This window comes from Ctenopharyngodon idella, chromosome 12 (genome assembly GCF_019924925.1).
Source record: "Ctenopharyngodon idella isolate HZGC_01 chromosome 12, HZGC01, whole genome shotgun sequence".
Classification (NCBI taxonomy): Eukaryota; Metazoa; Chordata; class Actinopteri; order Cypriniformes; family Xenocyprididae; genus Ctenopharyngodon; species Ctenopharyngodon idella.
Genome location: NC_067231.1, coordinates 27,043,594 through 27,113,802, shown reverse-complemented (window position 1 = coordinate 27,113,802; position 70,209 = coordinate 27,043,594). Strand labels below are relative to the sequence as shown.

At 37.7% G+C, this 70,209-nt stretch overlaps 3 protein-coding genes and 1 long non-coding RNA gene across 18 annotated transcripts in view; 2 read left to right on the top strand and 2 right to left on the bottom strand.

Annotated features, from left to right (window-relative positions):
• Window positions 1-11,385: 11,385 nt before the first annotated feature.
• On the bottom strand, window positions 11,386-15,608 carry zgc:111868 (uncharacterized protein LOC556628 homolog). The gene is made up of 3 exons (XM_051914921.1): window positions 15,485-15,608; window positions 15,265-15,320; window positions 11,386-15,178 (listed from the first exon to the last, which is right to left on the bottom strand). Exons 1-3 carry the CDS (start codon window positions 15,517-15,519, stop codon window positions 11,493-11,495), a joined length of 3,777 nt encoding a protein of 1,258 aa, XP_051770881.1. The 5' UTR covers window positions 15,520-15,608; the 3' UTR covers window positions 11,386-11,492.
• Window positions 15,609-17,418: 1,810 nt separating this feature from the next.
• Window positions 17,419-36,083, bottom strand: glrx3 (glutaredoxin 3). Its single transcript, XM_051914922.1, has 11 exons — window positions 35,930-36,083; window positions 34,631-34,739; window positions 30,486-30,560; window positions 28,936-29,137; window positions 24,037-24,209; window positions 22,360-22,421; window positions 22,225-22,282; window positions 20,149-20,201; window positions 19,966-20,005; window positions 19,669-19,761; window positions 17,419-17,877 (listed from the first exon to the last, which is right to left on the bottom strand). Exons 1-11 carry the CDS (start codon window positions 36,004-36,006, stop codon window positions 17,827-17,829), a joined length of 993 nt encoding a protein of 330 aa, XP_051770882.1. The 5' UTR covers window positions 36,007-36,083; the 3' UTR covers window positions 17,419-17,826.
• Window positions 36,084-36,790: 707 nt separating this feature from the next.
• Window positions 36,791-40,424, top strand: LOC127524114 (uncharacterized). Its single transcript, XR_007933000.1, has 4 exons — window positions 36,791-37,161; window positions 37,502-37,633; window positions 39,151-39,216; window positions 39,674-40,424. It is a non-coding gene; the product is annotated as an uncharacterized LOC127524114 (long non-coding RNA).
• A 16,439-nt stretch (window positions 40,425-56,863) lies between these two features.
• Window positions 56,864-70,209, top strand: part of ebf3a (EBF transcription factor 3a) — a 104,872-nt gene continuing 91,526 nt past the window's right edge. For 6 of the 15 annotated variants that reach the window (XM_051915120.1, XM_051915113.1, XM_051915119.1 and 3 more), the window contains exons 1-6: window positions 56,866-59,640; window positions 59,888-60,044; window positions 60,377-60,440; window positions 60,695-60,750; window positions 63,137-63,210; window positions 64,678-64,746. In XM_051915120.1, coding sequence (XP_051771080.1) covers window positions 59,507-59,640; window positions 59,888-60,044; window positions 60,377-60,440; window positions 60,695-60,750; window positions 63,137-63,210; window positions 64,678-64,746 — 554 coding nt within the window. In that variant the 5' untranslated portion in view covers window positions 56,866-59,506. Of the gene's footprint in view, window positions 59,641-59,887; window positions 60,045-60,376; window positions 60,441-60,694; window positions 60,751-63,136; window positions 63,211-64,677; window positions 64,747-70,209 lie in introns of all 15 variants that reach the window. The other 9 variants (XM_051915118.1, XM_051915108.1, XM_051915117.1 and 6 more) reach the window with 4 other exon arrangements.

The following is a 70,209-nucleotide window of genomic DNA, read 5'->3' as shown; positions in this document are numbered from 1 at the left end:
ATATTTTTTTTTTTATTATTATTTTGCTTAGTCACAGGGTGGAGGAAAAAAAATCTAGCTGACTACATTAAACAAGCAAGCAAGCACTAGTACTCACCTACTGTACCAACATCCGTTGTTCAGCAAATCAGGCAAACGTCACAGTGTGATCAATATTCATGACCAAAGTTGCGCCTGGCACAGCTTGTGTGCTGAGCTGCTGACAGAAAGTAAACTTCCTGTGGCGAGAAGACAAGAACAACAGAAGAGAAGAAACAACATCTTTGACAAAAAACATGAACCTTTATATTCAGATGTTGCAACATGTTTTAGGCCTAATTATTAAACTTTTCTGACAATTTTTATTTTTAAGCTTTAAAATGGTAGCTATGTGTCATAAATGTGATGAGAGGCTGTCAAGATTTATAATGTATCACAACTTTTCAGCACACCGGCTGAAAAGTATCATCATACAGTTCAATAAAATAAAAAAAATAACAATAGTCTTCCCTTTGCAGTCTCTGTGCTTTATGGTTATTAACACTGTGTATCGTTATTTTTAATATGTGTTAGTTACACATATACACTACTGTTCAAATCTTTGGGGTCAGTAATTTTTTCAAAGAAAAAAAAACTGTTTTTTTCAGCATTTGATTGATGAAAAGCAGCAGAAAAGAACTTCATAAAGTTACAAATTATTTATATTTCTAATAAATGCTGTTCTTTTGAACTTTCTATTCCATTAAAACAACCCTAAAAAAAGCGTATTACAGTTTCCACAAAATATGAAGCAGCACAAATGTTTTCAACATTGATAATAAGAAATTATTCTTGAGCAGCAAATCAGCATAGAATCATTTCTGAAGGATCATGTGACACTGAAGACTGGAGTAATGACGCTGGAAATTCAGCTTTGATCACAGGAATAAATTACATTTTACAATATATTTAATTATAAAACGGATAGTTCCGGCCCTTGATTCTGATTTGTTGAGCCGCGTGCGCCATGTCGCTGCGTCTGTCTTAGCAACGTAAACAAATGTTTGTTCTCTATTGATTTTGTTCACTGAAGCTTACTGCATTATGCAGAAGAGTATTGTGAGAGAGATATTGAGTGACCAAGTGTATTACCTGCATTCAGTTTTAGGTAGCATTTTCCTTCATAATAAAAAATCCATTTGAATGTCCGCTGCGATCCTGTCCTTTTAGCATTTAATGGGTTTTCCCGTGCCCTGCTGACAATGACAGCGCTAGTCAAAGCATTTGCGTCTTCACAAGAAGTTTCAATATAAAAGTCTTTGCGACTGACTGACTGACTTGCTCATATAGACAATCTTTGCCGCCATCTAATGGCGTTATAATGTAACTTCTGTTGCTTTTCACCGTCAGGGACTATTTTTTCCAGCGGAAGGAAACCTTTTAATGATTTTACTTCATTAAAAGGCTTCCTTCCACTCTGTGTCGTGCCTAACAGCACCCATTAGCTGTTATAAATTCACTGTAAACCACGGCTTCTTGGGGCTTACTTCTTTAATAGAAAACAGTTATTTTAAATTGTAATAACATTTCAGAATATTGACGCTTTTACTGTATTTTTGATCAAATAAATACAGTCCCGGTGAGCAGAAGAGAACAAAAACAATAACAATTCTTACCAACCCCAAACTTTTGAACAGAAGTCTACTTCTTTCTGTTACAAATCACTATTCCAATGATGTTTCATTTCTGTTAGGAGACAGCAAAGCTGCTTACTTGGTTCTAAAGCATAGCTAGTCAGCGTCCAATTATTATTATCCTGAAATCTCTCGCTGTAAAGTAACAGAATTGATAACAAGCCCCTCAAATAATGCGAGTACCAGAAACTGCAGGGATTCTCAAATATGCCACACAGTTGCTTCTACTTGCAGCATAGGCAGTAATTAAATCCTAATAATGATTTATGAATAAAAATCTAGGAAGGCTGAGGGCTGGAACAAAATAAAGCAAAAATTGTCAAAGGCCACTGGAAAAACTATTTACGCAGAGCCAAAGGGGCCGCTCGTGATTAGATTTCATTGTGTATGAAAATTATTTTTTGTCAGTTTTTCTCAATTGCTTTTCAACTCCTTTCTTTAAAAAGCCACATTTTTATTCACTTTTCACCTGTAATAAGTCACAAAGGCAACAATGGCTTTCCACTCCTTTCATACACTGATTCACGCAGGTTCTCACTCCTGGATTTAGTAGCTGCTGAACTTCCACTCAACCTTCAAATGAAGATAAAACAAGAAGTCAGGAGAGAAATTCTCAGGGTTTCGCTGAGGTAGAGCAGAATAACTTAGCTCAGCTCAGCTCGCCGCACTCTTTCAAAGCTCATGCCATGCCGTCTCAAGAATGTGCTGCTATTTCACCTGCTTTTGATCACTCTGCTAATTTGAATGCAGATTTGTAGTCAGCTCTGAGAAGGAGACTGACAGCACCATAATTAAACATCTTTACAGTGGGTCCTGCAGGTAGCCCTGTCTGTCACCATTTACTTTGATTGGGAAATTTGCTAAGAATGAATCATGCTCAATGATATTAATTTGCATGAGCTGTCAGTGTAGTTTTAGCACCGGATTCACTTAAAGAGATAGTTGGAATAAAAAATTCTGTCATCATTTAAGGCCTGTTCACACCAAAGACGATAACTATAACTATAGTTTTAAAAATCACTCTAAATTTAAAAGGCTAGCAGAGTCCTCCACATCACAGATAACTACACAGAGGAACAATATTGTTGGAATCACCTTCACAATGATTTTTTCCAGATGATGAACGATAAAAACATTGACAGCCAATCAGAATCCATCCTACTTTAAAGACCTTAAATCATTTAAAGTGACAGAAAAGAAAACTTATAATAAGTTCGTAATAAACAAAAGTTATTTGGTGTCAATGCTAATATCATTACATTTATCGTTCTTGATGTAAACTGGCCTTTACCCACCCTCATGTCATTCCAAATCTGCAGAACATGAAAGAACATTTGGGTTTGGAAAAAAACAGTGATGTAAAGTTTTTGAGTATGTAATTAGTTACTGTACTTAAGTATCTTTTTGGCTACTTTGTAGTTTTACTGAGTATCAAATATATTAGTAACTTTTACTTGACTACATTTTTGAAAAAGTATGTGATTTTTTACTCCAAAACATCTGTGATGAGCAATGCAATTCTCAATTCTCAGTTACATTTTGCATGGCACCTAACTTTTTCTGCAGCAGTTTATTTCTGCTACAAAAGAAGTGATATTGCCATCTGCAGGGCATTGAAGGTACTATATCTTGTGCATTTTGCCCTTACTCACCCAAACTTGTCAACATGACTACTTTACGTGAATGCGAGTACATGAGAAGGCAGTTGCTGAATCGCAGGTGTTTCAGATATGAGATGAGTACATGCAAGTAGGCTTTGACTATTTAATTTTACTTAACATTATTTTATTTATCCGTTATATTGAAGAGATCTTTTTGAAGGATATTGGTTTTCTTATGCCCTTTTTGAGCACTTGAGTGTTTGTAGACGTTTAAGAAGCTGTTGTGTCCACCTTGATTTATTGCAATATTTTATTTCGATTTTAGAAAATAAACGTGATTGCTCTCCTTACAAATCAACTATTTCTTGTTTTTCACTGGTATGTCTTTTAGGTGTTTGAGGACTAGAGCATCTTTGTGCCTACATTCAGTAAAATACTTATGGGCCGCTCGTTATACTTACTTACTTACTATTATGCCCCTTTTCACAAGATGTAATATAAGTCTCTGGTGTCCCGAGAATGTGTCTGTGAAGTTTCAGCTCAAAATACCCCACAGATCATTTATTATAGCTTGTAAAATTTGCCCCTATTTGGGTGTGAGCAAAAACACACCGTTTTTGTGTGTGTCCCTTTAAATGCAAATTAGCTGCTGTTCCCAGCCCCCTTTCCAGAAGAGGGCGGAGCTTTAACAGCTCGCGCTTCAGTTGTTCAACAACAACAAAGCTGGAGAATCTCACACAGCCAAAATGAGGATTGTCAGTAACAGTGTTCAGCCTTACATTGTTCAAACCGGAGTCAGACACTGATGGAGAGACTCAGGAAGAAGTTGCAACTTTCAGAATGAAACTGGACGTTTCTGAATGGTTAGTGGATAAATTTATGTAGTTGCTGTGGAGTTGATTCAACTCATTGACTAGCATGTGCCGTCATGTTGATCTTTTGTGCAAATCCAGCATTGAATTGACCCTCGTTTGTGAAGCAGTCCGGTGTAAAATGACGGCATGATAACAACACTCTACTACAACAACTCTTCCTCTTCTCTTAAGCAGCCCAACATGGCCTCGCCCCCTTTGTTGTGTGTTCTCAGGAGCAAGGGTTTATGTAAATTTTGGGGTTTGTGATGTCACCAACCTGGGAAGAAGCTCATTGTAGTCATTACCAGCCGTTTGTTGTAGTCCTTAAAAAGCGATTTCTGTAAAAGAAAATATCTCCCTTTGCACTGAACTTTGAGCATCATAACTTTGCAGATGTTGTTTATGCTCAAACAGTAACATTACACACTAAGTTAAAAATGTGAAATCATAATCAACTACCCCTTTAAGTATTGTTAAAATCAGAGACTCTCAGACTTTTACTCAAGTCGTATTGAAATTGGTGACTTGTAACTTGGAGTCATTTTCGCTGTATTGTATCTGCACTCAAGTATGGTTTTCAGGTACTCTTTACACCTCTGGAAAAAAAAAAAAACACAGACATTTTTCCAAATATCTTTTGTGTTCTGCAGAAGAAAGAAAGTCATACAGGTTCGGAATGACATGAGGGCGAGTAAATTAGAAGTTTTCATTTTTAGGCAAACTGTCCGTTTATAAACTGAACAATTTGTGGTGAAAAATAAGTTGGTTTTTTTTTTACACTGAAATACCAAGTGTTAAAATGGTGCAGATGTTTAGTGAATTCACCCGTGAGTAAGCGTTCGAGAAGCTGTTATCATTGCTCTATAAAAGGGAAACCGCTTTCTGTTAATCAACACCTTCAATTCCTGACACATCTACTGTAGGACTTCCATCTTCTGTCTTGCACAAGAAACACTGTCTGGGCAGAAAAGGCTCAATCAGATTGATAGGATTTTTCACCTGCGCTCCTGCACGCCCCCTTCACAGCATTCCTAAGATCTCGACTGTGCATCCTGAACAACAACACGCTTCTTTGAAGCAATTTTGCATCTCTATGGTCCGTCGCACCCATAACCCTGTCGTCCACCCGCCTTCCCCACTGGGAGAACGTTAGTTCAAGGAGAAGACGTTTCAAAGAGGCTTCTACAGGAAGTGCATGGGAGCAGAACATTAATTGATTTGTTTGTAACTAAACATTCCTTCCAGGCCTTGTGTGAAATTCCCCAGCTCTCACGCTGACATCATTGTGCTCTCCATCATTCTCCTCCAGCCAGTCCCTCATGTGTCATACAAGGCGTACAGGAATCTGAAGAGTGGAGGGGGACTCGGACTCTCCTCTGGAAAGCTTTGAATTCTCAGTAGGTGTCTGCACACCAAAGACGTGTGGGGAATTCCCACTGGGAATGGAAGAGCACGATCTATGGTTATTTTCTATTCACTGACATGCCACTGTACCACCACAGCATGCAACCTCATGATCATGGTGTGCAGTGTGCACTGGAAAAACAAGATGAGGTAAAGCTCTCAGGGAAATGCTCTAAAAATGCCCAGCCCATGCAGATGTGAAAATGCATTAAACAGCAAATATCCGCTTCAAAATAAATGGCTGAATAAAAATGCATTGGGGCATCAGTCAGGCAGAAATTATAATTATTTACTCACCGTTATATGCCGTTCCAAACCCATTTGTTTTTCTTTCTCCTGTGAAACATAAAAAGAAGAATATTCATGTTGCTTACTATACAACAGAGACAAAGTGACAAAAGACTGTCAGAATAATTGCATTAATACAGTAAGAACATTTTACAATGTAAAATAACTTTTTTGTAATTTATTACTGTGATGGCAAAGATGAATTTTCAGCAGCCATTACGCCAATCTTAAAGGGTTAGTTCACCCAAAAAAGAAAATTCTGTCATTAATTACTCACCCTCATGTCGTTCCACACCCGTAAGACCTTTGTTCATCTTCGGAACACAAATGAAGATATTTTTGATGAAATCCGAGAGGTATCTGACTCCATAGATGGCAATTTAACCACCACTTTCAAGGTCCAGAAAGGTACTAAAGACATCATTAAAACAGTCGACATGACTACAGTAGTTCAACTTTAATTTTATGAATTAAGGACGAGAATTTAATTAGTGGCGAGAATACTTTTTGTGTGGTAAAACAAAGCAAAAATAACGACTTTATTCAATAATATCCTCTCTTCTGTTCTGTGTCATTCTCTTACACTGTTTACGTCCAGTGCTTTCAGGTTCTGCGACAGAACGTCGGCTCAATATTGGCCGACGCTGTTCACATGAGCAGCACGACGCATGCGTTCTGACATAGAACCTGGAAGCATTGCATGTAAACAGTGTAAGAGAATGACACAGAAGAGAAGATACTGTTGAATAAGTCTTTATTTTCATTTTGTTTTTTGCGCACAAAAAGTATTTTCGAAGGTTTGTAGGCCTTACAGACAGATAAAATCATGATAGATAGAACAATAGATAGAACGATAGAACGATAGATAGAACGATAGATAGATATTGTGGATTGTAGTGATTTAGGGTAGTAGTACTACCCTGCTGCTAATTACATACAGATTAAAACATTTAAATATTCAAACAGAGAAATGAACACACTGAGAAACAAACACACCCCGGGCAGGGAAAGCCTTGTGTACTAGACTCTGTCTCACTCTCTTCACACTATCTTCACACAGTACACTTCAAATATATGACTTTCACACCAGCTTATTAGAAACCATATTTAAGCACAAGAGAAGCAAAGTGTTTTAAAATAATAATATTCTGTTTTATTAATAGTAGTCTCACTCAGTTCACTGTACGCTTTTTTTTTTTTACTGTTATACAACCTGTATTTTGTACCATATTGTACCATATTACACAGCTAAACTTACATTCCATTTTTATTATATCACCAAACATTTATGCAGTTATTAAGACTGATGTGTGTTATTGTCAAACTATGTTTTTATTTAATGCAAAAGTGCCTTCAACCAAATCAGATTTCAACCAGGAGACCCTCTATATAAGAACATTTGTTCCACAAAATTTCTTATGCTACATAACATAGGTTATGTAGAGTACAGTACACTAATACGTTAGTCTAAACCTCCTTGACAAACTGCATGGTGCACCTAGCACGTCTTATACATTATGAAGAGGGGTCACTCTTGAAAGCAAGGTACATTCGTTTGCTTTTAACTCAATGATGTTTTCTGAGAGATTTTTGTGTAGTAAGAATCAAGTGGATTTATTTGCATTAGAAGAAGGAAGGGGAAAGTATCTTTGAAGACTGAGCGTTGTACAGTTTCAAGGACTTAGAAAGGACTTTTTCCTTTCACAGTAGTGATGATGATTATATAAGACAAAGTCACTTGCTTTAAGATCTTTAGGTTGTGGAAAATATAGTCAAGATGGGCCAACATCATCAGACACAACACATCACAGAATATTGTTGTTTTTTCCCCACCTTTAAGAACAGCAGTGAATGGGAGATGCAGCTGAGAAAAGATCAAACACGGAGTTTGCATACGTTTCTTGGAGATATGGATGGATGTTGGATATCTATCTAGATACTGGACTCTCTGTATAGAGACATCTATAAATAGACATTAATTTTCCTCTACAAATAAAACAAAAAAATAAGATATACAACTTAAAACACACATGTAAGTAAATATTACAGAAATAGGCTCGTCAAGGGTGGAGAAAACGATTTATATCTTTTGCTGTTGGCTTCAAAAGACCATGGATTCAGTCAAACAATGTTTTTTGTCCCAATTTCACTCTTTCACTCGGTAAATTTGACATGGATAGCTTGCAAAACATGCTAAAAATCATGAACAAAACTTGAGTAGATAAAGATGATACTATATAGACTACGATAAATATTGCAGCATGATAGGTTTACATACTGTGTGCAAAATGGGCGATGAAACAAAATCAAGTAGCGTCTCTTGCGCAGTGAAGAGTCTACTGAAAAATATCAATAGTGTCTCTACTGCTCTCTTCAGGTCAGCAGTGGAACTACAGAGGCTTTGCAGCACAGTCTCTGGCGCCACGCAGTGGAAAGAAAAAAAATTAAACCGAGTATATTATTCACTTTTTACCAAAGAACATAGAGAAAACAAAACTCTATTTTATTTGCTCTTTTTCTCCAGTGGGTTTCTCCACTTCCAATTTGATTCCTGCTAAACGGTTGCTTTAACACTAGAGAAAAATCCATCTCTCATCTGAAAAGCAATTCCAGCATCCTCCACAGACAAAAATAAAAGCAGCAAGATGATTGAAATGTAAAGAGGAGAGTCTCCACTGAGGTTATTCTGTGTTTTGGGGGCCACTGATGAAACAGATTACAAAAGACCTGGAGTCGAAAGCAGGTTCTAAATAAAAACTTGATTATCAGCATAAAACAAACAGATCTGACTGTGCATATAAAGTAAGGCTTACTGTGCATTACACCATTAAATACACAGCTACTTAGCAAAATAAATAATATACATAAAATGTTGAAGTTTTTTAAAGAGCAGTTTTATTTTAAAGAAAAGTAAATTAGATACCAAGCATACAGTTTTAAATACACAAAACTGCATGCTTGGCAACTAATTTATTTCTATTCATAATAAAGTTATTTTTTATATCGCACTGTTATTTAGGTAGGAGAAAATAAACAGGCAAAGTACTTCTGGAAACAAGGCTGCTGAAAATATTGGCTGTAACTACATTACAAGCATTTTTTTTCTTCTTTCTGTATTGTAAACATCATTCAGCAATTTGCATTTTAATAGCTGTTTTTTGGACTTTTGCATATAATCATATTTCAGCAAAACCGAACAATCAGGTAATATATCTTGTCCTTTGAACATTGACATTAATCAAAACCATTATTTCCAGAGCAGATTAGCTTCATTTTGAGAAATGATGTTGGGTTCTGTCCCATTTTTCCCTTGAATATAATAAACCATGGACACACATTCAGCAATTCAGTGTGCACACATACATACGCACTCACACCACCATTTAGACCTCCAAGGCTGTCTCTCATCTCACTAAATGATTCTACAAATTGAGGAACAAAATTCACAGAGTTGCTTCCTCTCACCTCAGTGCTGTGTTTAACACATGAAAGGATTTTCACGGAGTCAGGTATCATTATAGTCATGAAAAGCCTGTGTGCAGCATTGTCATATCTTTACTTCCTTTACAGATCAAAGTCACTGTTGCTGATGGGTCCGTGGAGCTCATTACATGTCTCACTACATGGATCCACAACTATAAATCACCTGACCGCATTCTAGTCACCTGACTCTACTCTGTCAAGCCCAGGGGCTGCCAGTCTCTCCGCGGTCATGGAGCTAAACACTGAATCGTAATTGCTTCAAGGTAATCCAATCAAAATGAGACGGTACACCTTGAGTGGAATTTGTTGCCGTTATTTGAGATAATGAAAGGGGACCAAGCATCTCCGGTGAGGAGATAAAATGCATTTTAGTGCCTCCTTTAACAAGAAGAAAATGGAAGTATTGATCTGTTCTGCCCCTGTGATTTCTGCTGTTGAGTGTTTGAACAGTGATATTTATGCAAGGTTGGAGAGAGAGAGAGAAGGAAAGAGAGAGCAAAAAAACTGCATAAATGGTCCCGGCTGCAGCTTATTCTGGCCAAAAACCGCCCAAGTAGAGACAGGTAAGATCTCCAAAAGGTCAACAATACCTGGAGTAAGGTACCAGCTCACATTTACATTAATTTCCTTGACAAAAGTATGCAATGTGTAAACTAAAAGAAAAATAAATTAATTAAAAAACAAATAAACAAATAATCAAGCACTTGCATCCATAAAAAAACAAAAAGCAACATGGCAAATATGCTAAATGGGTCAAACCAGCCAAACTTTGATCCTTTGGTCTGACCTACATAACAAGTGACCAATCAGTTATGTTTTCAAGTGCCATTAGGGAAGGGTTTACCTGAAATAGTTGATACCACAATAACAGAAAATAGAAAAAATTAGTATGAATGTGTCTGGACTTTTTAGTCAGAATTTCTGTCCATGCAAAAGTAATAAATACAGAATATTTCACAAACATGACACAAAAACAAAGCAGAATATACAAACCTGTTTGTGGACATCTACATTAGTTTGCTACTAAGTGCCCCAAATAAAACTCAAAATATCTACTGATAACTTATGCAATTAACCTGACAATCCATTGATTAGGTTAGTGAACAGATTTTAGGCAGTCCGTGGGCATGCTGTCTGAAGCTGAGACTAGTAGTGACAGTATGACCTTGCCTGCCAGAGTAATAACACATGACTATTATTTAAAAAAAAAAAAAAGTCCTACAATCCTAGATGGTCAATACATCTAAAATACACAACAGTAAAATCTATAATGCAAAATATCTGTTTACTTAGAATCACAGCTGAAGGGGCTTTGAACAACATTTTATTCTTCATTTTAATGTGCTTTACACATTTTTTGCACCATTTCTTAATGTACACAGCTATACTGTGACATTTTGGCAATATGCATTTTCATATGCCAATAAATCACTGCTGAATGTTGTATGGGTGTGTGGGAGAAAAAGAGCGATAAAGAAAAAGGAAGGGGTTGGAAGAGCACAAGAAAAAGGAAGGGGTTGATTCTCATTTGCTGACTGACTGCCCTCTCTGACAGAGGAATATTAAACTGCATTTCATCTTTTCTTGGCTTTAATGAAGCTCAGAGCAAAGACAGGGCAAGGTCACAGTCAGCTGACATGCCTGTTCTTCAGAAAAATCCACCCGTCTCTCCAGATCACCCTAAAGACTACCCATCCTAAAGATTTGCCCTCTTGAGCCCTTAAACATTGTTTTGAGACCCTTGGCATTATCATTGCCATTCATTCTAAATCAAAAGGGGAAAAAAGTTATGCTGGTCTCAGCACTGGATGTTCTCAACACTAGAGTTTAGATTGATAATGTACATTAAACAAGAACACACATTAAGCAGAAAAAGGCTGAATTCACAAAAAAAAAAAAAAAAAAAAAACCTTTGTAGCCTGGTTTGACTTAAGGCAGGACATCCAGCAGATAACCTTAAATTTCACAAATTAGTACATTTTAACTACTCTAGTTGCATAGGAGGTAGCCATCATTACTGAAACACCATATTAAACCAGCAGTCATGTTCAAAAAAAAAAAAAAAAAACCCAACCCAACCCAACCAAACTCCACAAGAAAACATTGCTATTAACTCAATTTATTGATTCAAGTTACATTGTAAAAAGCACACCAGATTTATGCCATTTAGCACTGACATTAGTCCAAGGTGCAGGTTGTGTAAGAGTCCATTAGCCCTTGACAGATGAAAGGTATCTTCCTGAAGCAGAGGAGCTCTGGGAAAGTCTAGAATAGCCCGAAGGTTTCTGGCCATAGGAAGCATATCTACTTGACAAAACTGAGGTTGAGTCACTGGACTGACCAGAGAACATGCCTTGCGAAGCTGCTTGGACATTTGAGCCTAGAGATGAAGTCACAGAGTCTGGGGGGTGTTGAACAGAAGCAAACAGACCAGGAGACATTTGCCTACGGATCACAGAGCCTGAAGCAGTCTGAGAGGAGGGCATAGAAGGTTGGAGTCCTACACCAGAGAGGCTTGGGGTCCTCCAACTATTAGAGATAGAACTCTGGCTACTCTGGGCCACAGAATCCACAGGAGGGCTCAGGGCTGGCATGATGGAAGAACCACTGGAAAACTGAGGGGTTTGAGGGGAAGAGCTGCTCTGAGATACTGCTGTACCAGAGGCTTGAAACCCTTGGCTCCAACTAGAGGCTGAAGGCTGCAATTGAGACAACAGCGATCCACTTGGAGTAACCCGACTGTACACTGGCACTTTGGCAGCCACAGCAGCAGGGGAATACAGGCTAGAGGTACCTTGAAGCTGGAGAGATGAGCCATCAGTAAAGGTGCTTCCTGTCTGTGTGGGCACATAACGACTAGGGCCTGCAAGCTGAGTGCCAGTCCTACTCTGGGAACTTGATGCATACAAGTCAGAAGCACTTTGATCACTGGTAGATTGGCTAGAACCATCAAGGAGCGAGGAGCCATGCTTGGCATATGCAGGGGACCCAGGCCTGTACTGACTTGAGGCACTTTGAGACTGGCTGGACAAGCCACTATATCTACCACTTCCTTGCTGTGTGGAGGCAAATTGGCCAGGACTTGCTGCTGAAGTGAGTGTAGAGAACCTACTGGGAGCCTTAGAGCCTTGAGATAGAGAGCTACTCTGTGATGCTACTGTACCAGAAGCTTGAAAACCTTGTGACAACCTAGAGGTGGAAGGCTGCCATTGAGATGGTTGGCTCATAGAGTATCCACTTGGAGCAGCCTGACTAGACACAGGAACTTTTGCAGCCAAAGCAGGGGCATACTGGCTAGAGGTACCTTGAAGCTGGAGAGAGGAGCCATCAGTAAAGGTGCTTCCTGTCTGCGTGGGCACATAACGACTAGGGCCTGCAAGCTGAGTGCCAGTCCTACTCTGGGAACTTGATGCATACAAGTCAGAAGCACTTTGATCACTGGTAGATTGGCTAGAACCATCAAGGAGCGAGGAGCCATGCTTGGCATATGCAGGGAACCCAGGCCTGTATCTACCACTTCCATCCTGTGTGGAGGCAAATTGGCTAGGACTTGAAGTAAGGGTAGAGAACCTACTGGGAGCCTTGGAGCCTTGAGATAGAGAGCTACTCTGTGATGTCATTGTACCAGATGCCTGGAAACCTTGAGACCAACTTGAAGGCTTCAAATGAGATGGCCAGCTAAGAGATGAGGAAAATCCACTTGGAGCAGCCTGACTAGACACAGGAACTTTTGCAGCCAAAGCAGGGGCATACTGGCTAGAGGTACCTTGAAGCTGGAGAGAGGAGCCATCAGTAAAGGTGCTTCCTGTCTGTGTGGGCACATAACGACTAGGGCCTGCAAGCTGAGTGCCAGTCCTACTCTGGGAACTTGATGCATACAAGTCAGAAGCACTTTGATCACTGGTAGATTGGCTAGAACCATCAAGGAGCGAGGAGCCATGCTTGGCATATGCAGGGGACCCAGGCCTGTACTGACTTGAGGCACTTTGAGACTGGCTGGACAAGCCACTATATCTACCACTTCCTTGCTGTGTGGAAGCAAATTGGCCAGGACTTGCTGCTGAAGTAAGGGTAGATGATCTACTGGGAGCCTTAGAGCCTTGAGATAGAGAGCTACTTTGTGATGTTGCTGTACCAGATGTCTGGAAACCTTGTGATGCCACTGTACCAGAGGCCTGAAAACCTTGGGACCAACGTGAAGTGGAAGGCTTCAATTGAGATGGCTGGCTCAGAGATAAGGAAGATCCACTTGGAGCAGCCTGACTGTACACTGGCACTTTTGCATTCAAAGCAGCAGGGGCATATTGGCTGGAGGTACCTTGAAGCTGGAGAGGGGAGCCATCAGTAAAGGTGCTTCCTGTCTGTGTGGGCAGATAAGGACTAGAGCCTGCCAGATGAGTGCCAGCCCTACTCTGGGAGCTTGATGCATACAGATTAAGAGAACTCTGATCACTGGTAGCTTGGCTAGAAGCATCAATGAATGAGGAACCATATTTGGCATATGCAGGAGACCCAGGGATATACTGACTCGAGGCACTTTGAGACTGGCTGGACAAGCCACTATATCTACCACTTCCTTCCTGTGTGGAGGAAAATTGGCCAGGACTTGCTGCTGAAGTAAGGGTAGATAATCTACTGGGAGCCTTAGAGCCTTGAGATAGAGAGCTACTTTGTGATGTTGCTGTACCAGATGTCTGGAAACCTTGTGATGCCACTGTACCAGAGGCCTGAAAACCTTGGGACCAACGTGAAGTGGAAGGCTTCAATTGAGATGGCTGGCTCAGAGATAAGGAAGATCCACTTGGAGCAGCCTGACTGTACACTGGCACTTTTGCATCCAAAGCAGCAGGGGCATATTGGCTAGAGGTACCTTGAAGCTGGAGAGATGAGCCATCAGTAGATGCAGAGGACAGTGAAAATAACCTGCTAGGAGATTGAGAGATGCTCTGAGATGCACCAGATGTCTGAAACCCTTGTGACACCGCTGTACTGGATGCCTGCAAACCTTTAGTCCTAGAGGTTGAAGGCTGCCACATCTGAGATGACTGGCTTTGAAACAGAGAGGATCCACTCTGAGTTGCTGGATTGTACTGACGGGACACAGGCACTTTTGTACCCAAAGAAAATTTGGGAGCATACTGGCTAGTGGTAACTTCAGGCTGGAAAGATGTAGGAACATGTTGACTGGAAGCTGCCAGCTGAGTGCCAGCCCTGCTATGGGAGCCTAATGTATACTGGCTGTATAAGCTCTGACCACTGGTAGACTGGCTAACACCTAGGGGTGAGGCGGAAAGTTTGGTATATGCAGAGGACCCAGGGATATTCTGACTTGGAGTACTGGAGGAAGGAGACTGGAGGAGCAAACCACTTACACCATGTGTAGAAACAAGCTGGCTGGAACTGTCTGCCTTTTGTGGCCTAGAGCTGCCCTGAGAGGTGTAAGTAAACTTACTGAGGGAACTGGCTGAGGAATCAGTGGAAGAGTTACTCAGAGCAGACAGTGGACTAGAGGTTTCTCCCAATTGATGGCCAGTCTGGCTAGTTATATCCTGGACGCTTGGACTGAAGGAACCCTGAAGTTGCAGCAGTGATGTGAGGCTGTCTGAACGGTGCTGATTTTGAGGTAAAACCATGGAAGCAGACACACTTGGTGCACTTTGGGTATGAGACGTAGATTCATAGCTGCTGGAAACACCACCTTTTACATACTGGTGTGAAAGGGAAAATCGAGACCTGTTGGCATTCAGGCTTTTCCCAAACACATTAGAGGCCACTTCTTCAAAAGGAATGCTTCCAGTCACTGGAGCCTCCAACACAGAAGACCGGGCTCCCCGAGGTGAGAGAACCTTGTGGACCGGCCCTTTCCATTGAGGCTGAACATCCTGAGAACTCCAACCTACAAAATATGAGCACAGCAAATAAAGAGAAAATGGGTGACATCTTCAGTTCAGTTCTCATTTTATTCATTAACAGGATACCAACCTTTATGTCCAACAGCATGTTTCCAGAATGTCAACAGAATCAAAAGTATAGGGACCCTGAGAGGGGGAAAAAAAAAAAAAAAAAAAAAAAAAAAAAAAAATTATTATATTATATTATATTATATTATATTTACACACAAATATATTGTAATAAACTCTTGCACAACACATGAATATCACAAACACTCCAAACTAAGATTTAAATTCAAGTTTTAACTAACCTTTTCCAGCCCAGGTCCATAGCAAAGAAATACATTAACAGAACTACTTTGCTAACAATTGATTCTATTACTCTTCAAACCAGAAAAGCTAAAAATCTATGTATACTTTCAAAACCAAGCATTTGTTTTTTATAGGCCTGTGTGTCCAATCAGCTTGCACATCCAATGACATAAAATACTGTTCACCTGTGAACACAGCTGGATATTTGATTGAATTTGTCAAAAAGTAATGAAACATAATTACCCATCCCATTACCCAACCCTTTATACTAAAACACTGAAAATCCTCTAATTGGCAATCCAGCTCTATGATCTTGTCAAACAGGACCATGAAAGTTTATTTACACTTTGAAAAAAAAAAAAATATATATTAATGAACTGGTTAGAATTGTATTGTAGGCTAGGGAATCACACAGTGACAATGGTTTGTAGAACCACAAGATTAAGTTGCAATGTTTGTTCAGGGGATTGTTGAACAATTTTTTATTTTTTACCTTGAATAAGGTGAATTCTGAATAATCCAATAAAACAATAGACAAAGGTCGTAAAGAAGGCAATGCATTTTCACGTTTAAATGTCTTTCATGCAAGCAAGAGTGCAACTAGCAAACAAGGCTATTTAATTAATATCCTGCTAAAAGCAGGTTATCAACCTACTTAAAAAAACGTCATCTTTAAAGAGCAAGTGCAATTGTTGTTTTAATTAATCTTATACGCTATCATAGACCTATATGCATTGTACTATGCACATGAATATATTTTCATATCCTTCATTTTCAGAATATACACATAAAAGCTTATATATATATATATATATATATATATATATATATACTTACCAGGGCCATTATAGATATGCTATTCAGATGCATATGTGTCACATATGATGAAGAAGTGTCTGACTTCATTTTAACACTTAAAATGATTTACTATGTATAATACCGCTATAGTTCAACCATCAAGATTTAACCACCAGACTAGCAAGAATTTAAATAAGCCCAAATGCAAGTAATAAATGCAAATATAAAACACACATTTTGGAGACCTATTGCTGTCATTACTGATGTCTTATTATTACCCACTGAAAACAAAACCAATTCAAAGTATTTGTAGTAGTACACATTATATTTATAACAGCCTTCACAAGGTGTATGCTTACAATATTGTTGTCTGGAATGCATTCCTGCTCTTTAAGGCAGTGTGATAAACCTGTGTTAATCTGTGTATAAGTGTGTACCTGCAGTGATTATGCATGACTATGAACAGTGCTTGCCATATGTTTTAGTTCACGCATCAATGAATATTTGAGTGTGTTATTGTGGGGAGATGTGTTGAAATGTTTAAAAGGTTTCCCTAGCACAACCATCAGGTTATCATGGGAGCGCAGCAATTACCCAGAACCACAGGTGAGTGTGTGCGTAAAAGAGAGGAACATAATGGCCACTCTACGCTCTCGGCTCAAAGCCAGATGAGGTGTGGGTCGACTCCCCCCCCCAACCAACGACTGCTGATTAATATTTATGGATCTTTAATCACAATAAGAGAGTTCTTCCTGTCCCCAAGAGCTCGGCATAGTCACTCTGTCTGAAAAGCTGAAGAATCACATTAATTAAAGCAAGTGGACGTGATCGTGGTACCTCCATCATTCCCATGCGCATTAAAGAGATCACATATTCAGGATAAAAACTCAAATAAAGGCAGCAAAAAATGGCCTAATCTAACAACCTGCAATTAAAAGCAGTTAGTCAAGCTCTTTAATGAGGGCACATGCCAAATCATGACTGAGACATTAAAGAAAAACAAGGATTTATATTGATGCAAATGCATACTGATGCATCCCAGAAAACAGCAAAGGACTAACATGTATTATGTAATACATAATCAATGCATTAAAATAGTAAATCACTAGCCAATTTTAAAGAAAATGCCCATATATAGGATCTTGCCCAATGCCATTTTTATTGAAATTGGTTGCAAGGAAAGGGACATTCTCATCAAAAAGCATTTGACTGGACAAAACTTTGTCACAGCAGACACATTTCAGACATGTCAAAACCAGGTGTACATTTTAATCTGTCTCGAATGACCACTTGTAATCAGATCAGCCAGAGACATAAACACCAGGTGTAAACAAGGTCTAAAATATATAATTGCAACAAAAACAGATTAGAACACAGTTGGATTGGATTTACAGCAAAGTTTCAATATTGTTTTTGAAAATGAGTCATTTCCAAATGAAACTTGGATGGAATAAGTCTAATCTGAGTTCTCCAGTCCTGAGGTTAGTGCAGGTTACAGGTATATCAGCGATGTGATCCACATGTTCTTCAGTGCTGGAATAGTTCAGTTTTCTCCTTTTAACACAGACACCAGCTCACCATTCTCTTTCAGCTCCTGTTTAATGATATAAACACATTTTACATCCTTTTAACTGAAAGTATGATGCAGTCAAAATAAACGAGTCTCAATTTGCATACTATCCTTCCCCTTTAGCAATGATTCTCCACTGGTGTCATGATCCAAAATTGTTTTGTTTATTTGGCAAAATATTCAAACTTAAGTCACCGAATACTAATTTCGAACAGATTAACACATTTATGTGATGTATTTAGGCTATATTTTGTGTTACATTTATTTAAAATAAATATCACTCGGTTGGATAATGAATCTAATGCACTGACCAACATTTTAAAAGTTGTTGTTTTTTTTGTTTTTTTAGGTTCACAGATAGTCCTGACAGCATTGGCTGTAGAGCTCATTTTGTAGAGGTTTACCTGCCCTCTGCTGGAGAAATACACCCACTGCAGGATACAGTATATCTCACTTTGATAATGTTACAACAGATTTCTACAAAAGTGGTGCAGGGATGATGTATTTTTGCAGGCCAAAACCCAGAAAGAGCTTTATTAATGTTCATTTTAGCACTTCCAGTTCCATCGTCCTGAAGTCAATGGGTTTTTTATGGGTTTTTGGTTAAATGCTTGAAATAAGGTCTGTGGTAAACAAGCTCAAGATATTTTCATCCTTTATTGTACAATTTAAAATACATCAGTAATAACCACTTTTGATTTTTTAAAGCTTTTACTTGTCTTGTAAAAGGTGGGTGCTAGCAAGTGACAATGGGAATACAGAAGTTGTCTGGGACATTAAACGTTGTCAGCCGAGTTGATCTATTCACTAGAAAGGGATCTAGTGAATAGATCAACTCATCTATTCACTAGATCCCTTTCACAGCCACATTGTGTTTATAATCACACTTTTGCAAACTATTATAACTTGAACTTTCAGGGAAAATATTTTTTTAAAAAGACCGTAGGAGTTGCTTAGTGATGGTGACGTTTGAAGTCATGCGACCGCGGTGAGGTTCGTTTATAGCCTTTTGATTCTGCCGATTGCATTTATGCTTTAAAATTCATAAAAGTTGTGTTCATTTGTGAAGATTATCATGATGATCAAAACGTGCAAGAATCATAAGCTTTTGTTAGTCACAGACTTTATTTTCTGCAATAATTCAAAAGCCAATTATGGATTTTTGTTGCGGGAACCAGGGTGATGCTAATTTCTGGGTTGGCCTACAAAAATACATCATCCCTGCAGCTCTCCATTTCACATAAATGCTTTTCTTCTGAACTTTCTATTCATCAAAGAATCCTGAAAAAATGAGCAGTTTCTAAAAAAAATATATCATGCAGCACAACTGTTTTCAACATTGATAATAATCAGAAATGTTTCTTGAGCAGCAAATCAGCGCATTAGAATGATTTCTGAAGGATCATGTGACACTGAAGACTGGAGTAATGATGCTGAAAATTCAACTTTGCCAACCCAGGAATAAATTACATTTAATAAAAATATTCAAACAGTAAACAATTATTTTAAATTGTAATACTTTCATAATATTACTGTTTTACTGTATTTTTGTTTTGGTGAACATGAGACTTCTTTCAAAAATATATTTTTTTAAATCTTACTGACCCCAAATCATTTGAATGATAGTGTATATTGGATTTAGTTTGAAAAGTTTAATTGCTCAAATCTGCATATCAGTGAAAAAAAAAAAAAAAAAACACCTTTCACTCTAATACTATATTACTGAAAGCTATAATTATGTAAAAATACAATGCTATTTTTAATACCTAATCCTGAATTTATTTTATTCATATTAAATGTTGTTATGGGGTTCACCTTGACTATGTCCAGTCCTCCTATGAGATCCCCTTTAACATACAGCTGTGGGTATGTCGGCCAGTTAGAGTACGTCTTGAGTCCTTGTCTAACCTGTGAAGACAACCAAAAGTACATGTTTTGCCTAAAAACACCAACAAACAAACTATTTATTTATGGACAATCACATTCTAAACATAACTGTTTAATTGTTATTCAGTTCTCAGTATATAGGGAGCTCACTAGGTTTTGGAAGACAGTCTTTACCAAGAACATAAATGGAAATAAATGGAAAATTCAAACTGAAGGAACTCTCACCTCTTCATCTACCAATATGTCAAACGTATCATATTCAACTCTGAAATGTTAATAGAAAAATGTTACTTTAATAACATGCATTTAGGCTTTTAATAATTCATAAATGTTAAGAACATTCTCCAAAAAGAGCTTTGTTAAATTACACTGTGTGTGTAGACTCTGGAATTGTGAAAAGTCTCTCACCCTGTGCTGTTCATTATTTCAAGTATCTGACGGCTGAATCCACACTTGGCAGCCTGAGTATTCACAAAGACATGAGTTAAGAGGGTAAAAACACTAGAACATTTTTCATATTATGAAAGGATGCAGTGAAGTGAAGCTCTGCGCTTGAAAGCCAATCAGAGGAAGCAAGTTTTTAACTCCACCAAAACACACGCAGACTACTGGAAAAGCTCAAAGAACAGAGTACATAAGACTCGAGTGGCTCCTCTGGGCCCAAACCAGCACAGAACCAAACTTTCATTTAGAAACTTAAAACTACAACCACCTACAAAAGCTATTCTGAAGTGCGTCTCAATAACTAGGGGAGAAAGAGGAGTTAATAGAACAAGAGAGACAGAGAGAGAAGCCAGTCAGACGAGAGGAAAGAGAGGCCTCATGGGGAAAGACTTTAAACTACTGCAAAGAATGTCTTTCATGTGTGAGTGTTAAAGATCAATACAGTTATGGGGAGAGAGGTGAGGGGTCTTTCTCCTCCATTAAAGAAAGAACGTAGGTCTATCAGTGCCGGAGCCGCCTGACATCGATTTCCAGCTCCTCTTTACACCTGCATGCCTTCTCTTACTGTACGTTAAAGGAAAAAAAAAAAAAAAAAAAAAAAAAAACCTTTCTGTCAGTATTTACTCACCTTTATGTCATTCCAAACTCACATCATTGGAATTTCATTGGAACACAAAGGAAGTAATTTAGGAGAATGTTCTCACCGCAATATTACTTTATTAATTGTTCTAAAATAATATTATACAATTATTTGATCTTTTTGGTTATTATTTAAAAATATATTTTATTAATAATAATTTATATTAAAATGTATCTTAACTTTATTTTTTTTATTAATAATAATAATAATAATAATAATATTAACAACACCACCACAAACACCACAAAACAATTGCAGAATGTAAATTATTACTTTATAATGTTCTAAAATAATACCATAAAATTATTAACTATTATATTTGTTTATTATTTTTACATTTATTTTAAGTTATTATAATAATAATAATAATAATTATTATTATTATTATTATTATAAATATAATAATAACAGAAATGTTATTAACTAAACCACATTTTTTGTTAATTGAAATTAAGCTGAAATAAAATATATATCAGATGGAAAACAAACTAAATTAACCTTTTAAAATGTTGCTTTGGCTACTGCAATCACTAACTAAAATAAAACTAAAACTGAAATAAAAATAAAAGTAATACTTAAAAAACTAATAAAAATAATTTAAGCTAAAATTAAAACAGAAAATATAAAAAAGCTAATCCAAATATTAATAAAAAGTATATAAATTGTATATAAATAAAACTGAAATAACACTAAATAATAAATATTTAATATGATATTTGCTAAATGTTGCAGAAATGTTCAGTTCATCAAAATTTCCTGGTTACAAAAATGTCAAGCAGCAAAAACCGTTTTCAGCACTGATAATAATAAGGAATGTTTCTTGAGCAGCAAATCATCATATCAGAATGATTTCTGAAGGATCATGTGACTGAAGACTAAAGTAATGATGCTGAAAATTCAGCTTTGCAAAGGAATAAATTACATTTTTAAATGTATTAAAATAGAAAACAGTTCTTTTAATTTGTAATAATATTTCACAATATTACCATTTTTACTGTATTTTTTACAAAATAAATGCAGCCTTGGTGAGCAGAAGAGACTTCTTTCAGAAACATTAAAAAATTGTGATGTTTCCAAACTTTTGCTCTACCAGCTAGCTGACCCATGCTAACCAGCCAATGAAGAATACTAATAGACCAACTACTTAGTATAACCCCCTAAACTGAGAACCAACTCATTAAATTGGGTCTGTTCTTCACATAAAGCTGGTGTGTGACTTCAAAAGACTTAAAATAACAGCATATGGGTTGGCAATGACATGAGGTTGAATACATAAATCCATTTTCATTTCTGGGTGATCTATCCCTTTAACAACCTCTGCTTTCCTGTCACTCTTTTAAACTGCATTTCAGGAGAGAGAAAAGACTTGAGAGAGAATAAGAGCATTTAAGTTCACCCACCTCTTTATTGCCTTTCATGAAGAGCATGACAGGTGATTTATTGATTAGAGATTTCAGCCTGTCAGAAGAGAGAATGTTTAAACAAGTCCAGTCATACAGGAGCAGGCGTTTGAGCGTGCATGTATCTGTCTTTACCTGTTTTCCAGCGAGACGGTCTTGGGGAAAGTATTCTCAAGTTCACCAGACTCGACCAGCTCCTGTGGAGGATATATAATATCTCTGAATCCAAACTCCCTTTCAACTCGATACACACATACACACTCTCCTTTCATAAGTAACAGCTCCCTGCTGAGAATATTTTACCTCTCTGTAAAGGTAAATTCACTATCTTAATGAGGAAGGGCCTCTAGGACTCTTGAGAAGAGAGGATGGATGCTGGGTAATCTAGCCCTCCTCTCTCAGCAGGGCGCTCTGCTTGCTTTAAGCAGTATGAGCTCGCTGGGAATGTAGAGCAACATAGAGCTAATAACAGCTAGCCGAGAACACACACGCCGTCAAAAGTCCTGAAATGCCAACACTTAATATAATACACACAGGAAAACACGCACAACATCAAGCGATGAAGAAAACAGGTGTTGGGGAAAACACGAAAATATTTAAAAGACACTGCTATGCTCTGATTTTCACTGAACGCAATTAGACGTGCCGATATTCGGTAATACGATATATCACGATAATGAATATGCGCGATATTGTTACCGTGGGCACCTCAAAATACCGTGAATAATTATTTATTACAAATTATGCTAATTTTTATATTACATTTTAAGAATACTTTACCCATCAACCATATAAAATCCACAACACCGCTGTATGTGGCGTCAAAGAGGCAGGCACACTATGTAAACAAACCCAACATGCATGAGAAGCACATGGCAGAACGAGTTCACTCTCTGACAGCAGAGGACGCTGATGGAACAGCAGAAATGCAGCGGTTACCCCGGAAACCCCGTAAACAAAGCAGCTGCAGTACTACAGTATTTAAAATGCTTCAAACAGCCATTCAGTTTTTTTGTATTAGCAATGTTGTTCATCACAGCATCAAATACTTAATACTTAAAGACTTAACTGGCTATTTATTTTAAAACTGAAACATTTTTATATTTTAATCTGGACTACAACATGCCCTATAATGATTTTTCTGATTATTTGTTATTGTTCAGTAACACTTGATGACCTAAGGCTTCATTAGTTAACATGTTAATTCATTATTGCCAAACTGACAATAAAAAAATTCTTTTATTATAGCATTTATTAGCATTTAATATAGCATTTATTAATCTTAGTTAATGTTAATTTCTAGTTAATGTTTATTAACATTACTAAAATCAAAAGTTGTAATTATTATTTAATGGACCTAAAACTAGCAATGATCAGTTGTATTTTTAAACTAATATTAACAAACAAAAAAAAACCTTCTGTAACAAATGTAGCTACTGCTCATTCTTAATCTTAGTTAATGCATTAACTAACGTTAAATAATGAAACCTTATATAGTGTTACCTGTTGTTTTTTATAATTCTTTTGCACTTTAATCTGTTTGAAACATTTTACTTTATAATTTGTGTACTGCGTTATTGTATTGAAATGTTCAGAGTTATTTTTGTTATAAGAAAAAGAGTTCTTAAACCTGTTAAACTATGACAACACTTTTTTTGCAACTTATTTCAATACCGTGATAATACCGTATCCCGTGATAAAAGCTTAAGCAATTATCGCAACATAAAAATTTGATACCGTCATATGCCTAAACTCAATCAATATTGTTAAAGTTTCTCATTGTATCCCGCTGACGACAGTGACTCCTCACACCTTTAGGATGTCCAGTCCCCCGATGAGATCTCCGTTGACGTAGACTTGCGGATAAGTGGGCCAGTTGGAGTAGGTCTTGAGTCCCTGTCGGACCTCTTCGTCCGAGAGGATGTCAAAACTGCTGTACTGTACATTGTGGTCCTTCAAAATCTGAACAATCTGACGACTAAAACCTGCAAACAATGCCAAAAAAATGTATTTAAATAAAGACAACAAAGGTAAAACAAAATATCCACTTGTGTGATTTTTACTAGCTTGCACTTTAGATGCTTCGAAGAAACTAAATATTTTATGAAAGCAAATAAAGTAAATAAACTAGTGCTGTCAAACGATTAATTGCATCCAAAATAAAAGTTTGTGTTTACATAATATATGTGTGTACTGTGGGTATTTATGTATATATAAATATACACACATGCATGTATATATTTAACAAAAAGACATTATATGTATAAAATATTTATATATACTATAAATTCTACATAAATATACACGTATATATGTAAATATTTCTTAAATACATGTATATATGGGTATTTATATATACATAAATATACACAGTACAGACACATATATAAACAAAAAATTTATTTTGGATGCGATTAATCGTACTAAAATAAACCTATTCAAACGTTGCCATTCGTCACTGTAAAATTTTTTTAAAAAAAAAAGGTATATATATATATATATTTTTTTTTTTTTTTTTTTTTACATAAAACATTTTATTAAAAGTTCACTCTGTATGCTCGTGTATTTTACAAGTTTGCACTTTTTTAAATGTTTTGAAGAAACTAAATATTTTTTAAAGTAAATAAATTTATTCATGATATATCAAATATTTTACATGATAGTGTTATTTTAGTATCAAGGTACTATTAGTTTTCATTAATATTTTGAATTAGTTTTTTATTTAATAAATTATTTTATTTTTTATTTTGCATTAGTTTTTTATTTAAAGTTTTAGATTTATTATAGTTTTTTGTCATTTTTATGAGTTTGTTTAATGTCTAAAGTTTTATTTCATTTGTTATTTTAGCACATCAAGTTAAAATGAGAAATGTTTAAAGTTTTTTTTTATTTTTATTTATTTTAAGTTGTCTTATTTTATTTCAGTCAACATTTATTTAAAGCATTTAAAAACTTTTTTTTTTTAGGATTTTAGTTTTAGTTTACTACAATGACAACAAAAACTGTCATCTGTAACTGAAAATGTAAAAAAATATATATATGTATATTTTAAGTCAGCGAGTTAAATTTTAAGTGAAATCATAATTACTCATTTTTAGATACTATGAAATATTGAACAACACGACTGAAAAGCTGGAACACAGTAGCAGAATTCAATTTTATGATTTCTGAATTTTAAATAGAAGTTCTCTTCATTTAAGATGACTACAAGCCAAAAATGAGAGAAGATAAAAGAGAGAGAGAGTGCAATATTAGATGGGAGGAGACAAAGAGAACAAGACGCAAGAGAAACAGCACACAGGGAGGAGGAGTAAGCGAGAGAAAGAAACAAGATCATGAGAGAAAGAGAGAGATAGATGTGCAAGGTGATGTGTAGAGTCTGTGTAGCCCCTGCAGTAAAACACCCATTTTCATCTTGTGTGGCTCATGAGGGAATTCATTATAAAACAGCTTCAGGCGTCTCACTTGTGCTTATGCATTTGCTGGTATATTAGCTCGACTCTATCAGAGCGGGCAAACAGGCGGGCAGCTGCTTTCTCTGGCTCCGGGCGAACTCCACCAGACATGCTGCATTGATTGCCGAGTCCTTTACCCCTCTATGCCTGCACCTACAGGGGACGAAGACCGCTCGCTTAGGCCGACTCTGCTCAGGAGAGGGGCGATGTTATAGCCTCGTTCCTCTTTTGAAGGACAGCCCACTCAGAGTGAGAAAGGCTGAGAGATCTGAATTGCTATACAGACCCTTAACCTTTTAATTTGACATGCATAACTGCTTTAAAGTTAGCGTTAGCCGAACACTTGATCATTTGGCTCGACGCTCGTATTGGAACGAAAGAGCGTGTTTACGTTTAGAACCCAATGCACGCCACCGACAGGCATGGCTCGTTCTCTGTGCATTATTTCTTGATTTGGATATCAGCCAAGTGAATGAGAACATCAATAAGTTCCAACATTATAATATCTCCGAGCCGGGCCGACCCACTGACACCTAGCGTGGCTTCAAATAACATCAACGGCGCCAAGCAACAGGTTTCGGGCTCAGAGACGAAGCGGCGTAAACTCCGAGGATCTTCTATTAATAAAGCAGAGCTGGAGGAGCTGGCAGCCGTTGAAAGCCCAACATCACGTTTGAGATTAGAGTTCAATATCGTTTTTATTTTGATCTCAGGATGGCAAACGCCAGCCTTCCCCCAGACCTTCCTCTTTACACAGCCAAAACGTCAAACGCTAAACTGCGCCTCAGTCCATGACGAAATATGCACTTTGAACTATCAAAAGTATTTTGTTTTGAATGGGTGAAATTAATATGAGGATATTTTCCAACGCTGAACCACATATCTTTGACATGAGGAGGAAGTGTTAGTAGGAAGGAAAAAGCAAGCCAGAAAATCAGCAAATCAAACAGAAATCAGCAAGATCAAACCGACAGCCTGAAGTTATACACAAACTAAAGACTAAAATGCTATTAAGTTATTAAGCTGTCACTGTGAAGATTTAATGAGTATAACTTGGGTGCACAAAAGCAGAACATGTTCTTTATTAAATTAGAGTGACTGCTTATCAGCCAATTGTTGATTAACAAAAGTGGTTGTTCAACCTTGTGAAGACTGTAAAAAACAGATTATAAAAAGTGTATGTTAGTTGATGGAAAGCTAATAATTAAAATCATGAAAATGTAAAATTAAAATCTGCTGTAGCTCAAACAGTAGAGCATATGCCAAGGTCATGGGTTCGATTCCTAGGGAATGCATGAACTGATAAAACACGCACCTTGAATGCAATGCAAGTTGCTTAGGATAAAATGCATTAATGTACTTGAAATATTTTGTTTAACTGCATGTCATGGGACCATAACCGACATCAGAGAACCGTGAACATGTGAACGTGTTGTGAAATATTAATTTAAAATCTCGAGGGGACTTCAAGTAAACATTTTAGGGCAAAGAATTTGGCTGAGAAAAAAAGTTTGGGAATCCCTGCCATACGCACAGCACAAAACACACATAAACCATGGAAGTAGCTGTGCAACGAGAGAAAAACAAAAATAGAATGGTGTACTTGAACTAAATGCACGTCGCACTGTGTTGCACCAGCTTCACTGATTGTAATGGGAGATATTTAGATCAACAGGTTAAACAGGCTGTTTTTAAATTAGGGATGGTATTCAAATATGTGGGCTCCTAAAAAACGAATATTTGATTATTCGATTATTAAGTTTAACAAGAAAGACGTTATTTTTTAATCATTAAGTTGTCAACATTTCTGAACAAGCTGTCATTTAGGCACCTAAACAACAAGCTTATATTATATCTTATCTTGAGGTTTTCTTTTAGTTGAAAACATTAATGTGTATAAACAAAAATATACACAGAACAAAAGCATTTAAGCTCAAGCAGAGTGAATGAAAAAATAATAATAATAATAAACTGCTCCAATTTTCATACAGAACGTACACACTCTCGAGTCGGCATACGGTTATTGCAGGGTTGCCAGGTTTTCACACCAAAACCTGCCCAAATTGCTACTCAAAACTAGCCCAATCGCGGTTCGGCAGGGGGTCCCCCACGCATCCCGTCCTCGTTTTTGGCGAGGTTCAAATTGTTAAAATTCGCATTCCATGGGCTAAATATCACGTTATTTGGGTCGCTTCAACCCGCGGACATAAAAAACAACCCGCGGCAATGCTGTTAAAGTAGCCCAATTCCGCGAAAAACTGTGGACTTGGCAACACTAGGTTGAAACAATGTTTCACATCTCAACATGTCAGTCTGATAACAATAAGGAGCCTGACTTATTGTTATCAGACTGACATGTTGAGATGTGAAACATTGTTTCAACCCAGTGTTGCAGAACAAAAAAAACACTCCACCGACACAGATGTTGCAGGGACACAAAGATAACAGTGTGGTAAGCGAAGTTTCTTACAGCACTTTCTGTTTTCTGTTCTTAAACCAGTCTCCTTCGATGAAACTTAAAGGAAGCATATGTCTCGAGATCATTTGGCCATCATATAAGTTATCTTCTCGGCTCGCTCAGGGGTACAGCTGCGCTTACCTGTCGCGAATACAATGATGGACAACTGTCTTTCCTTATTCGGCCGGTCAATAATGATGGTTTGGTGTTTGGATTTCATGTGATTTCTCATTGTGGTGGTGATATTATGATAACTCAGTTTCACCCCACAATGTTTGCACATGACATGTAGATTCCTTTGATCAAAAGTAATTCCATTATGTAAGCTAATTTAGTAAGATCACTAAGTAATTCCAAACATTGCTGCGCCTAGAGGCAGATGACGACATTCTGTGATCAAATACAATCAACTTGTTTACACGCTCCACAGCGCCACCCAATGCATTTAATTATAACTGTGAGTTTTAGTTTCCGTGCTTTAGGATTTATCATGGATTCAGTGCATTTATGGCCAGCAAAGCAACATAGCAAAATTCGAAAAAATATTACAGATTGAATATTTGTGCACACCCCTATTTTTAATGAGTGCAAACTCTGCGACAAACAAGCCAGACTGGAAACCAGTCTCTTTTCCACCAAAAGGGGTACCTGGGATATAGTAGCACAACTAGACACATGTCCTTTGCACTCAAAACAGATGTAAAGTCCATCCCGTTCACTCCACCGCCAACGTTTGCTCTAACTAACCCACTGACCCCATGTTAATTTATGCGAGTGTGTGTATACGGGTGTGTTTACCACAGCGAGGCTCCTGGGGCGATCCCTTCATGAAGAGCATGCAGGGTGCGGCGTTGATCAGCCTCTTCAATCTCTCGTTGAGATCCTCTTTAGGGACGTCCCCCACCCCGACAGCCCCGCCCCCACTGGACCCCAGCCGCTGCACCTTATTGGTCAGCTCAGGGGCATGCGCACCATCCAACCTGTCAATCTTCTCACCGCCCTGAGGGTTGACGGTAAACAAATAAATAAATAAATAAAAAACACTCAAGAGTGAGTAGTGATAGATTGAGAGGGAGGGAAAAAAACAGCATTAATTTTTTAGGATGCTTGCCAGTTTGTTTAGATTGTTTGCAGGAGAGAGAGAAAACAGGCCGCAGGCTCTCCTGGTTCTTTGACATGTTACGCCAAGAGAGGGAAAGTCTTGCCAAGCCGTGTGTTTGTTTAACCTCCGATTATTTCTCAGTTGCTTGATTCTAACACGAGGAGATTTTGCAGCTCACATTACTTGATCGTTAAACTCAACCTTCCCAACAGGCTCCGTTTTTCTAACCTCGCCTCCCTCTGCTAAATAAACACAAAAAACTATCACAGCACACCTAACATAAATAAAAGCTGTGTGTACAGAAAAACCTAGACGAAATCTGGCACGAATCAGCATGCTCTATGAAACATAAAGAGCACAGTGTATTAGTGGACTTCATGCTATACAAAAATGAAAGAAAATCTATAAATCTAGACACCATTTACTTGCTTAATAAATTTAGCTGGTCTTAAATTTGTTCTGGTTCTTCATCAGTGCACATTATTGCAAAGAAAACAAATTAAAATCTTTTATCTAAATGCTTCAACTTTCTCCACCTCTGAAACAACTTTTCTGCTGATGTAATTAAGGCTGTGTAGGTGGGGAAAAATAATAATATCCAATAATTTCATAGCCTAACATGCACCATCTAATCAAATTCAAATGGATAAATCCAAGTCAACACTTAAAAAAAAAAAAAACATATTTACAAATTTGTTTTTTCAAAGGTAACCTGGTGTATTTCTGTGTAATAGCAAAATAGAAAAACTAAAAATACATAAAACCAACTCGGATGAACAAATAAGTTTAACTGAATAAGTATGATTCACACTTCTGCTTATAAGACCTCAGAGAGTCAAATTATTTTTGTGATAATAAAATTGTGCCACAAATGCTGTAGACAGAGCTCAATTTCTACTGAACCTATAACATTCTTTAAGGAAATTAGAGCAAGAAAATGAAATTACCTAAGAAAAAATATAAACTACCATTCAAACGTTTAGAGCGAGTTCATTTAATGCAAGGATACATTAAAATTATTACAAGTGCCAGTAAAGACAACGTTGCAAAAGATTTCCATTTAAAACAAATGCTGTTCTTTTAAACTTTCTACTCAAAGGTTTCCACAAAAAATCTTAAGCAGCACAACCGTTTTCAACATTGATCATTTTGAATAGAATAGAATTTTGAATAGCCTCTTTATTTATTTTTAATCATAGTTTTAGGTCAATCTGAGCCCAGCTGATGTCAAATGTGTAAGTTTTACCTTGAAAAAGAGGAAGGTGGGAACTGAAGTAATCTCATACTTCTCAGAAACCTCCGGGACAGCCTCTGCCTCCAGCTAAAGTAGAGAGAGAGAGAGAGAAAACTACTGTACTAATGATCCTTTATAATTCTCATTAATAAAACATCACAAACATCAACATGTCAAACATAACACACACGCTGACAGTTTGTCTGGCTGTTAAAAAAACATTTAAGACACAAAGAAAAAAAAAAAAAATTACATGGAATTGACAACTAAAACTACACATCTAAACTCCACTGCTTCAGCTCTAACATGTAAAGTGATGACAGCTGATACTGGCAGTCAAAATTTGGACAGTTTATGTTGATTTTATGTTTCTGATGATCTTAAAAACATTATGATCTAAAGGCTTATGGTTAAATGGTTGAAATTAGTTTTGTAGACACATAAATTTCTTAAAAGAACCAAAATTATAAGCAAAGAAAAATGATCAAATTCCAAGCTTGTTCTAAGGAATCCAACATAATTCATTTATATAGAATATAAGGGCAGTTGTTGCTTAAATAACTCTTTTATGCTCTGCTGACTGTGTGATGAAAGACAGTATTAACCCTTGACAGAAGGTAAAATTTCTCTCTGCTGGTTTAGCTAAGGCCATGAGGAAGGTAAAGTCATTCACAGCCTGAGGCATTTCAATGCACTCCACTGGGAACCGGAGCAGAGGGAGGAGAGCAGCTGGATGTGTGTACAGTCACACAGGAAAATTTGCAAGAATAATGGCCATTTTCAAACAGGTACAGTGCTTAGCGTAAATGAGTACACCCCCTTTGAAAAGTAACATTTTAAACAATATCTCAATGAACACAAAAAAACAATTTCCAAAATGTTGACAAGACTAAGTTTTATATAGCATCTGTTTAACTTATAACATGAAAGTAAGGTTAATAATATAGCTTAGATTACACATTTTTCAGTTTTACTCAAATTAGGGTGATGCAAAAATGAGTACACCCCACTGAAAGTCTCTGAAGCAAAGCTAAATTTTAGACTACAAATGTCTAATTTAACAAGAATTAAACCACAGGTGAGTCTAATTATTCATTACACAGGTGTCCAGCAGACAGTTGACTATAAAAGGGTGTTAAAACCCCTTCCCATTTCATGCTGTCAGCAATGGCACCACATGGAAGAGAAATGTCACAAGACCTGAGAAAGAAAATAATTTCTTTACACCAGAAAGGTAAAGGCCACAAGAAGATCAGCAAAGCTTTACTTATCAGTCAGAATACTGTAGCAAAAGTGGTAAAAAATTTAAAAAAAAGATGGAACTGCAACCATCTCACAGAGACGTCCAGGTCATCCACTGAACTCGACAGGAGCGTCTTCTGATGAGAAGGGTTGAAGAAAATTGCCATGCAAGTTCACTGCAGTTATCTAAAGAAGTAGAAAGCCAAACTGGGGTGACTATTTCCCGTGACACAATACGGCGTACACTGCAGAGAAATGGCATGCATGGGCGCTGTCCACGAAAGAAGCCTCTCCTAAAGCCCAGGCACAAAAAAAGCCCGCCTAGAGTTTGCCAGGGCCCATACTGACAAAGATAAAGACTACTGGGACTCTATACTCTGGAGTGATGAGACCAAGATAAATGTTTTTAGAAACTGATGGCTTCAAAACTGTATGGCGTCACAAAGGTGAGGAATACAAAGAAAAATGCATGGTGCCTACAGTGAAACATGGTGGTGACAGTGTCCTTATGTGGGGCTGCATGAGTGCTGCTGGTGTCGGGGAGCTGCATTTCATTGATGGCATCATGAATTCACAGATGTACTGCTCTATACTGAAAGAGAAGATGCTACCATCACTCCGTGCCCTTGGTCGTTGTGCACTTTTCCAACATGACAATGATCTTAAACACACATCTAAGGCCACTGTTGGATTTCTGAAGAAGAACAGGGTGAAAGTGATTCAGTGGCTCCTGATCTGAACCCAATCGAACACCTATGGGGAATTCTGAAGAGACAAGTTGAGCATCACTCTCCATCCAGCATCCAGTCTCTAAAAGAGGTCATTCTTGAAGAATGGAAAAAGATAGATGTTGCAAAATGTCGCCAACTTGTTCAGTCCATGCCTAGAAGACTTGGTGTTGTCATTAAAAATCATGGAGGCCATACAAAGTACTAGATGTAGTAGTTTTTGTTGTGGGGTGTACTCATTTTTGCATCACCCTAATTTGAGTAAAACTGAAAAATGTGTAATCTAAGTTATAACATGAAAGTAAGGTTAATAATATAAGTTAAACAGATGTTATATTAAACTTAGTCTTGTCAATATTTTGGAAATTGTCTTTGTGTTCATTGAGATATTGTTTAAAATGTTACTTTTCAAAAGGGGTGTACTCATTTATGCTGAGCACTGTATCTCAAACACCCCCTGCCATCTGCAGGCTGGTCAGAACAGAGTTCTACCCCAAAACTCAGCCATTGGTTGAGCCATTACTGGTATGTGGGCTGGTTTAGATGCTCAAACAAAAAGAGTAACATTTTGACTGTCACAGTGTTGTACAATTTTTAGGGAAATCAATCTAAGAACGGCATACACAGTTTTTTCACTGCATTAAACTGAGATAGGAGAAAGCATTTTATTAAAAAATAAAATAAATAAATAATTTACGTTTTTAAATTCACAAAAGAATGAAATACTAAATAACCAGAATATCAGGAACTGATTGGATCGTTGGATCATTATCGTTTGCTAATTGCTACCATCTCATTTTAAATAAAGATTACGAGCATACATGAATTTAAAAAAATGATGTGCACGAATAAATAATTTGTAATAAACACAGTGATATTCCACATGCACACAGAAGGATGAATTTTGATTTCATCGTGACTTAAAGGGTTAGTTCACCCAAAAATGAAAATTATCCCATTATTTACTCACCTCAAGCCATCCTCCTAGGTGTATATGACTATCTTCTTTCAGATTCACATTTTGAAGCCAATAAAAGTGCATCCATCCATCATAAAAGTAATCCATATGGCTTCAGAGGGTTAATACATTCTGAAGTGAAGCGATGGGGTTTTTGTAAGAAAAATATCCATTTTTAAAACTTTATTACCTATAACAACTAGCTTCCAGCAGACGGCCGTACGCATCGATTTTCGGCGGAAGAGTGACCTCTGACCTGACGCATGACGCAATGATGAACGCAGAGGTGCAGATGATAGAGCAAAACAAAACACCCGTCATGAATTAGAAGTCTAGAGAAATTTTAAAGAGAAATGTCAGAGGATTTCGATGTAAGAGAAGAGAAGCTTGAGTTTGTTGCACAGCTCTATTTGTTTGAACCGCGAGAAGCGTCTAAGCTTACGACACTCCTACATCCTGCGTCATACATCGCTTCAGGGTTTCTCATTTGCCGCAAGTCGACTTGCAGAGTATACGTAAGGCTGTCCGCCGGAAGCTAGTTATTTGCATTTATAAAGTTTTAAATACGGATATTTTTCTTACAAAAACGCATCGCTTCACTTCAAAAGGCCTTTATTAACCCCCTGGAGCAGTATGGAATATTTTTTTAATGGATGGATGAATTTTTGGGGGCTCCAAAATCTGCCGTCTGAAAGAAGATAGTCATATACACCTAGTATGGCTTGAGGGTGAGGAAATAATGGGATAATTTTAACTTTTGGGTAAACTAACCCTTTAAAGATCCAATGGAAATACTTTATTTCTAATTATTATCTAATATATGCATGTAGTACTAAGTCATAGGTGAGCATATTTTTGGTTCCATTATAACTGCATTCAAAGCAGACATCAATTTTGAGGTCTATCATTTGCCTTTTTGTAAAATGGCCAAATAGCATTCAAAAATAATCACTTTGCATTTTTGCATTGAGAAACAAAATGCATGAAAACAATATGGCATATTCAAAGCATGGTTCTGTTGCTTTCAGCAGCCAGACACATACATTTCTTGCAGCTATTGGTGTGAGTTTGAGGCTATTGGACTCTTTGTGAAACTTTTCTTATATTGGTTCTTATATCTGTTGTCTTATATCTGGCCTTTTGAAATCGGTGTCCTTCGAAGGACGCAGCCTCTAAATTGGGACACAGCTATTGTACCACATTGCTGTAAGAGTCAATAGTTCCCCTACCTTCACAAACATGGTGTGTTTGTGCTCTTTGGCTAATTCTGTCATCACATCGTTCATCTGCGAACACTGCGGAGCCCATGGTGCGTGGAAATGGACAACGGTGAGGGACCTGAAAGGCAGGAACGAAAATTAGCTTTCAAGAAACCTGGATCACAGACTTTGGGATTGAAATTTAGGGAGGATTGTCCCAGGGAAATACACTTTTGAAGCAAATCGATGTAGAACTGAATTACTAGTTTCATTTAAATGTGCATTCTATACTGTAATGTGGAGAAAATTTATTGTTTTGACATGACAGTAAAGACAAGAAGATAAAAAAAATACCACAGTAGTAGTAATGACCAATCACAGAAATCATGAATGCTTACAAGAATAACTTATTATTTGTCTTTTAGCTGATGCTTTTTTCCAAAGTGACTCATTAAAAGGGACATTTTTGGTTTTAAGCGCTTCACACAAAAGCAATAGTTCATGTCTGAACACTTGTAAGGTTTGAACCTCCTGAGACCAGCCCAGATTGTAAAACACTATGCTGCATCATTACAATGAATCATTTCATTAATTATTTGTCTGTTCATATTAATGTTCCTCTGCAATACCAGATGAACAGGATATGCCAGTATTTAATGAAGAACCAAAATGTAAGTGTAGAAGCAAACTGGGAATGATTGTTGATGTTGCCTAGTTAGTTGAAATAATAATAATAATAATAATAATAATAATAATAATAATCACAGACCTTATTATAAGACATATTCGCTAAAAATATATCAAATACCAATTTAAAAATTAGTTTTGGCATTCAAGTTTGGAATGACAGGTCCTGACATTGACTGATTGACTACCAAGTACAGATTACAGAAGGATTCATTATAAATTATAAACCAGTCTAAGTCAGCCTAGAGTTCTGATTATGAGACTAATAATATTATTCCTACTACCACTACTACTAATAATAATAACAGACTTAGACTGTAACTAGGATCCTCGAACAGCATGAATTTATCAAATGCTCTCAAAAACAAAATAGACAATTTTTAAGGACAGCTGATACAATATATTGCAATAGTAAAGCAATTAGTCCATGATTCTAATCTATCGATATCATAAAAAAACCATTAATATAGATTTACATTATATTTACTTGTGTTTATCTGAACAGGCCATCGGTTATTTCATTCTGTTCGATGAAAAGGGCCTCTATAAACGTTTTATCCCCGTTCATGTTTTAGATCAGATTCAGAGCAATGCGAATTGAATTATGTTTAAAGACAACCTTGATACATTTTAAACACTTACTTGCTGTTATTTTTTAATAATTCCTCAAAATGCTTTAATGATGTCGCGTCCGTGAGGTTCGCCATGCTGCCAGACATTATTAAGCGATCACCGAACCTTCCATCAGGACACTGTACTGACACAAGACATTATTAAACAATATACGATATCCCTAACATCGAACACATATCCACACACAGTTATGTGATAAATATTGAGTTAAATATAATATTTTGGTTAAACATATAAACTTTTGAGTTATATGTAACATATTAAGTTTTAAGTCACTTTTCTTACACTTTCTTTCAGAGGTTAAATTTACAGTATGTGGAAATAACCTGATAATAACTTGAATCAGCACATCTATCACTTGAATAGTTTTATTATTACTTACATTAATCGCACACAATTATACATATTACCAAACAAAGATATCTTAATCTCCAGAAGACTTGAAATATATCACATGAATCATATATGAACTACTTTCATGAACGTTTTGTGTCATTTTGTAACGACAGTCTCCACTGACTTTAATTAATTCACTTTTGATTTAGGAGAACGTTAATCCAAGGTTTACATAATTATGTACATTAGGAAATCCTAAGTATTATCAGTGTGAAATACGCAACAAGATAATCATCAGGATTAAAATTAACCTTCGGTTAACCAATTTAAGTGTGAAAAGTACAAGGGTGAGAATAAATTATAAAAGTTTTTATTTTGAGGTGAACTATTCCTTTAAATTACATTGGCCGACTCATTCGCGCTCAACACTCTCTCGTCGAATAATAATGCTCTATTTGACGTATCCCCGCCTCCTTTTACCCGTACTGTTCATTGATTGGTTGACGCAACTGTATGTCACTCATCTTGAAAGACACAGGAACTATAATGCGGAATAAAAGCAGGGCATGAAGACCTGAACTGGGGAATTGCAGCGTTGTTTTGATTTTCAAGACGGGCATGATTAGAATTACTGGCTTTGTTTATTATATATTTTATAATACTTGTGCAGATGCCTCGATGTGCGATGGATAAAAGCGCCCGGCTTTGGCTGGTTAATACAATGGGTTTTTGATTTTGCATATTTATTCATATGGGAGTTCTTTGCGGATTCTATTAATTCAACAAGTGTTTTGAATTAAAGCTCTGCGGGCTTCAGTACTGTAAAATAATCAATGGATTGCATAAGTTCCATGCAGAATAAGAGAAGACGTAGTGGAGAGTTTGAACAGTGGCACAATCAGGCGGTAAATTGAATTATTTACTTAATAATATTTTGTTAATAATGACTAACTCCTAATTAATGTTTTAAACACGTTAAATATTCATATATGTGTCTGCTTTGGATATCATTTGTTTGACCTTCTGTGCCATTTGCACAGAATGTTGCCCTTTACCAAAAGAGTTGGCTGTATGAGTTATTATTAGTGCATAACTATAAACACACAGCTGATCATCACTGAAAATAGCTGTTATGATTTATAGAAACCATGGGCACCATGGCATGGCAGCTGCTTTTGCACTCATTGCCATCTTATTACATTATTAAGCTAAAAGTAGTTTAATGCATCTTTCTGAATTTCACAGAAAAGGCTGTGTAGTGGACTGGGCGGCCGTGGGCATGTTGAATGTGGTGTGGTGGTGGACACTCCAATGGACACGTGGGATGCCCCAAATCACAGCCCTCAAAATGGACACAGCACCAGCGTCCCTGGCATGGTATATGATCTCACACATGCCTGTTTTCTGCCTAGTCGTAGATCGTATTGAAATTTCTACTGTAATTTAGACCCTGACGGATCCTATTGTTTTTTTTTTTTTTTTTTTTTTTTCTTATACTTTTCCAAATGCACATAAAACAACAACTAGGTTTTTTCCGATACATAGTTCCTAATGGGGTAAAATGCCTGTTATATTTGTCAAGGAATTTAAAGACCTTTATATAGCCCATTATCCCAATCCAAAATACATGCAATATCCAGTTTGATTTAAAATAAATAAATAACTTCTTTCCTTCAGGATTGGATTAAAATCTAAATGGTTCCAACTAGAGCTCTCTCTCTCACACACACACACACAAACACACACACACACACACACACACACTTCTTTTCTTCTTCTTCCTGTCTCTGTTTTCTTCTTGTTGTTTACAGTGTTGTGATGAACATGTATATTGCTCTTACCTGATGTTATTGTGTTTATGGAGCATGTGGAATGCAGGGGTTAAAGTCACAGTCTGTCAGGTGGTCTGTTTTATGGCACTGTCTCTATGAACTCAAGAGCTAAAGTCTACCATAAAGTGATATTTTACATTTAAATGGGTGGTTGATTATGATTTCACTTTTTCACACAACTTTAGAGAGTGTGTAATGTTGCTGTTTGAGCATAAACAACATCTGCAAAGTTACGACGCTCAAAGTTCAATGCAAATGAATTTTTAAAAATTTGCTGTTTAAGGATTACAACAAACGGCTGGTAGGGACTACAACAAGCTTCTTCATCACTAGCCCTATAATTTACATAAACCCTGCCCCCGAAAACATGCAACAAAGGGGGTGAGGCCATGCTGGGCTGCTTTAGAGAAGAGGAAGAGTTGTTGTAGTAGAGTGTTGTTGCCATGCCGTCATTGCTGTTAATCAAAAGATTAACATGACGGCACATGCTAGTCGATGAGCTGAATCAACTCCACAGCAACTACATAAATTTATCCACTAACCATTCAGAAACGTCTAAAAGTTGTAACTTCTTCCTGAGTCTCTCCATCAGTGTCCGACTCCGGTTTGAACAATGTAAGGCTGAACACCGTTACTGACAATCCTCATTTTGGCTGCGTGAGATTCTCCAGCTTTGTTGTTGTTGAGCAACCGAAGCATGAGCTGTTAAAGCTCCGCCCTCTTCTGGAAAGCGAGCTGAGGGCAGCAGCTCATTTGCATTTAAAGGGACAAACACAAAAATGGCGTGTTTTGCTCACACTCAAATAGGGGCAAATTTGTCGAGCTATAATAAATGATCTGTGGGGTATTTTGAGCTGAAACTTCACAGACACATTCTGGGGACACCAGAGACTTATATTACATCTTGTGAAAAGGGGCATTATGGGTCCCCTTTAAAGTTTAACGTTGTTTTGTTGTACCGGTATCCTTAACAGAAACATATTGTTAGTCTTATGTTCATTTTGTGGTGCATATCTATTTGCAAATCTTAATTTTAATTTCTATTGTGTTTGGACTTGTCAGCAGGTATTACCCGCCCCGGGACGTGGTGCAGGACAGCATTGCCCCAGGTGTATGGCGGGTGAACCTGTGAGTAATATTTGATACTGTGTGGGTTGCAAATATTTCCCTCTTTTTTTTTTTATGCCATTTAAGGGTTTGAAAAGGGAAAGAATGTGTGGATAACATGCCACTTTTTATAGTTTGACACATTCATCAATTTCTTGTGGAATTTTAACATGCGCACACTCAGTCTACCTACAGCACTTTCACCGGACGGCGTTGATACAAGCAATATGATTGCCTTTGGAAATGTTGTACTTCCTGCAAATCAATATTTATTCATGACGAAAAAGAAATGCACATTTTGAACGGTTTTCCCGCAGGCCAGAGTACCTAGCAGCTGATTTAACCACTACGACACAGGAACAGTCAGCATATATGAATATCAATTTGCGTAGGGTTAATGAACATTATACATACAATGCATTGGGTGTTGAGCGAAGTTGACCTGTGTCACATCAATGTTGCTCTCTTTCTCTGGCAGGGCCATATAAACCACATCATGAGGTATTGATCAGCATCGCCGATGACTCCTGGAGAAAATGAATCGACTGAATAAATGGGGAAGGGAAAAGCGCTGCAGAGAAGCAGTCTGCAGTTTATCCGGACCGTGTGGGTTTTTCCCACATGCTTTGTGCCTTTCATGCATTTTCCAAATCACCTCACCTAGTACTGTTTTATCTACAGTAGTACCTATTATTGTTTTGTAGCAATGAGGTTTACAATACCAAGAACATGCACTCCAGTGACAGAAAATGTAATGTAAGATAGTTTAGATCACACTGCAGTGAAGTGTGTCGACATCTTTGCACTGTACATTCTCCAATGTTGCTTAGTCTTGATTTTTAAGAAGGAATTACTGCTGTAGTCAGTGAAACTAATGCATAAATATTTTTTAGACTATTTTTCTAAAAATTTAAATAATGAAAGAAGACTCCTGATTAAATACGTGTTAATTCAAGTGTAGATTTTTTTTTCTTTATTTTCATGGTTCAACATTTCAGTTTAATTTTATTTCGTTTTTAAATGTAAAAAAAAAAAAAATGTATGTCAGCTTCATTTGAAATGAAGGATATTTTTGTAGATGTATTGTCTCCATTTTGTTTTATCTCAATGGATTTGTCTTTTTTTTTTTTTTTTTCCTTTATTGTAGAAAATATTTCAGTGTATTCAATGGTTTAATCTTTTTTTCTCTTTTTTACCCCAATCTAGAATATTTTTCATTAAAGTCTAATTTGATTAAAGCTTTTGTGTATTGTATTTTCTGTGTCAATTCAGGTTCTCTCTCTCTCTCTCTCTCTATATATATATATATATATATATATAGAACCTGCATAGCCGCAGACCAGTCAGGATGCCCGTGCTGACCCGTCCACCGCCGAAAGCTCCAACAGTCGGCACGTGAGCATCAGAACTGGACTTGAGGAGCACAACAATGAGTTTGAGGTGTTGACTTGGCCTCCAAATTCCCCAGATCTCAATCCAATCGAGCATCTGTGGGATGTACTGAACAAACAAGTCCGATCCATGGAGGCCCCACCTCACAGCTTACAGGACTTAAAGGATCTGCTGCTAACATCTTGGTGTCAGATACCACAGCACACCTTCAGGGGTCTAGTGGAGTCCATGCCTCGACGGGTCAGGGCTGTTTTGGCAGCAAAAGGGGGACCAACACAATATTAGGAAGGTGGTCATAATGTTATACCTGATTGTTGTATATGTGTATAAAAAATGCCTGCTGTTTGCCAAAGTGAGCACAAGATGGCAGTATCCCATTCCGTTTCTCTTCCAGGGGGACTTGGACCAGTCACTAGTGTTTAAAATCCAGATTTTCAATATTAGATACCATCATACATCTGTTTTTGCATTTGATCCATTTGAAATATTCCTGCCATTTTTTTTTAAATCAAAACATTCCATTTCAGAATACAAGCTCTTTTTATTAGTCTAGTTTGCATGCAAACCACCTTTAACGTACTTCTGAAGTTTTATATTCTCAGTAATGACTCAATGATTAATAAGAAGAACACCTGCACCACATATTGATGCTTTTTCCATGAGGAGCAAAGACTTGTATTAGCTATATTCCCCTCAGACAGCAAGTTTTAATACTCATTTTGACATGAGCGACTCTTCTCGCAGATATGACTTCCTCAAGCTGCGGCCCAGCTCATAAAACAAGCTTCTCCTACAAGAGACTTATAAGAGTGGCCGTGTATTCATAAGTCATAGTTTCTGCTCCTGTAAGTTATAAAGGAATTACCTCAGCTCAGGAGGAGCCGTGGGGACGGGTCGAAGTTTGTGCTAAGTCAACCAAGATGGATTTAAGTATATTACCAGCTCAATCTTCCTCACCCTCCCTCAGTGTTAGCTTTTGTCGGTGGAGAAATGAGAGGCAGCGTTCAGACAAAGCTTGACCTCTTGGGGCCAGCTCTCAGAGCCTAGATTTTCAATAATGTAGGACAATAAAGCTTAGTCCTATAACCTACTGCAATATGCTACAAGTGTAAAGAGCTTAGCTGCTAATAAAGGAGGCCGACGAGGAGTGAGAGAGCGAACGGGAGAAAAAAAAAGGAAAACAACAACTCATCTTCAGAACTCATATTTGGAGATCAAGTGCGGCCCATAAGAGCATTTCATAAGGACAGTAATGAGATGCTGAGGAGGAAGACGAGGAGATCAGACCGGTCAAGCCTGACAACTGCAATCTGACACAGTGGATATGAATGCAGGATCTTCCTCTAGTCCCTCCGAGTGCTCGTGACAGGTGCACATATATGTTTGTTTAGATGTTGGTGCTTTCATCCTCATAGATGAGTTATTATTTTCCTCTCCAGCCCCCGCCGCTCTCCCGGTGACCTGACGTTGCGTGGACCTGCTCCTGGTTTCCCGTAAGTGGCCCAGGTTGCCTGTGTGTTCTCCTCAGGGAGACAAAGGGCTATTATGGGTTTATTGTACAGATCAGCGGGGTCAGGGTACGCCGTGTGCGCATGCAGGGAAAATTTCTGGTTCTCGTTCGTTGTCAGCAGGGAGGAGGAAAACCAATCGAGCGTTCCAACATGCTGACTAGTTGCTTTCTTGATTATATATGCTTATTAATGATGAAACTAACATGGGCTGTGTTCGCAATGGTATATGCTCATAAAAATAAAATTTCAAAATGGGATTTTCACAGCAATGCCATATGAGAACCATTCAAGAACCTTTCAGTGACTAGTTTTTAAAAGAACCTTTTTTTTTATTGTGAAAAACATTTTAATAATCTGAAGAATCTGAAGGTTGCATGGATGTTAAAGGTTCTTCATGAAACCATAGATGCCAATAAAAATCTTAAAATGATTTTTAAGAGTGTACTAGCTTGCTGAGTAGGAATAACACTATAGCTACTACATACTACATTTTATACTATATTTTTTTAAATAATGCAAAAAACAAACAAACAGAAACATATGAGTGGTGGCAATATAAAAAAGACTTGTTAAACATAATTGCACCAATTGGTTCAGATTCATCCATTGCACTGCAAATGGAAGGCCAATTTAAGCACAGTGCATTGTTGGATACAGTATTCCAAACAGTGGGCTCTGTTCAAACCATAGGCTGCATCCGAAGCATACTATCCTACTATTTAGTAGGCGAAAAATAGTATATGACAAAAGAAGTATGTCCGAATTCACAGTACTCTTAAAAGAGTACTCAAAAATGGCCTACTACTTCCGGTGAGATTTTGAAGTGTGCATACGATGGACACTTTACTATTCCATGAGGCCACAGGAGAGAATTTGTGAATAGCAGTGAAGCAACGCAACTGACTCTGGTAGGTCACGTGATAATGACAACATGGCAAATGTACGTCCGGATTACATTCACATACATTCATACTATTTTTTTGCGGTTACGAAGTAATTACTTATTCAAAATAAGCATCTACTCAAGAGAGTATGCGATTCTGGATGCAGCCATAGTATGCTACATTGTTGTCACATGACTTCATCATGTTGCATGTGAATGACAGTTACCATTTAACAAAAAGCATACATTTTTAATACAATTTTGTGTTAAAAGCATTTTCTCCTCCCTTTTAAAAACCAATAATAAGTCTATTATTGTGCTTTTCAGTTGGATTTCCATAACTCTATCAAAACCATTTTTGGGCTGCAACCCACAGGTTGAGAACCACTGCTTTATGCACACTGAAAATGTGCATGCAGTATATACTAAGCGTATATTTGCATTGCTTTTCCGAACATAGCCATTGTCTTGTCATTAAAACGGTTGCGAGCAGACCCTTCTTTAGACTTGAGAATCTCATAAAACAGGGAACTGTTGCTCGTTAGGAAATCTCAGTTAAAGAGTCTAAAGGCCGAAACGCAGCAGTGACAACATTTCCATCTTTCCTCTGCTGCTTCCTGAAGTGTAGGCCCGTCTCTTTCATGGCTGTGTTCTTTTCTGGATCTCATATACTCTTACACCATTTCCACCTACTTTGTTTATGAGGCTTTGATCCACAATATTCTAGGCTAAGTTACACCCATGCTCTGCAAGGTGAACCTGTCGGCATTGTTCCCAACGGGAACCTAATACTCGTGGAGTCTTTCCTCTCTCCTCTCAAAAAACTGCTCTCTTTAGTAACAGAATTCTCCAAAGATGCTGAACAAAAGGTCATGCACAAAGACACAATTTTATGCTCCTTTAATGAGTCAAATTTGCTACCTCTGCACTCACTTAAAGATACTTTGCTAGATAACGGCGCATTATCAAAACCCTCGTCAATAAAGGGCGTAGCTCTCTGAATGCGGTTAAAGGGAGCCAAAAGTGTAAATGCACCACGCAGGCGACCTGTGTATATATGACCATTTTGCACCGTTACGATATCTACATCTTTCGGCCTAATCTTTTGATGTTTCCTGTTTATGAATGGACTGAAAGCTGCACATTGTGGGAAAGAATAAAGACCCGTGGAGGTGTCTGCATTATATCTGTTAAAGAGAGTCTCAGAGACATGAATGTGGGGCACTGATTCATTGTGTCCTCGCGGTTGCCTCATTCAGACTTTCATGGAAGCCTTTTGTCCTAAATCTTAAGATCCATCCATTTAAAAACACATCTGACAATGCTCTCATAGATGGTTAATATGCATTTGTGGACTGGTGGCTTGGCTTTTGTTAAATTGCTTTCATAAATGGATGATTTGGAAGGGATTCGCTGGATTGTTTATTTATTTATTTCATTTTTATAGAATCAATATCCTATTGCAGAGAGATATTATAATGTGTAACCTTTACCCAGTATGTTTTATTCATCTTCAGAGGAAAACGTGCGATACAGAGGCCTGAAATGTAATCAAACCATACAAATTTGTTTGACTACAAACAATAAGAATCACCGTAATGCTTAAAAATAACTTGAAACGTAAGAAACTATCACCAGGTTTTCCTTTGTTCTACATCGGGAACCCTTCATGGGTTGAACATAATCATATGAAGGTGTCTAGGACACCTTTATCAAATATTAATGTCTCATAGTATGATGTCAAGGTCGGTGGATGATAAAAACAGGTAGAGACATGAAGGATTATAATTGTGGCTCTCACGAAAACACATTTCAGGTCATATTCCATCTTTTTTAAAAAATAGAAATATTGCATGCATAAAGAAAACTAAGCCTTTGTGATATTATTTTATGATAAACACAATAAATTCTGATTACTGTAATGCAATAGCTTTTGTGTTATAATCAGCAAAAAAATAATTCAATAAAATTGGTACAACAAAAAACTGTTTACAATTTAAATAATTTTTGGCATTAGAGTAATGAAAATGAAGGTTGGTGCAATGATTAGAATGGGGAGGGGCCTAATTTTTAGTAAAAAAAAAAATCATATATAGGCCTATATGAAATATGTCTGGGGAACAAACTGTCTTTATAGTCATGCATGTGACTTTATACAGATAGAAAATCATATTCCCCATTATGTGTGTATTTTTTCTTTTCTTTTCTTTGTTTTGTTTTCCACAGGTGACAGGTTTCAAAACAATTCAACCATATTTGTATTGGCTTTATTGAATCATCTGTTGTGTGTGATGATATGCCACAAACCATGTGCAAATTTGTAGCTTGTGCTTTGAAAGTAACACACATCAAGTTATGTAAAAATGCGCTTTTATTTCCGAAAGCCACATCTCTTATCATCGCTGGCTCTCCTGGGAATGGAGACCTCGGCGAGACCTCTTTCCCTTCAGTGAAAAAACAATAGCACAACTGATGCTGGTGTATTTTAAGGTTTTTTACTTAGCCTCGATCACCTCTGTGGCTCTTAGTGAGCCTTGACAGTGCTCGAAGCTCTCCAGGCGCTCAAAGCATTCCCCACAGACCCACACAACATACATGATGCCATGAAAGCATGTAGAGTAGCGCTGCCGTGTCGACCTGTCAGTCAGGAGTCAGACGCCGCTAACAGTTGAAATGCTGGAAGTGTTTGAGCACACACACACAAACAGGCCTCTCTCTCGCTCTGTTTAACGCCAGGCTGCGTGTCAGAAGAGACTGAAGTGAACAAAAGGAAACGAAGCCCACGTGTGTCATGCAGGAAGGGAGCAAAAGCAGCTAATGCTTGCGTTTTATCTCCTCACACCCTCCTGATAAAGAATATAAAGCATAATATAGATTAATAATGCATGCCGAGTTCACAGCCCCCCTGTCTTGTTTGTATCTGCGCAGCAGTCGTGGTAAATACGTCGGAAGATGTTTACAGAGGAAGCTGCATGCGCACCTGGCTTTAAAGGTTAAATCAAATCCGAGTCAAAGAGGGGCGAACGTGCAGCCTGTCCCCTGAGGAAGCACAGAAAGGTAAAGAGAATTAAGACGCATGCTGTTCTGCTGGGGAGGAACTTTGCGGTTCCTGGCAATGACAGCTAGGCCTGTTGATTCACACTCGCGCAGATTCAATTCACATCTTTCTACTTGCCACCTCCAGCAGCCAAATGGGATAAACACACTGCTGGCTGTTTGCTGATTAGCTTAATATATAAATTTGAGGCAGCGTAAAATGCTTAAAAACACCTGCGAGTGAAGTAAGCCAGATAGCGTTTAGCTTCCTCCAAAATATTTGCTGCGTTGACAGTTTTTTTTAAGTAATGATTTTTGTCAGAAAAAACATTTACAGGGCAAAACAAGGAGACAGGAAGTCAGATATGCAGAATGGCCAAAGGATGTGTGAATATTAGGGATGTAATGATATACAAAACTGACGGTTCGGTAGGTACCTCGGTTTTGAAGTCACGGTACGGTTCGGTACGGCAGGGGGAGAAAACTAGACAAAATTGCTTTTTTTTTATTAAACAGTTGTTTACTGAACAAATTGTGTCTCTGTCTTTGAATGAATTCAATTACAATTAAAAGTTTCTTAAGGATAAAAAAAAATAACTCTGCTAATGCTGTAAAATATAGGGAGCCCTTACTTGCACATTACTATAATATTAAAGGTTCAGAGCCCAAACTATTAGCCTAAATTCAGTTGCTATTTACTTTTTGATATAATAATCAACATTTAAATAACAAATTGTAGCTGCACATAAGGCAGTTTTTGCATTAACTTCTAAATCTAATTATAATGACCCTTCGCAAAGACCCGCCCCTCTTAGTTACTGTCGCTGTGTCCAACGAGCCATGGCACTGTCACGCCACACAGAGTGAAAAATACATCGCGGAGCAAAGAGGACACTGACAACACGTCGACAGACAAGACAGAGCAGGTTACTTATGATATTAAACAAAGTCCCAGCTTTCAAACCGTGTAATTTTTTAAAGAAATTCGAACAATAAAAACCGTTTTGTGGCTCTTTAATGTGTCGTGACAGATCGCTGTAGCGCCTCAGCTCAAGCGGCTCGTGAACCGATCATCTCTTCCTGCTAGTTAAAAAAAAACATGAATGAACATGAGAAGGAATGTTGTTTCAAACACGGAAAGACGTCATTGCACACCATTTTTCAAGTTCAAGTCCACCGAGGTTAATCGTCTAACTCCTGACTGCTTTGTCAGACAAAATGGCGGATTCGGCATTATGATTGGTTAGATCGCTTGTCAGTCAAACTCCCTCTCTGGCGAACTAATAAGCTGTGGACTCGTCTGTGGTAAATTCTACATGACAGTGTTTACATTTTGCAAGCTGTTTTATTGCCTTTCCGCCGTTGAAACACTGATTGAGCGATTACACAAGAAATTATATGTTTCAGTAAGTTGTACTGTATCTTTTAACATACCTTCAGGTGTTCATTCATGTTTATTCTGTAACTAGTATTAAAAAGGAAGAGATGATCTCGTTCACTCGCGCTCCGCCTGCAGCTTGAAATGAGGCGCCTGTACAGTGATCTGTCATGCCACATTAAAGACCGTCAAAACGGCATTTTTTTGTTTGAATTTCGTGATAAAATGGACTGAATTGGAAATATGACACTTTGTTTCTTATCGAAAGTAACAAAACGCGGAGGTTATTGCGATTATTGGTGGTTAGGGTACAACGCTGCAGATCCGGGCGGGGCGCGTTCGGTACGCCTTGGGTGGTTCCCTTTTCACGAACTGTGATGACGCGTTTTAACGGTCATCAATATCGTAAATCCTGTAAAGTTTTTTATATTTTCATTTTTAAAAAAAACGTATGTACATTTATAACAATATACTTAGTATTATATTACCTTTGCATCAAATTACAAAAACCTAGTTAACGCTGCTGTGAGGGTGTTTCTAATACAGCAGCTATGGGAGTGACAGTTAAAATGACATCTTTCTCTCTTCTGACTGCCGTTATCAATCGCTCTCTATTTTTTCCTATTTATGAAAGTTCTGAAAACAATATTGTGGAGTTTTTCTTTTGCTATTTGAGCAAATGGAAACACAAAAAAAATATATTTAATGTATTCTCTCATTCATTGCTATAGAATTTTACCCTATGACGACTTCCGTTTCTGAGAAACACGGAAATGTGAAAAGGGCAGTTTTGAGGTTCAGTATGAATATCTTTACACCCCTAGTGAATATTAGCCTATACTTAAAAAAGCTTGTGGTTTTAGCATGCTAAATTTCTACATCATGATTATAATTTTTATACAGTTTTTGCAACCCAAATTATATACAATTTTAATTAGAAAAGAAACGGTGCGCTATGAATTATTCCTGTTGTTTTTTTCTCTATTTTTTTCTTTATTTCAAACAAAACATGTTTTCTTGGGAATATTGTTTCAAGTGGTAATCTGATCAATGTCACTTGTCATCCTAAAAATCTTTTGTAAAATCCTTTGAAATTACAGACACTCTCTAATGACATCATCAAACTGGAAGTGACATCACTTTGGAGGGAAGACAACAGGACAAACATTAGTGAGTAAAAGCGATGGATTCATTGAATTCTAAAGCATTTCATTCTCTCTAGATTTCATCATGTTTGATGAAAGTGCAGAAATCGATTTGGTTGTATAAAAGGTGGTTAAATAGCTAAGTCAAGTTCAAGTTGACACTTATGTAAGCTGCTAAGTTATAAGTGTCCTTTTTTATAGAAAAGTATATTTATTTAATATGTTTTTTTCTAAATTGTGTTTTGCTGAAGTTGAAGTTGGCAAATGTTAAATGATCTGAGCAGATTAGTTTGTTTATAATCTGATTTGATGGGTGAAACTGAGGTTTTGGTGTCTGTGAAAAGACCTTAAAATGAAGTACATTCTGATAACAGAAGTCTTTTACTGCCCATATTTCACATTCAAAACCATTTCACAATGAGTTATGCATTTATTTTCTGCTCCAAACAGGAAATAACAAGTACACATGAGTGCATCAATTATATTTATTGCATATTTAGCCCATGCTACAGCTCAATGAACAAAATCATCATAAACAATAAACACATTTCTTTGCGCGGTCTCTGTGATCAAAGCTTTGGCAGTCTAATCTAACCAATTAATCCATTTATCAGCGGCGCGCTAACAAACATGCCCTCCATATGCTGTTTCCAACACACCCTCTTCCTCGCAGAGCAGCTCAGAAACTAGGGCGGCTCTTCACAAGGCGTTGTGTTCACCACAATCACGTCGTTGTTCGTTCCCTTCCATTTTTAAATAAGTGGAAATGAGTCGAGCATTTCAATGCCTACAATCTTTTCAAACTTTTGCACGTACTTACACACACACATAACAAAAAGAGAGAAAACAATACATGTGAAATTGGGGGTAAAAGGTTTTTGAACACAGATGTTGCATTTCACTGTTTAATTTAAAGCTCTGTGAATTTTTTCACAGTTTTTTCACCTCTGTGGTCCCGGTACACAGTGCCGAACTAACAGCACTTATTTTAAGCATTTACTTGGTGTTTTTTTCCCCTTTTTTTTTCACGGCTGCATCTTCATCTTTCTGTCTGTTAATAATGTAGAGTTCACACATCAGAATGATCCTCACGTTCTCCATCTGAGCAGGTTTCCTTTCTTACTTTCTCTGCCTTTTTCTTTCTCTTTATGAAATCTGCAGGAAATTCTCAGCGCTTAGATTTTCTGACAGCATCTGTCAAAACCTACTGCATACGGCTTTACAACAACACAAACATCCAGTGAAAAACCTTTAATCTGAGATTGTTGGGCCGTTTTCTTATGTTTCATTATAGGAATCAGTCTGATAAACTGTAATGGACACATCCTTTAATAAACTGAGCTACTGAATGGGGTCCAAAACTCTGAGAGCGCATTGAAAATATGTGATTTCTTTTTCATTTAAATTTAAACCAAGTATTTTAATAAACATTATGATGCAAAATGAAAAACAGCTATAAAATTCACCACTGTTTCTAGGTCACTAATCAAATTAGTGCAAGCAAATTAGTGACATTGATCATTCTTAGAATTTGATTTCTTTAGCTTAAAACAAATGGATGACACTAAGACATTCTGAAATTCATAAAATTGTTATTCTGGTCATTAAACTTTGCACTAAATTAGAAAATTCAGTTACAGTGTCCTTGTTACACATGTTACATGTACTTATCATAGTAAAAATAGTACATTATGCATAATTACATGCAACTAACCCTCAACCAAACCCTTATGCTACCCTAACCCTATAGTAAATACATGTTGTTAATTAATATTACTATGTACTTAAATATATAATTACACTCAATGGCACCTTAAAATAAAGTGTAACCAAAAATTCAAACATTTGGACCCCACTTTATATGTTTGACAGTTCGGAGTGGCACTATTCCACTAAAGTTCCTCTAAGATATGCGACAGTAATGCATCCCAAAAGTGGTCACCTGCACTGTAAAAAATTATTTTCATGATTTATCATCACAACATTTTTTCTTTTGTCAAATCAACTTAATTAATAATGTGGTTCAGATAAGATAATTAATGTGGTTCAGATAACATAATATTTGGAGTTTCTGTTGATTAAACCAATCGTCTTCATTGTATTAACTCAAATTTTTCATTTCAATGAACTCAAAATTTTAAGGCAACCAGGTAACAGTTCTTTTTTACAGTGTGGTAATTTCTAGGAATCCACATCTGACGTTTTGTGCTGCACTTAAAAATGCAGCTTTTAGGAAATAAATAATTCCACCAGCTGTTTTCATCTCCATCTTTTGAGGAATATCATTGAAGAGGCTGTTTGTTTGCTTCCTCTGTGTGATTAAAGGTTCAGTTATGCATGTGGGCGGCGTCGAGCATCTTTAGAATGAAACTGTGAATCTGTTCAGGGCAGAGATACAGTAGAAAGAAAACTGAGTTTTCCCAGCATGGTGTAAAACACACACACACACACACACACACACACACACACACACACACACACGTTTTATGGGGACATTCTATAGCATAATGAATTTTATACTGTACAAACTGTATATTCTATACCCTAACCATAAACCTATACCCATCACAGAAAACTCTGCATTTTTACATTTTCAAAAACATCATTCTGTATGATTTATAAGCTGTTTTTTTTTCATGGGGATCAAAAAAATGTAAAAAATTACTGGTATTACTTTCTTTGTGCAGACATTTTGTCCCCACAATGGGGTTTACCAAGACAACACACACACACACACAAACACACACACTTAGACTGCCTTCCCGTCTCTACAGCCAAAGGACTTGTCACTACTGTAGTCTGTTTCTAGTCAAAGCTATTCGATCACCATCCAGTGTGTTTTCTAAGAGTTTAAATTCTTGCATTTATTCATTTGTGAATTTAAAAATGGCCCTTTTGTGTGTGAAATTATATTTTTCAAAGCAATACTATTGAAACAATTCAAGCTTGATATGCATTTGATATATATTTGACATCAGGAAGATGAACTACCAGACTCTATATCAATATTAAGGTAACTCAATTAAAAATGTATGGGCTAATAATGCACCTGGATACAATCTGACCTGCCATTATGTGGATGTAAGACACGTCTCTAAGTGAGTGTGCGCCTCCACTCTTACGCCAGCACCACTGGGAATTTAAACTGCAACGTAACACAGCAATAAGGGGCTGTGTGAACTTTGACCTGTTGACCCTCCCTATTAGAGCTGGCAGCTGGGGAATTTCATTTTGATACAGCAAGGCAGTCACTAACAGTCCCGCTTCGTGCTACGAGTTGTCATTTCTCACATTTTCAATTTCTTTCCTCCGTAGTTTTCATTTCATAGCGTTGACCTTTTTGACTCTGTCATGTGGAGTGTTTGGGTGATGTGCTCTCAGGAAATAGCAGGAAGTTCCGAATGATAAATTGTGGACTACATTTACTAGTCTCGTTGCATCATGGTTTGCCTCATCCATTGTGAGAATAGCGAGCAACTGAGTGAGATTTTGTTTTGTTTGGCAGCTTAACCTGAAAGTAAAATGTTGGTTTGGTGTTTCCTAAAGAAACGTCTGTAATCCTGTAACTTTAACCATCAACACTAAACTTTCCATAATGCAGTTTAATATGAGCGCAATGTTCTTGACTCAACGCGCTATATTAAAATGTAGTGTGACTTGTCTCTGAATTATTCTTTCAGGTGAAATGCAGTGTATATATATAAAATATATTAGTAAAATATACTAATGCAGTGTGTGCATATAGATAGATAGATAGATAGATAGATAGATAGATAGATAGATAGATTGATTGATTGATTGATTGATATATCTTAATGGAAAAAAGAATGGTTATAATGTGTACAAACAATTGCTTTCATGTAAGCATTTACTTTTTATATACTGAAATGTATACACTGTAAAAAAGAACTGCTGTTTTTACTTAAAAAAGTAAGTTACCTGGTTCATTAAAATTAAAAATTTGAGTTAATACAATGAAGGCGATTGGTTTAATCTACAAAAACTCAAAATATGATGTTATCTGAACCACATTAATTATTGAAGTTGTGATGTTATGTTCAAAAATGTTGTGATAAATCATGAAAATAATTTTTACAGTGTACATGGCGGAAATATTTTTAGTAATATAAATAATTATTGTATTTGCATTATTGAAATGAATTTGAATAAAATATTTATATTTTTAATTACATTTGTAGACAACTTGTTTTAGCACTGTAAAAAAAAAAAAAAAATCATGATTTATCACGAATTTTTTTCTTTTGCCAAACTTGAATAATTAATGTGGTTCAGATAACATAATATTTTGAGTTTCTGTTGATTAAACCAACTGCATTCATTGTATGAACTCAAATTTTCAATTTCAATGAACCAGGTAACTTACTTTAAGTTAAACCAACAATTCTTTTTTACAGTGAGAGAAAATAGACATTTTTCTCAGTTCTATTAGTGTAGTTACTGCATTTTACATAGGGAAGCTTTTTCTAAATAGTTAGTGAATAGATGATTTAAAAAAAGAAAGATTAAAAAAGTAAAAGGCAAATGACCTAAATGGAAAAAGGAATTGTTATAATAACTATAAACAATTACACATGCATGCAGCATAATCTGTTGTCTATTCTATTCTATTCTATTCTATTCTATTCTATTCTATTCTTCAGCAGATGCAGCCCCTGACCTCAGGCTCAGACTACAAGGTGTTTGTTTTTACCCCTCAGTCCTGTAGGTGGGGCAATGGCACCACATAATGGTCCTTTCCGTGCCAGAAAAGCCCGAGATCGTCTCACCTACAGGGGCAGAAGTGACTGAGCTCCTATAGAAAGGCCTGAATAGACAGACCGGTGGCTCTTCCTCTCGGTTACCAGATGTTCAAGCTCCCAACGAGCGTCTGATTTGTGAAAATAACTGGGAGAAAGTAGGTCAATCACGTCTCATGAAGGACGTGCTGCTGGTGACGAACTCATTGCAGGGTGAGCTGTTTAATACCGAGAGTGTGGAAATAATCTCTATCACTGTCACTGTGTGTGTAGGGGCCCCGAGCGCAGGTGCAGCTGATGGCCCCGCGCCGTTAATTACTCCGGTAAACTTTGTAATCACGAGAGTTTACGGGATCTGCTAAAATGAGGTGGAGCTGACCCGTTCCGTCTCTTTTCAGAGCCCATTTCCACTGGATATTTTACATGTTAATTGTGTAGAATGGCTCTCCGCTCCTTTCTTTCTATAGGTGCTGCCTGGAGCTGCGCCTCGGGCTCTTTCTCTCTCTCCCTCTTCATTTCAGCAGCAGAATGAAAATGCTAATTATTATATGGCAACCTCGACATAACCAGCCCATTTCACATGTTCTGCTGTTTTCATTTAATATCAGCTGTGAATCACGATCTTTGTTACACTGACACACAAAGAAAGAACTTTAGGATAATAGTGGTATTATTATGGTTCGCTATTATTTAATCATTAATAATCATACATTTTTACCAATCTAAAATTCATCATTTATATTAGAATTTTAACTTTTGATGCAATTAATTTTATTATCAATGTTGTTATTGTTTATACGTTTTAATCGGTTTATATATTTTAACAATAACAATAATAAAACAACGCTAATAATAATAATACTAATAATACATATTATTTTATATAAATGTAAATATTAAAAGAACAGATTAGACTCGTAATTGAAATGTAAATTTCGAAACACATACATAAGTTAAGCTACATAAGTTAAAAATAATAATATTAGGCTACTTATAATTAAAATAAATAAATGTTGAACATATATGAATGGTGACCTGTTTAATGTCGTCAGGCAGCATATAAGGTTTGAAGTCGTTTCCAGAGAACTGAAGTTTGTAATTGTCACTGGAGTTGTATTGGGACATCTGCTCGACTGTATCAAAGCCGACACGAGAGTCCCAGCGGCTGAGCAAAAATCTGAGTTAATTAGCGCGATACATGTTTAATTAAAGCCAATTACAATATCTAAAATTACCTAATCGAAACCTGTTTTCACAGTGAAGGTGCCCTCAGCACGATCTGTTTCACACAGAAATAACACATGCATTTTGCAGCACATGCACTTTGTGCTTCTGTACGATACTGATGCTGCTGGATATGGAGATTATTTTGTCTGCAAATAAAAGCATCAGCAGATATTGGAAACGACAGCGCGTCTTATACTTTTATTGGCGTTTTTGTATATTTTATATAGCTGCATCATCTTATTTGCTAAAAGCGTGTATTTAATTTATTTTGCATGAAAAAGGACATTTTTAATCTGCGAAATAAGGTTTATAAATTTGATAACTATATCAGACTTCGCCTTTTGTTTATAAGTCGTTCCCAACTATTTGATGTTCACTGCACGACAGTTGTGAGGTGATAAATTCTGGCACTCTTTAAAAGAAAATCAGAAACTGATTGGCTCATGTTTGATCGATATTAGGCTATTGATTAGAGTTCTTCTTCCCCGTTTAATTGTGCTGTGATCTAAAACGCTGTTCCACAGATGCGTCGAAAGGAGGCGCTCTTCATCAAATTTCTCTCAAAGATTAAACGCTTCTGCTCCGCCAAAAAGCTCCTGCAGTTTCCTCCGGAAAACAAATTCAGATATTTTCACGTTTTATTCATTTAGGCTGATACTCAAATTCATTCTTGAGAGAGAAAGAATGAGATTTGTCATATTGTTAATGATGCTTTAGACGAGGCAAATAATTAAGCATATTGTTTGTCTATTTTTTTCTACTATTTATTCATATATTTTATTATTTATATATGTTTATTAGTTAATTCTATTTGCTTTTGTCTATTTATTTTAACCCGCTACAAATGGAAAAGGGTAAATTAAAAATATATATAACTTGTAGTTGTTTCATTATAAAACACATAATAAAATGGCCAACATGATTTATCTGCGCTTGTTAACCACAACTATATATAATGGCGCCAGAAACAACAATAAACTGTAACGGAAATGATGACTTGACTCTAATAGCAATGCACATAATTCATCAAGATTTTATTTGCCCTCATTTTTCCCTTTTCTGATCATTAACGCTGTAATTAGTTGTCATGATTAAGGAGAAGGGAACATATGCAACAGTTTAAAAATGCAAAGACGAATGATTGATTCATGCACTGACGTTTACGCATCTTTGATTTCCATCTCTCTTTCTCTCTCTCTCACATTCCCTTTTAAATACACCCCTCACAAATGTAAAAAAAAAAAAAAAATAACTTTCGAGTTTTAGCATAAGAGCACGCAAATGTGAAATTTAACCATTGAAAATAGCCTCATATCGTAAAGAACTGGGACGTCTGGAGCTGGCAGATGCGCTTAAACCCCTGAAACTTGTGCTCTCGGATTGATTTTCCTAAGGTAAATCATCTTTCAGCACCCATGCATTAGTTATGATGAGCTGGTTCACGCCTTTCACTACATGACGTGCTCTCTGAGTGGTCAGTTGTCCGATTTTACGCAACCCAGAATCTCAGCACTGCTAATTTAATTTCATGTCTCAATGCCAATACCAGCCCGAACGCACATGTCAACGCTTTTCTGTGATGTCGGAGACAGACAGGCCTTCACCCTCTCCAAGCAATTCTATTATAGCCATGCCTCTCCTCCAGCTTCTCTAGAGTTTTGCAGGTGTCATTTCTACTCCAGACCTTTAAGATTAAAAGATCTGGCCGTGCGCAAAGATGCAAATAGGAAAGTCGTGGTGCGCTGGTATGATGCGTGGAGGGGACATCTGGGCACTGGCCATCTGACTGACTTTGCCTTGACATCTGGGAAAGCCACTGGTGTGTGGCACGCGAATCGGTTGATGTCGCTATTTAAATGCAAATTTGTTGGGGATCATTGGAGCCTCACCCCGTAAATTCACACAAAAGGAACACTTCACACACAATAAGGAGGAGGGTCGTTTCTTCGGGAGGTCTTGGCAACGCCGAACAAATCTTATTCAAACCCACACACACCTTCTGCATGACTAACTTTTCCTTTGTCCTGCGCTCTCGGTTAGTACATCTCCCCAAATAAGATCTAACATGGGCAGACAGAATAGAGCTCAATCCGCGGCGTTCACTTTAAAAAAATAAAGGTTCCGGTTAGAACCAAAAAGCTTTATTTTGTCATAGTAAAATATTTTGAGGTTCTTTTAGACAGATTGTTGTGTAAAAAAAGAACTCATAAACCAAAACACTGATCTGAAGAACATATAATGTATCAAGTTTTTATTATCGTCAACAATTAAAGATAATATTAAATGTGTAAACATTTAATACACAAATCATTTTATTTTTTTCAAAGTATTATTATTATTATGTTTGCAATCATATTCCCCTATTTTGTTATTTTAGCTGCTCTTTTAGTCTGGTACAATTTGTTTTGCATAACAAAAACTGACATCTGACAGTTGCGAAACGCAAAACGCAATTAAATCGGTTTCAGTATAAACGCGCCGGATTTTTTGTGTGTGTCATAAAACAGAAATTTGTCGCGCACTTTATTTTCAAACGTCGACGAGTGAAAGTGAAAGTTGGTGAATTAAAGAGCGCATTTTGCACGCTTTGGCTCCGGGCTCCAGATGAGCCTCAGAAATGAGCCGAGATGGATTCAGGCGAGCAGCTGATTCTCCAGTCTCCGGCCAGATGGCTTCTGAACACAGATTTGCATTCATTTTCGCCTAATATCTTCCAAAATAGAGGGGCAGCTGCATTTGTTGTCAAATAAGGTTTAAAACTCCTTTTTAGGACGGGATCGTTACCTACGCGATGGGATTGTTGAACTTCTCTAGTCAACAGTATCAGATTTAAAGGGATTTAGACTAAAACCCTAATTTGGTAATCAGATTGAAATCGCTTTGGTGTGTAATCTGTATTAGAGATACTGTAGATTAGGCCTAGAGTTAGCAAACCTGAAATATTTATTATTATGGTAAGTTATATAGGTTTGGAAAAAGAATTAAAATAATAATAATAATTTGATTAAAAAAAAAAAAAAAAAAAAAAAAACGATATCACATGCCAAATAGGTCTGCGGATACTTTAGATTTATTTATTAGTAGCACACACGTAATTATAATATTTGATAACAATAATTACAAGAACATTTCACGTGAAACAAACATTAAGATAAACGCATAATAATAATAATAATAATCATTTGCTGCCTAGAGTACCATTTAACATTAAAGTTCACAGAGGCATTCAGCGTATGCATGGATCAAAGTCATTGCGAATTAAAGACAAAAAGCATATCAATCTTAAATTGTCGTAAAATATAATTTTATTACTTACGTATTTAATTAGACGACGATGCAATGTGATGGATTTTGAGTCGAGGCAAGAGCAACAGCTTTGATAATTCACTTATCTTTGGCAATAGTCATTAACCCCCAACACTAGCAGAATAGATTGCTGTGTAAAACACATCTCTCTTCTCCTCTCTCCGTCCATCCATCCATCCCTCCCTCCAGCGCACAGGGTCCCCAGATAACCAACATCGGACTTCCATTTTCGCCCATTAATACAAATATTAACATACATGCAGAGTCTGCCAATATCGGAGACACGAGCACCTTACGAAATGAAAGAAAAAATGACCCTTATTGTTCTGATAAATGATTATATTTTTATTACAAAAGACATCCTACTTCTTGCGCATAGAAGGAGAGGGTGGACGCAATGTTTCCCTCGAGTCCTTTCACAGTTTCAGATGTAATTCTGCAATAATTTACAAAATTAAGCGCGTGTACGCGCTAGGACTAGGAGTTTGACATCGCCTCGCTTCGCTCCGCGCGCGCAAACTGTGCGTGTTTGATTCAAGCAGTCAAAGTTGCCATAATTTAAGACGCGCATTACGCCATTATGCAGATGCCCAGGGTGTTTATCATAAGGAACATCTAGTCTTAAAATGCCAGTGCACCTTTCCGACTTCAGAGTAATAAAATTTTGTCAATTTGGCACTGTCACTGTGATGATGGCCCGGTAAGAATTTTATTCTGGAAACCGGCGGATGGGTGGCCAGTGCTCTTTTCTTTTTTTTCTTTTTTTTTTTTTGCACTCTATAAACTTGCATGGCAGTTTCTCAGAATATATAGTTCCTATAATTCGCGGGCTTTCATTATCATTCATTTTTGTTCCTCTCTGATGATTACTTGACATGATGTTCACTGGAAAAGCAGTAGCAGCAGCAGTGACTCTAGTCGTGTATGTACTCACGGTCCAAGCTTAAAGCCCAGCGACAGGAAGCGTCAACCCTCTCCATGTATGGGCAAAGCCACGCCCACGTGCGCGTCATCCTCTGACAGCGTGGATCCCGTGGGTCTGGAGTTTTTGGCTCCCGGGAAAGGTTCCAGTCCTGGGGGATAGAGGGTTGAGTTTTGTATGCTTCCATCCATTCTGCAAAGACGCGCTAAAGGCCCCTCATCATCCTCTCCCGTGTCCGGGAACACCTCCACGGTGATCATTTACGCGTTTATTTGTCTTTTGGAGCCAGAAGTGGTGGATTCAGCAGTGTCCCGAAGCCTTTTTTGATGCTGTTGTTATAGGATGCCACCAAGCTAAGAGCATCATCACCATCATCATCATCCTCATCAACAACAACAACAACAAGCAGAGAAAGTTGCGAGAAATGTTTAACTGAATTAAAACAAGTCTAATATCCCTGATATTTGCGCGACTCGCTTCGCTTCTTCCACGGGAGGATCTCCATCTATCCAAACAAGCTGCTGGAGAGGCTTGAGAATCTTTACGCACTGAGTCGTTCATGTGGTGCCAACGCAGGACGGACTGAAGAAGGAGTCGGGACTGCTTTTTTCTTCTTCTTCTTCTTCTGTTTTCGACAAATCCCAAACAAACTCTTACTGCTATCCGAAGGGGCTTCTCGGAGAAACGACGCGCCCTCGCTCACACTCTCATTTCATCTCTTTGGCTGGAAGTGGGTTGCACGCGAACTGTTTTAATGTTTGGGATTCAGGAAAATATACCGAGAGGGGGGACCACTATGAAAGAGGAACCGCTGGGCAGTGGCATGAATCCGGTCCGATCGTGGATGCACACGGCTGGGGTGGTGGATGCGAACACGGCCGCCCAGAGGTACGTTTGCCAAATCATCCGATTTTTAATGCATTTCTCAGATCGACCCCTAAATCCCCAATATGCCATGTATCAATTACACTCTCCCCATGCACCTCTTCGCCGCTTTCCCCTGTTCATTACATCATATTACAGTTTAAGTGACAAATCAAGAATTCTCCCATGTTTTCATTCTATCTACATCTATCTATTTCTCCAGTGTACGCCTGTTGTTTTAACCCACACTGGTGTCTTGTTTTCCCCGCAGTGGAGTTGGGCTGGCACGGGCGCATTATGAGAAACAACCGCCATCCAACCTCAGAAAATCCAATTTTTTCCACTTCGTCCTGGCGCTTTATGACAGACAGGGACAGCCAGTGGAGATCGAAAGGACAGCTTTTGTGGACTTTGTGGAAAAGGAGAAAGTAAGCGCCACTCTGGAATACAGCTCTGAATTTTCACCTTAAAACTTCCACAGCTAGATCTTTGGAAACACGTGCGCCATAAAACACTTTTGATGGATATATCACACGCAGAAAAAAAAAAAAAAAAAAATACATATGCATTATACACATTATTGCCAGGAATTATTCTACTAAAATAGAAGATGCTATTGAAATAGTTGACTTGCTGGATAAATATGTTTCGCCCTTACATGCATACAAACAAAAATGCATGCGTTTCATAAATATACAAAAAATAAATTCACAACAACCCAATAATGCCAATCTGACCCCAAACAAATGCTTATTTTCAGGAACCTAACAGTGAAAAAACTAACAATGGGATACATTACAAACTACAACTATTGTACAGCAACGGTAAGTGTAAATTTCTCTATTCAGCAGGGATAGATTTACAAGTGTTTTATTCACTCAATGGAGCCGTATTGACTTACATTTACTTTCCTAAAAATGTAGTTCAGTTTATTCCACAAATGTAATTCTAGTAGACGGCAAACCTTCTCTATTAGTGAATTTCAAGAATACTTTCTATTTTTTTTTCCGAGGAAACTTTGTTTAGTTTTTTTCACCAGACTTTTTCCACACTGAAAAACAAAAATAATTTCCCACAGGCGTCAGAACAGAACAGGATCTTTATGTTCGGTTAATCGATTCCATGACAAAACAGGTAAGAACTTTTCTTTTCTTTTCTCCTGCGTGTGTCTGTGTATTTAGATTTATAATCTGTGTGTGTACGTTTCTGTTGCACGTGCTTTACATTAGGCTACATTGTTTCCATAATACATCTTCTTCTTTATTTGTATTATTTATTGGAGATGCAGTGCATTTTATTGTCATTCCTCGTTATATTTACGTGGACACTGTTAATGTAAAGCCGTGGCTCATTTCGGGTTGCTCTGATTAATGGGGGGAGGTTATTTAGCAGATTTAATTTAATATGAATCACATTACCACGTTTTTCTTCTCGTGTAGCTGCTTGATAATTCATTGCGAATTAATGAAATAGTGTAGGGCATAAAATGTGTTTACATTTAAATTTATAAAAATAACATATACATTTAAATTACTCGTTTAAAATCAAAAATATTTTCTGAGGATAAAGTCAAAAATAACCTAAAGTGGTAATGATTTCTTTATAATTTACGCCTCAGTCTCGCCTTCGCATATAATAGTCAAAACCCATATTTGTGTATTGCGCTCAATTAGGTTGTATTTTTATTCAATCTACTTTTTTTAATTTTTATCTGAGACAATATATAGCTCACATGCGTGTACTTTTGAGGCACACAAATTATAATGCATACATTATTTTATTGATTTTGTAAAATAAAAAAAATAAAAAAATTTGGCAGTGCAATATCTGTTAATTGCCATTCACTTACTAAATGTTCGTGTGTCATTTATATCGCACGTGAAAACTGACTTTTGTCGTGCTGTAATCAGATCTGGTTAAAGGCATAAAAATAAAGCTCCAGGCGTGAGACAGACACTTGAGTTCATATTGTGCTCTGATGTTCTCTGAAATCACTCTTAGCTCATTTCCATTGTCCATTTCAGCCTCTCATAGTAAAGAACAGGGCGGATCTTTAGCTTGATTTTGAGGCTCTTGTTATCTGTACTTTATCCATCGTTTGGCATCACAGGAGAGAAAATATGAAGGTTTTATCTGAGGGGCCTCTGAATGGAGCTGAACATGATCAAAGAGTCAATGGCGCTGAACAGCCACTTTATGGTTTTCCGTATATTTTCAGTGAGAGGCAGGGAGAAAAAATAAGCATGCATCAAATAATGTCTGATGAATTGAAGCCAGTGCTTGTTTTGTCATTTGCAATTTCTAGACGTTTTGAATTGTATATTTGTTAGGTGTCTTAAAAAAATAATAATAATAAAATTCATTAACAGAATTAACGTCAAACCAACGCTTGATTCAGCATGCACTTGACAAATTAAATTTCAAAAATGCCCTAATTGCGACTATCCTTTATTATAAGTTCTCATATATATTTTAAATTCAATTTATTTTTGCACTGTGCTTATTTACGCACATTATGCTTGCATTTTTTTTATTTATTTTTTTTATTTCCAGTTTAATGTGTAAATATAGGCCTGCAGCAGTGCCTGGATTTTCATACACTTATATGTACCAGCAATACTGTTTGTGTATACATTATATATTTGTGTATAAAATTATTATTATTATTATTATTATTATTACAATGATATACTGTGCAAGAGCGCACTCCAACGCGCCCCACGGATCCCACGGAAGGACGCGTTGGAGTGCGCTCTTGCACAGTACATCATAACGGGAGCAGGGCAAACAGGGAGGGAGGGAGAGAGAGAGAGAAAGAGAGAGTGAGACAGAACGCGCAAAAAGCAGCAAGGCCCGTGCGCACCTACAGCTCCAAACGCCATCTGTTAAAGCCAATGCTCAAAAATTACTCAAGCGTACCCCCCGACACCGCTTTTTATCTAAAGAAAAATCATTGTTAGCGGCTCAAAATAAACAACAGATTGCCCATTAGCACTCTACCCCTAAATATCTGCAGATTATAACCGCGTTGATGTGTACGGTTATGGGTATTATTTACCGCGGCCATCTGCGTCGGAGAAGCGACAACTATGTGATTTCTATTATCATTCCCCAAATAAATAGCGCAAAGATCTAAACAGAAACATATGCGACTCTTCATTTCTAAAGTGATATGCATGTGGTATAATTTGTCATCGCAATGACCGGCCAAGTGTTGATATTCATTTCAAACATCATATTTATTTATGCAAATTAATAACACAAAGGTTATCTCCATCTAGAGTGTGGGCATGTGTGTTGGTTTACAGATAAAACATTGTTTAACAATGGATTTTATTTACGCACCTTCTCTTGTCGATTTATAATTGATGAACCTGAACTTTGTACCATAAAACCACATTTTATTATTTTAGGTCCAATTTCACTTTGTTTTTGATGGAGAAGCGAAGTTTTATGTTTAATATTTTGACTATTATATTTTAATCCTCTTGTTTAAAATGTCTGTTACTTTTATTTCAAGGCTATTATTTATGAAGGACAAGACAAAAACCCAGAAATGTGCCGAGTTCTTCTCACGCACGAAATTATGTGCAGGTAAGAAAAACACCTTTTTAACATTTTTAGATGATTATAAACTATTACATTTGACTGCATAATTGTGTTTTATCAGCCATAATGTCTTGTCATGTTTTCATAAATGCGTAACGCACATGATGTAGGCCTATCCAGGCCTCCGAGCATCAGCCTTACAGAAAATCAATGAATCCCTGAATAGATCTGCCTGGATACGCTGAAAAGAATCCAAATGTTCAGAATTGTCAGGCGGCTTATGCGTAATGATTTACGGTTCGCTCTGCGAGTTTCAGAAGTTCTACTTCAAAAGCGCAAATTTGACTGCATCATTTGGTGACATCGGACTTATGAATGATCTCACTGGACTTTTATTACTATCGAGGGTGAATTGAAATTCACGCACACACAAATGCAGGCGCGCGCGTGTGTACTCGGGCCTTTTGGAAAGTGGCTTTTCATCCTCAGCAATTTAGCCGTGCGCCACTTTGTCTGTTCTGATTTTTACGCACACGCCACAGAGAAATCATGCGGTTATTTTAAAAGTAAAAAATGACATTAAACAAGAGAAGAAGAGAACCCGACACGTATGGAAGCAAGCACTGAATTTTCCACCAAAATCGGAAAACCGTGCTCAAAGGTCACGCCATATCCTTCTGCGCTCAAGATAATAACGCTTCAAACTTTTAAGAGTTTGCGGAGCCGCGTTTAACGATAAGTTCCTCGCATGCATCGCACTCTGTTGCTTGCGTCAAACCGCGCAGATGCGTTTCCGAGTCCCAAGCAGAGGTCCATACACATACCTTAATCACTTTAGCTGTCAGCTTTAAGGAGCTTTACGTGTTTTCCATACCATATGGTGTTAATTTAGCTCACTTAGACATGTAACCATTATACAAGTGGGCTTCTTTAAATTCAAGAGGCATAACATTTTTTTTCCTCAGTAATTTCAACATTAATTAAAGAAAGCATAATGGAAGCATCTTCAGGGCCTCAAAATGGAGGCATTGGCACATTGTAGGAGACTGATGGAGGCTTTTTGAGCTGGTAATTAATAAGTGCCCCACAGAAATCCTGGTTGAAGGTGGCATCTTGCATCCTCTCCAGACACAACAGCTTGACAATTAGAGGTAAACAAAAGCTGGGGCTGAGAGAGAGCTTTCCCCCCTCCCAGCCTCCTGGCACCCCCTCTCCTCCTCTCAGCACTAAGACAAACACCAAAAACATGCTGTTTTCCCTCCTTCAGCCACAGCGCCGGGCTCCGTGTTTACCCGCCGCCCGCATCTGCGAGAACCGCAGCCACCAACACCATCAGGCTCAGCCAGAACCTACGCCAAACACCTCGGCGGTTAGCTAGAAAAAGAGCGTGTCAGATGAATAAATCTAAACACACGGTGCTCGAGGACGAAAGACACATGCAAGCTGTTTGCTGATTCTCTCATATCTCATCTCATGTCTCGTCTTCTCTCTCTCTGTGTTCTTCTCCCCAAGTCGGTGTTGTGACAAAAAAAGCTGCGGAAACAGGAACGAAACGCCCTCAGACCCCGTGATCATCGACAGGTAAGACTCTATCTGCTTCCTGCCTTCCGTGTGCGAGCGTAGGGCGCTGCGGCCCAGCGTCCTGGCCTGGGTTTGCCCTGTGTTGTTGTGCGGCGTGCCGCGCAGGTGTGTTGACGTGGAAACCCGGGGGTGTCTTTAGGGACCGTGTAATTGCTGGTGAGTTGTCAGGGAAGCGCTTTCCTCAAGACTTGCGGGCAGTTCGCCACATCTAGAGAGCGTTTGGTTTTAAACTCACAACTCTTTCATCCTAATTTGTGAACAACAGCTCTGCTTATCTTCTCTGTAAACAGTGCACTGGCTTTGTGGCACAACTGCGTCTGCGTCTGCGAGCATGCATGTTTGAGGCAAAAAGGTGTCTTTACGTTGCGCTCTGTAGTGCTGCCGGTGGGAAATGAGTAATGTTTCTGGGCTGGCTGTTGGCGGTTGCATGTTGATCACATTAGGGAAAGCGTGTTCAAACACAACGGCTCCCGCCGAGTGGGTAATTGACGTTCTTTCTTTTTTTTTTTTTTTTGCAGCTTATGTTTCTCTTTGTGAGTCTGGCTCAAGGTTACACTTACTCGGCGAGACTTACACTTCTTCCTTTTTGTCCAATTATCCCTGTAGTGGCAGCACATATGTGGATTACGGCAGGGCAGGTCTTGGACTCGCGGTTGAAACGGTAAATGTGACAGGGAGCGCTGGCTGCTCGAGTCTGGGCCTCTTGGAGATTAGTGAGCTAGAACAAGCCTACCTTGCTCTATAAAGCCAGGAGTCTCTCTGTTTCCATCTGCTGTAAAGAGCCATGAATAACCAGCAAGTGCTGCCAGCAGCAAGAGTGTCTCTCTCTCTCTTGTTTTCTTGCCGTAGCTGTTGCAAAGTTATCTCACGATCACGAACTTGTCTGTCCACTGAGTGAGAAATTAGATTGGAGGTTGAGGTAAAGCCGGGAACGAAATATGCGCCACCAGTGGATAGCAATGCTAATGTTTGACTTGCTGAAATAGCTGTTTGCTTAGCAGGGAATGTTTGGTATCTGACAGAGGGAACATCTCTCTTATTAGTAATCAAATAGCAGTGACCAGTTGCCGCTGTCAGTCACCATGCATGAAGTGTGTGAAGCGTCGGAAAAAAGGACTCATGCACTGTGTGTAGAAGTTATGGCCGTGCTTGCGTGTTTGGAGGTCTGAGCATTTCCCGCTCTCACGTCATGTGGTTGTAATGTGGAAACCCTGCAGTACTACACAATAATGTGTGAGTGAATTGATTAATGTGAGGATTTTTCCCCCTCTTTTGGAGCAGACATAAATATGTTTTGTTTTCACATAGCTTCTTCATAATCAATATTTGATTTAATTGATTATCCATGGCTCTGCTTCCTACATAGGCAGCATCCAAACTACTTGCTGAATGCAGAAATTTGAATCACATTTGAATACTTTAGAGTATTAATATATTGCTAAGCTAATTCTGCAATACTCCAATAAGCATAAATATGCACAGCACATGTAAATATTACGTAAAACAGTTCATTTTCATTTATACTTTTATAATATTAATTAATTTTAAAGGGATAGTTCACCCAAAAATGAAAATTCTGTCCTTAATTACTCACCCTCATGTCGTTCCAAACTCGTAAAACTTTTGTTCATGTTCAGAACACAAATTGGGATATTTTTAATGAAATCTGAGCGATTTCTGTCCCTCCATTGACAGTTTATGCAACTACCACTTTGACGCTTCAAAAAGTTCATAAAGAGATCGTAAAACTAATCCATATGAATTAAGTGGTTTAGTGCAAATTTTCTGATGTGACAATCGCTTTATATGCTGAACAGATTTAATTTAGGCTTTTATTCACATATAAACATTGATCAGCAAACATAAACAGAAGCTCAACCGAACCTGCTTGATGTGCGAGAACAAACCTCATTGGTTCTTGCGGAAGCTCAAACGTGATGCGTAACGTGAGACATGCTTGAGCTTCTGTTTACCATATCTGATGTGTGAGTTAATGAATGTTTATCTTTGAATAAAAGACTAAATTCAATCTTTTCAGCATATAAAGCGATCGTGACACTTCGTAAAATTTGGACTAAACAACTCCATTCATAATGATTAGTATTACAATCTTTTTATGAATTTTTTAAAGCGTCAAAGTGGTAGTTGCATAGCTGTCAGTGGAGGGACAGAAATCGCAGATTTCATTAAAAATATCTTCATTTGTGTTCTGAAGATAAATGAAAGTCTTACGAGTTTAGAACGACATGACGTTGAGTAAATGATCATTTTGGGGTGAACTAAAGTGCATTTATTTATTGCATTCTGGGATTTGCTTGTCCGTGAATAAGCAACACTGCCTTACAATTTGATCAAAATGTGGTATCTTAGTCGGTAGCATAAATGCTAAAGCATAATGAGCATAATGATGTGTGTCTGTGATCCCCTAAAATGTTGCCAGTGTAGGCAGCCCACTAGGTTTTCCAACAGAGCCTGTATTTAACCATTTTTGGAGGGGAACATGAGTTCCTTACATTTTCTTTTGTAAACACTCTCAAAGAGTGTGAATCAATCTCAGTAACCTTGGTTATCTTTGCATTAAATGATTAGCTTGTTTAAACAGACGTGCTGAAGAGCTCTGACAGTGTGCGAACAGTAATTAGTTACAGGACAGACATTCATGCACTCACTGTAACTCAACCGCAAGAGAAAGAAAAGCTAGTGGGGTGGGGAGGAAAAAAAAAAAGAGGAGTCCCGGCGAGGAGGAGGAGGAGGAGGATTTGTTTTGGTTTTCTGAACAGAAGATAAAACACATATCACTTCCTCTTAGCAGATCCTGAATGGAGTCTCAGGCAGTCAGAGTCGATTCTCCCAACTGTGGCTTATACAATGTATTTACCTTTAAAGAAAAACATGAACACTTTACAACAGATATTTACCGCATTGACTCTTCCCATAAATTGCTCGGCTTTGTGTGGTGGCTAAATAGAGGTGGATGGATCGGATGTCTTGGCGCTTTGTGCTTCAATCTGGTGAACAATATGTGTAACACTAGTAAAAGAGGAAAAGGAGAACAGTGCAAAGAAAGTCTGATACTCGGCAAAAAGGAGGGATATTGTGGTAGGTTGAAACGGTGGATAAAAAAGCTCACATTTTGATTGTGAGGCGTCTGAAAGACTCGAGAGGATCGTTTTCATAGAGGGGCGATCCGTTCTGTCAGATCACAAAAGCAGATGTACTTCATTAGCCGACTGCATTGTCTGCATATCACAACTGTGAACAGATGATTTTATCCAACGCTCGGAGAACAAGGCGGCCGGGAGAGCCCGGAACACACGGAAACACGAACCTCAAATGACTGAAGCGTTCGTGCAGGTGGGGTGTATGATATAAAGCTAATTTGTAATCACAAAACCAATCCTGTGGGGTAATGTCTTGTTAGGTCCATCTTTTTTCTTGTCTCTGAGGAAAAAGGGGAACGTTACAGTACACGAGGGAGTTTTATGCATAGCTAAGATATGTGCATGATCATTTGCGTGCACAGGAAGTAGATCCAAAGTGCAGACAAGAAAGGGTCGATTGCATTACAATCAAAACATTTAACTGGGTTGGACTGGGGATAGACGGACAGACAGATAGAGGGAGAGAATGTTCTGCTAAACATGGCTATGGTGACCAGAAGATCTGGTGATCCATTATCAATAACGTTTTCAGCCACATTCTCCCAGATGGCACATGGGCCAGGCATACTGCTCGTTGGCACGGGCTTGGACAATAACTGGCACCCGCTCGCTTCTGGCATTTTCAATGGAGTTTAGGAGACTTATCATTCCAAATGTGTCCTATTTTCCTGTAGTCAAGCCAGACATCTGTTTATACTATTTCTCTTGGACTTTGGTGCAGCTTTAGGTTCTTCGCAAGGAGAAGGGGAAAAAAACGAGAAAAACTTGGTTGTATTTCACAGCTGTTACAAAATTTCAACCTCAACGGATCTTTAAATATTTCACAACCCAACCCTGCTTCGCCATAGATTATTCATCTGTATTTTTGAAAGATAGATTAAGTCTCAGAAATGAGGAGTCCTTCGGCTAGATACCGAACTCTTGTAGGTGATGTCTTGAGCACACATGTCAAGAGCGAGGCGTTGGATCATTTACCGCCCCCGTATCGGTCCGAGAACTAATAATACCTCTCTGACTCAAGAGCGATCGGGGTTTTCCTAGCCAACCGATCTCCCTTTCACTTCCTGTCAGAAAGGTCAAGACATGCTGACCTCTGACAGCCAACCCCCTCCCTCAACTGAATAATTCATGAGATTGACTTTTTTTTTGTCAGACACAGTTGTGTAGCAGGACGGTTTATGTAGCTCATTTCATTGAGGCTTTTGCACCTGTTCAGGCCGCATGATATTTTGGTCCCGATGCTGATTTAGCTAAACACTCATTAATTTTTTCATACCTTTCCAGAAGGGATTGCGCTTGGTTATTAGCTAGGTCTTCCTGGAGCCATATGCTGGGTAAAAATTTGTGTACGTACTCCGCCTGTTGCAGGTTTTTTAATCTTGAAAAACCAACACCGATCGTTCCTCCGTTTTTTTTTTTTGCCCTTTTGTTTGTATCTTCTCTGACCAGGCTACTTAAAAAGACCTCCTCCCTCTCATCCACACACAGGCCTTCTCTCAGAGCTGAGCAAATGCCAGCATTTAGAAGGTCAGAGCTTTTGTTGGAAAAGCGCTATGTAAATTAGCACCAGCAAAAGGGACATTAAACAAAATTCAATTCATTGTCTCCCTTAATGTCATTTACATTTTTGGCTCGGGCCCGTCCTGTCGAGGAGAATTTTGGAGATGATTTTAATTACATATCAGCGCTGGAACAGAGGGCTGTCTGGAGCGAGACGCATTTGGATCACCTGTAAAGAGAGGTTTATTTACCAATGCACTTGAATGGCAGGTTTTCACAGGCGCGTGCGTGCCGTAATTAAGCCCGTGTTAAGTGTTAATTCCTCATCCTGTCTTTTTCCTCCACCGAAAGGCCTGTTTCACACACCTTGCGCAGAGTTTTTGCACCTTTAGTTCTTGTCTTTCAGCTTTGAGTCCTTTTGTATTTTCCTAAACGTAGACAAAATTCACTTTGATCAGATTTAATGCACCAATCTGAGCCCTCATTTTGCACATATCCAAAAACGTGCAAAAATGATACCTTTAGGGGTATTAGGGATGCCATTTAGTACCTTACTTACCACTAAAGAGTTTATAGTAGTACCTTAAGGGTATATATGACTACTCTAAGGTACTAATATGCACCTTTTAGGAGTAGATAAGGTTGAAAGATGTCTTTTAAAGGTACTGTCCTAGCGACAACCTGTTGTTCCCCTAAAGGTACAATTTTTACATGTTTTTCTGAGAGTGTCCAAATTGTTGTCCACTCAAATGCTTTCTAGACTGAGAATGTCCCTCCCTCTAATATCGTGTGACTCTGACTA

What these genes read in the sequence shown, in the direction of transcription:
- zgc:111868 (XM_051914921.1), bottom strand. Translation starts at nt 15,519, where the DNA reads ATGTATTTCTTTGCTATGGACCTGGGCTGGAAAAG. An exon ending in ATGGACCTGGGCTGGAAAAG is followed by an intron (nt 15,321 to 15,484) that starts GTTAGTTAAAAC and finishes TCCCCCTCTCAG; the next exon opens with GGTCCCTATACTTTTGATTC. An exon ending in ACATGCTGTTGGACATAAAG is followed by an intron (nt 15,179 to 15,264) that starts GTTGGTATCCTG and finishes CATATTTTGTAG; the next exon opens with GTTGGAGTTCTCAGGATGTT.
- glrx3 (XM_051914922.1), bottom strand. Translation starts at nt 36,006, where the DNA reads ATGTCTGGCAGCATGGCGAACCTCACGGACGCGACATCATTAAAGCAT. An exon ending in TTATTAAAAAATAACAGCAA is followed by an intron (nt 34,740 to 35,929) that starts GTAAGTGTTTAA and finishes CCTGCCTTTCAG; the next exon opens with GTCCCTCACCGTTGTCCATT. An exon ending in ACATATTGGTAGATGAAGAG is followed by an intron (nt 19,762 to 19,965) that starts GTGAGAGTTCCT and finishes TTGTCTTCACAG; the next exon opens with GTTAGACAAGGACTCAAGAC.